Source organism: Harpegnathos saltator, unplaced genomic scaffold, assembly GCF_003227715.2.
Source record: "Harpegnathos saltator strain DR-91 unplaced genomic scaffold, Hsal_v8.6 scaffold243, whole genome shotgun sequence".
NCBI classification, from domain to species: Eukaryota; Metazoa; Arthropoda; class Insecta; order Hymenoptera; family Formicidae; genus Harpegnathos; species Harpegnathos saltator.
In genome coordinates this window covers 5,453-77,262 of record NW_020230032.1, presented here as the reverse complement: position 1 = coordinate 77,262, position 71,810 = coordinate 5,453, and the positions used below count along the sequence as shown (strand labels likewise).

At 37.4% G+C, this 71,810-nt stretch overlaps 5 protein-coding genes across 13 annotated transcripts; 3 read left to right on the top strand and 2 right to left on the bottom strand.

Annotated features, from left to right (window-relative positions):
* The first annotated feature begins 10,402 nt into the window (after positions 1-10,402).
* On the top strand, positions 10,403-11,467 carry LOC105190474 (histone-lysine N-methyltransferase SETMAR). Its single transcript, XM_025298868.1, has 2 exons — positions 10,403-10,711; positions 10,775-11,467. Exons 1-2 carry the CDS (start codon positions 10,403-10,405, stop codon positions 11,465-11,467), a joined length of 1,002 nt encoding a protein of 333 aa, XP_025154653.1.
* Positions 11,468-35,163: 23,696 nt separating this feature from the next.
* On the top strand, positions 35,164-40,079 carry LOC105181463 (uncharacterized). Of its 4 annotated transcripts, none has more exons than XR_003112920.1 (8): positions 35,164-35,241; positions 35,328-35,441; positions 35,886-36,046; positions 36,149-36,454; positions 38,541-38,737; positions 38,826-39,303; positions 39,512-39,729; positions 39,820-40,079. XR_003112920.1 is itself a non-coding variant. In XM_011138231.3 (7 exons), exons 5-7 carry the CDS (start codon positions 39,246-39,248, stop codon positions 40,024-40,026), a joined length of 483 nt encoding a protein of 160 aa, XP_011136533.1. In that variant the 5' UTR covers positions 35,259-35,441; positions 35,886-36,046; positions 36,149-36,454; positions 38,541-38,737; positions 38,826-39,245; the 3' UTR covers positions 40,027-40,079. The 4 variants fall into 4 exon arrangements, 2 of the variants coding, with proteins under 2 accessions (XP_011136533.1, XP_011136536.1); XR_003112919.1 differs by lacking the exon at positions 35,164-35,241 and having other exon boundaries at positions 35,258-35,441; positions 36,149-36,309; positions 36,407-36,454; XM_011138231.3 differs by lacking the exon at positions 35,164-35,241 and having other exon boundaries at positions 35,259-35,441.
* A 178-nt stretch (positions 40,080-40,257) lies between these two features.
* LOC109504100 (uncharacterized) lies at positions 40,258-42,679 on the top strand. Its single transcript, XM_025298863.1, has 3 exons — positions 40,258-40,575; positions 40,708-41,924; positions 42,020-42,679. The coding sequence occupies exons 2-3, from the start codon at positions 41,765-41,767 to the stop codon at positions 42,373-42,375; spliced, it is 516 nt and encodes a 171-aa protein (XP_025154648.1). The 5' UTR covers positions 40,258-40,575; positions 40,708-41,764; the 3' UTR covers positions 42,376-42,679.
* A 3,079-nt stretch (positions 42,680-45,758) lies between these two features.
* On the bottom strand, positions 45,759-50,164 carry LOC112588554 (uncharacterized). Of its 2 annotated transcripts, XM_025298862.1 has the most exons (6): positions 49,151-50,164; positions 48,301-48,483; positions 47,851-47,996; positions 47,051-47,268; positions 46,518-46,686; positions 45,759-45,870 (listed from the first exon to the last, which is right to left on the bottom strand). In XM_025298862.1, the coding sequence occupies exons 3-6, from the start codon at positions 47,894-47,896 to the stop codon at positions 45,779-45,781; spliced, it is 525 nt and encodes a 174-aa protein (XP_025154647.1). In that variant the 5' UTR covers positions 47,897-47,996; positions 48,301-48,483; positions 49,151-50,164; the 3' UTR covers positions 45,759-45,778. The 2 variants fall into 2 exon arrangements, with proteins under 2 accessions (XP_025154647.1, XP_025154646.1); XM_025298861.1 differs by lacking the exon at positions 49,151-50,164 and having other exon boundaries at positions 48,301-48,581.
* A 157-nt stretch (positions 50,165-50,321) lies between these two features.
* On the bottom strand, positions 50,322-53,611 carry LOC112588555 (uncharacterized). 5 transcript variants are annotated; one of them, XR_003112923.1, is made up of 3 exons: positions 53,460-53,611; positions 52,778-52,831; positions 50,322-50,718 (listed from the first exon to the last, which is right to left on the bottom strand). XR_003112923.1 is itself a non-coding variant. In XM_025298870.1 (3 exons), exons 1-3 carry the CDS (start codon positions 52,090-52,092, stop codon positions 50,677-50,679), a joined length of 168 nt encoding a protein of 55 aa, XP_025154655.1. In that variant the 5' UTR covers positions 52,093-52,204; the 3' UTR covers positions 50,322-50,676. The 5 variants fall into 5 exon arrangements, 2 of the variants coding, with proteins under 2 accessions (XP_025154655.1, XP_025154654.1); XR_003112921.1 differs by lacking the exon at positions 53,460-53,611 and adding an exon at positions 52,914-52,977; XR_003112922.1 differs by lacking the exons at positions 52,778-52,831; positions 53,460-53,611 and adding exons at positions 51,898-52,015; positions 52,212-52,771.
* Positions 53,612-71,810: the final 18,199 nt, after the last annotated feature.

Below are 71,810 nucleotides of genomic sequence, written 5' to 3'. Positions count from 1 at the left end.
CTTCCCATTTCCCTTAAAAATTTTTCTATTCCTTCCTTATCCCATCTCCCCCTACCGGGCCTTTCCTTCCTTCTTCCTTCCTTCTTTCTCCTTTCTCATTCTCCCTTTATCCATATCCCATTGATTGATGGTCTGAATTTACATCCTCCCCTATTTCTATCTTCTCTATCTCCTCTATTACCTCTTCATTTCCCAGAGCATAGTCAACTACTGACTCTCCCCTCCCCTCTGCATGTGTGTATTCTCCCCCTTCATCCCCTTTCACTCCTCTGTTCAAGATGACCCATCCCCTTTCCTCTATAATGTGCACCTTCCCTCTCCTTCCCTCCTTATTTACCGTTTTGTCTTTTGAGCATCTCTCTTTTCCTCCTCTTCTCCAATCCTCCCTTTCTCTCCATCTCCCTTCCTCTCCGGTCCTTGCATTAAAGTCTCCCCCTATTACTGTCCTACTTTCCTCTTCCCTTTCTTCCAACCATTTCTTTATCCCCTCCATTTTACTTTCCATATCTCCCCTCACATATAGCCCAATAATTCTCCATTTTTCCTCCCCATTCTTATCACCTTTTTCATCCTTCCTTCCTGTTCCTCCTCTTCCTCCTCTATCATTCCTATTTCTCTCTTTATCCCCATTAGCATCTCTCCACATGCTCTTCCTTTTTGCTCCTTCTTTTCACTGTTTGTATCTTCTGAATTCCTTCGGTAACCGTCCTCTCAGTTTCTCCCATCCTTTCTCGTCCACCCATGTTTCCATCATCATAACCACATCCTATTCCTTTATTCTCTCCCAAAACTCCTTATCCTTATTCCACAGTCCTGCCACATTCCAGAACATCACCTTCCATGTTTTCCACTCCTCCCTCTTCCCTCTTTCCTCCACTACCTTTCCTTTCCCCCTCTTCCCCTTGTCCCCTTCCTCCTTCTCTGTTCTTGTTTCTCCTTCACTGTCCTTTAATTTTTCTTCTTCTTCATCCCATCTCCAGCATTTCCCTTCTATCTGTATCCTTCCATATTTTATTCATACATTTCTTCCTTTCCCCCTCTTTTCCCTTGCTATTTTTTCAATATTCCATCTCATTTTCCTCTCTTTCCATGTTAGGTCGTCCTCCACCCTTATTCCCTTTTCTTTTATCTCTTTCCTTCTTCTCATTATCTCCCTTTTTCCTTCCATCCTTTCTACTCTTATTATATCTCTATTTCTCTCTCCTTCCCCTTTCTCATCTTTTTCAACTCCTTCACCTCCGTCTCTATTCCTAGTTCTCTTATCATTTCCCTCAACCTCTCCCCTTCTCCTCCCTTTATATCCCTTACTATTATATTCCTCCTTCTCTCCTTTCTCTCTCATTTCCATCTTCCGCTCTATTTCTTCATTCTTTCTTCATTCTATTTCATTCTTTCATCTGTTCTTTTCTCCTTTCTCTCCCCTTCTATCTCTTCCATTTCTCTCTCTTTCCTTCTCCTATTTTCCCCCTCTAACCTTTCTATTCTTTCTCTTAATTCCTCTCTATCTCTTTCCCTCCCCTCCATTTTCTTTTTCAGGTCTTCTAATTCCCTTCTTATCTCCTCCCATTGTCCTCTCACCTCTTCTCTCAGCATTTCTTTCATCTCCTTTAACCTCTCTCTCATTTCCCTCTTCCACTCCTCCTTTATTCTCGTCCACCATACCATTTCTCTCCCCCCTTTCTCCCCCTCTCCTTTTTGTAGTGACCTCATCATTCTTCTCCTATTTTGAATGCAAACTGTTGTCCCTCTTGCCCTCCTCCCTCTTCTCTCTCCTCCTTGTCTCTTTCCTCTTTCTCTCTCTTCCTCTTCCAAATCTCCTCCGTCATGTTCCTCGACCAATCCCTTCTCTCTCTTTCCGCCCCTCCTCCCTTACCCTTCTCCTCATCCATCTTCATTCACCGCTCGGCCATTCGCCTTTCTTATTTTATTTTATTCCCCGTCTCTCGCGCCCGACCTTCTAGTTCCTTCCTAGTTACTATCTCCCTAGCTTTTTCTTTCTCATCTACCAATCCCGCCTCTTCTCTTCCGTCTGGTGTATTTTCCTATCCTATTTCCTTCTTAACCCAACTTTCCACTCGTTTATATTCCTAAACTCTTGGTCTCCTCTCCTTGCTTTCCTCTTCCTAACCTCTCTTCCTCTGTCCCTTTTTTCCCTTCATTCCCTCCTCCCCTATCTTCTCTCCCGTCCTACCCACACTCCCTCCTCCACTTCTTCCCCTAGCTCCCTTGCCCCTCTGCTCTCTTTTTCCGATCCCGTTTTCTCTCTCTTTCAACCACTCTTTCACGCACTCTCTTTTCACCACACTTTCACTTTCACTCCGGAAGCGGAAGTCCTGAACCAATGATGATTAGGTAAAATATTAAATTAATACATGGTAATATCGAATTAATAATATATTTTATTTTCAGGAGATGGAGACTATCTTCTACATATTTTAAATGTAACATATATATATTTTATATGTATAATTAAAAATTGAATTAAAAATTTATGGCTTCGTAAATAAGTGTTCCCCGCGTCCTCTCCTGCGGCCTGTACGGCGTTATCTCCAGGCACGCTGCCATCTTTTTGGATCTGTAATTATAAAAACGTTATTATAAATATCATTGTCATATTTCTACTATATAAAAGGTCGATAAATATGTAATAATAAATACTTACTTTGTTTCTCTGCTTGCTCCGATTGTTGGAGTTAGTGGCGGTGGTTCCTTTATTTTCGCTCTTAATATTTTGATTTCTTCTTGCAATTTTAAAAGTTGAGCTGCTGCCTCCATTTGGTCCACTGCTTCGAGTAAATCTTGTTCCTGAAAAATTTAAGAACGATTACTTATAGATAATCAATTGATTCATAAACATGTTCACTGTAAACTGATCTAGCAAAATATGATTATATAAGAAATTTATTGGAATATAAAGTACAATAAGTCGATGTACCAGGTGTATCGGTAATTCCTTTCCAGTTTTTTCGCTAAAGAAAACACGTTATTTACAATGGATAGTTAAAATATATTTATTCAAAGTATTGGCCATTTGATTCTATACATTTTGCCCATCTCTCAGGCAATTTATGGATGCCATTCCAAAAGAACTGTTTCTCCTTTGAGCTAAACCATTCGTCGAGCCATTTTTTAACTTCTTCGAAATCGGCGAAGTACTGCTCTGCAAGCGCGTGCCCCATCGATGCGAAAAGGTGGTAGTTGGATGGAGCCAGGTCTGGAGAGTACGGCGGGTGCGATAAAACTTCCCATCCAAGTGATTTCAACACTTCTTTGACTGGTTTTGCTGTATGAGACGGCGCGTTGTCATGCTGCAAAATCATCTTATCATGTCTTTGAGCGTATTGTGGACGTTTTTCGATCAATGCACAGTTCAAATTGATCATTTGTTGTTGGTAGCGATCAGTATTAACTGTTTCTCCAAGTTTCAACAGTTCATAATATACGACACCAACCTGGTCCCAGACACAGAGCATGGTCTTGTGACCAAAGCGATTTGGCCTTGCAATCGATGGGCCGCCTTCGCCAGGTGATAATCATGATTTTTTCACTTGGGATTTTCGAAATAAATCCATTTTTCATCACCCGTTACTATTCGATGCAGAAATGACTTCCTTTCATACCTTTGAAACAGCATTTCACTGACGATTTTTCGATTTTCCAATTGCCTGTCATTCAATTCATGTGGCACCCATTTTCCCATCTTTTGGATCTTTCCCATCGCTTGTAATCGTTCACAAATTGCTACTCGGCTCACATTCAACTTTTCTGCCAATTGTTTTTGAGTTTGTGTTGGGTCTTCATCCAATAACTCCTGCAATTCCGCATCTTCAAACGTTTTCGGCCTACTAGGACGTTTTTTGTCTTGAACGTTGAAATCACCACATTCGAATTGTCGAAACCACGTTTCACATGTTCTTATGGTTGGAGCATACTCACCGTAAGTCTCTACCAGCAAACGATGACTTTCAGCGGCTTTTTTCTTTTGATTAAACAAGAAAAGAAAATGCGTGCCGCAAATGCACGTTTTCAGGCACAAAACTCGACATTTTCAAAAAATTATTAATCTATAACGCTGTTATTTTGGCGGAACGTAACTTGTGTAGTTTTGAGGTTAATGTCAGTAGAATAAAATGACATATGTATCAAATCATAACATTGCATACTTATGGCTAGTGACATCTGTTACAAAAACCGGAAAGTAATTACCGACATACCTGGTAAATCTTGTAATAATACAAAATGTATTACAAATAATAATATAATTATTCCAATTCCTATTAATGATTTGAAAAAGAAAAGTTATAAGCTTCAAGATTTGATTAATGTTACGTTCTCACATTGGTATCAATCGTTTAATAAATCATGTGAACAATGTGCAGGAAACGATATGTTGTTTAAAAATGAATTAATATTGACACAAAAAATAACTGTTATACGTATAATATTATTTTCGTTACAGGGTGATAAATTGATAAAAATACCTACAATTAATATATACGTTGTTTCAACAACTAAAGTATTAATAGCTGGCCAATTTTATAAAGTTATGGATGCCATATTTCATCATGGATCAAGTACTGATAATAGTCATTATATAAGTATTTGTAGAGAAGGGACTTCTAATGTATGAATCGAAGCTGATGATATGCAAATTAATGAAAGACAATGGCCAAGAGGTGCTAGAAACATTTATATACTTTTCTTAAGGGAAATTGATAAATAATAAATAATACAGGCTGCGTACGGTATTTGAGGACAAATTGACATTAAAACTAATTTGTTCATATTTTTTGCAAAATTTATTATAATTCCATGAAATTTTTACATGACGTTAATTGACTCCTAGACTATACAATTATTCAATAAAATCCCCATTACTGGCAATAACGGACTCAATCCGGAGTCTGAAACGATTGCATGCACGAATCAAATGCTCTTTGTTCATTTTGATCATTGTTATTGTTATAGCATCCTTCAGTGATGAAATATTATTATGAGGATGTTTATTGGTCTCCTGCTCAACTACGCCCCATACGTAATAATCCAGGGGATTAAGGTCTGGGGAGCTAGGTGGCCATAAGTTTGGGGTAATGTGTTCATAGAAATTTTCGGTCATCCAATCTTGCGTTGTCATGGCTTTGTGTGAAGGAGCAGGGTCTTACTGGAATATGTATGGTCTATCCCCACGTACACTATTAATCCAGGGTTTCACAACTTTCTAAAACCTCGATGTAGGCGGCAGCATTCACCCGGAGCCCCTGACAAAGAAGTGGGGTGGCATAACATGTCCTTCGTTGCTCACAACTCCTAAAACCCTAACAGTTGCTGGAACCATAACAGTTGCTAACCATAAAGTTGCTGGAAACTTCGTGTGCATAACACGGGGAACCTCTGTAGGATGTGAGTATAACCACCTGTCATTTCTCCAATTGATTTTTTGGTCTTGGTCGAAATTCTTTTCGTCAGAAAAAAACCACAACATGTTAGGAACTTCAGAGTGCTTAAGCTTGTTCAAAAGACATTTTCCTCGGATAAGTCTATTCCCGAGTTTGTGCCGACATTAACTGTCCTCTGCGCATAACGTAGGACGTATAGCGGAGGTCTTCGTGGACAACTCGACAGATTAGGCTTTCAGAGACATTCAGGTCCCTCGCAAAGGCCCTCATGGACTTTGAAGGGCTTTCATCAACGATCTCTTGCACTTGTTGGACAAATTCTGTATTTCTAGTAGTATCCGAACGTTCCTCATGTTTTTTGCGTTTTGCAACAGTTTCTACATCGCCAGCTGATGTTTCCAATTCACGACGAACCTTATGTACGAATGGTCGGGCGCAATTGAGAAAATTCGAGATTTCTAAATCGGTGTGTTTCGCGCATATAACGACGATAACTGCATATCTCTTCATTTCTTGCGTTATTTTATAGTCCTCCATTGATGATCTGACAAGAAAAAAAACAAACAAAATTGTTCTCCAGAAATTACATTCACATATATAAGTGTCCTCAAATACCGTACGCACCCTATATATACAAATAATAAAATATATAGATAATAATATGTTTTATAACAACATAAGTAAAGAGGACCATCAGATAATATATGCCAAAAAATACGACGGGGGTGGTGATGGGACCTCTTCTCTTTAATAATAATAGTAATAATATTAGGAGTACAAATAAGTTTCCGCCGTTTGACAAAAGATGGCCCCACCAGAAGGTTATGTTGAAATTGTCAGATGTAAAACGTAATATCGTAAGTTTGGACATCTAGTAATAACATAACCTTGAAGTATTAGTGACTCCGTATCAGCATCACATAATTTTTTTCGTGCGAAAATGTCAAGTTTTGTGCCGAATAAACGTCATTTGCAGGAACTTTTGATTTACTTCTTTAATTTGAAGAAATCTGCAGCTGAGGCGCATCGATTGCTTGTAGAAGCATATGATGAGACTGCTTTAAGTGAGAGAAGTTGTTGTGAGTGGTTTCAAAAGTTTAAAAACGGTGAGTTTGATGTGGAAGACAAAGAACGTAGTGGAAGGCCGAAAGTGTACGAAGACACGGAATTGGAAGCATTATTGGAGGAAGATTCGTGTCAAACGCAAGAAGAACTTGCACTTACATTAGAAGTGACTCAACAAGCAATTTCACATCGTTTAAAATCGTTGGGAATGATTGAAAAACAAGGAAATTGGGTTCCATATGAACTGAAGCCGAGAGACGTTGAACGCCGATTTTGCACGTGTGAAATGCTGCTTGCCAGGCATAAAAGAAAGGGTTTTTTGCATCGTATAGTCACTGGTGGTGAAAAATGAATCCACTACGATAACCCAAAGAAGAGAATATCATAGGGACTACCTGGCCATGCTTCAACATCGACAGCCAAACTGAATATTCATGGACAAAAACTCATGCTGTGTATTTGGTGGGATCAGCTTGGTGTCGTGTATTATGAGTTGCTCAAACCGAGCGAAACCATTACAGGAGCTCTCTACCGAACACAATTAATGAGATTGAGCCGAGCACTCAAGGAAAAACGTGCCCATTACTACTCCAGACACGACAAAATTATTCTCCTACATAACAACGCTCGGCCACATGTTGCAAAACCGGTCAAAACCTATTTGGAAACACTTAATTGGGAAGTCCTATCCTACCTGCCGTATTCACCAGACATTGTCCCTTCCGATTATCACTTATTCCGGTCGATGGCACATGGCCTGTCTAAGCAGCGCTTTACATCATATGAGGATACTAAAAATTGGATCGATTCGTGGATAGTCTCAAAAGATGAAGAGTTCTGCCGACGTGGTATCCGAATGCTGCCAGAAAGATGGGAAAAAGTAGTGGCTAGTGATGGACAATATTTTGAATAAAACTCTTATGTATCGGTAATGTACCGTTCTTTCACAATAAATTCCTAATTTTTTATAGAAAACGGCGGAAACTTATTTGTACTCCTAATAATAATAATAATAAATAAATATATCTACATATAAACGTAAATATATGCATACATATACATATATATTTGTAAAAAAACAGATGTGAAATCTAACCAAAATTACTTTAAAAAAAAAAAGTAAAAAAAGGCGCCAAGTACACGCGTCCAAGCGCCCATTTGTTTCGCAAAAAAAAATCCGTTGAAAAAAAATTGATTTTTAAAAAATTGTTTTTAATATTACAAAGAAATAAAGACGAAGATAATAGTTCTCGGATATATAATTAACCGTTCCATATAGAAAATCCCGTAAAGGACTAATTCTAAAAACAAATTCCAAAAGAACGTTATAAAAAATAAAGATAAAGATAATTATATTATCTCGATTCGACAATGTCCATAATTTTATCGATATTTTCGACAATTGGCCTTCCAGTGCGTGGTGCATCTTTGACATCGAAATTACCGGAACGGAATCGACGAAACCAAAATTGCGCGTGATTGGCTGTTACAGTATCAGGACCATAAACACTATTCACATTTTCAGCCGCCTGGCTTGCATTTTCGACTTTATCGAAGAAAAACTGTAAAATATAGCGTATTTTCTCTTTGATAGTGTCCATCTTTGACGCGCGCTCAAACAAAACTCAGCCGACTAATCACAAAACTGTCACAAAAGTTTTTTTAGTACGAAATCTCATCTTTCTAACGCCATCTAGTGGAACCCAATCGGACTTATACAACGCGAGATACAGATAACTAAAGCCATCTATTGGAAAAATAATGGATTTCTTTTTACTACACCTGATATATATATATATATATATACAGGGTGTCTGATAGCTGATCATGCAGACGAAAGTTGTAAATAGATTGGGTGTAGCCGAGAAGAAAAGTCATGTACCATAATGTCAAATTGGCAATAGTTATCGAGTTATTAATTAAAACATGTGAGCCAACGAGCGCGTAGAGAGCAGAGGGCGGCCGCAGTAAGCACGTAGACATTTGATACAGGCGGAGTCAGTGAGTGGCGGTAGGCAAGCGCGCGCGAGGGGCAACGTAAGCGACAAGAAGCGATCGCGCGCGACGAGGAGCGAGCGAGCTTTTTCTTTATAGCTTTTTCATTATAGCTCGCTCGCTCCTCGTCGTTCGCGCTCGCTCGCTCGCCTCTTGTCGCTTGCGCTCGCTCGCTCCTCGTCGTTCGCGCTCGCTCGCTCCTCGTCGCGCGCGATCGCCTCTTGTCGCTTACGTTGCCCCTCGCCGCACGCGCTTGCCTATCGCCACTCGCTGACTCCGCCTGTATCAAATGTCTACATGCTTACTGCGATCGCCCTCCGCTCTCTACGCGCTCGTTAGTTCACATGTTTTAATTAATAACTCGATAACTATTGCCAATTTGACATTATGGTACATAACTTTTCTTCTCGGCTACACCCAATCTATTTCCAACTTTCGTCTGCATGATCAGCTATCAAACACCCTGTATATATAATACAGGGTGCACGATTTATCTGAAGACATTGAAATATCTCGAGAACTATGCATTGGATAAAAAAAAGTGGTTAATGAAAGTTGTTAGTCTCGAAGGGGGACATCCAATGATACCAAACTCGACCTCCCACCCCACCCCCTGGGGGTGAGGGTTGGGGGCAACTTTGAAATCTTAAATGGAAACCCCCATTTTTTATTGCAGATACGGATTTTACGCCACAAAATACGTAAATTTTGTCCGAAACTTTTTTTTTTATTCGTGATAAATGGCGCTGTAATTGCAAAAAATTATATTTTCCGCAATTCTCCAGAAATGATCACGGGAAGTATTAGACCGTGATTACAATGGTCGGTGGAATGGCAGAGGTGGCCCGATTAATTGGCCTGCTAGGTCGCCTGATTTGACATCGCCGGATTTCTTTCTGTGGGGTTACCTAAAAGATAAGGTTTATCAACAAGTGCCAAAAACTCGTGAAAACACAGTAGAACGCATAAGAAACGCTTGCGCTGAAACTCCCGCAGATATGCTTCTATCCTGTGTACAGTCATTTGAAAAAAGGATCAATAAGTGTATTGAAGTTGAAGGTAAAAAATTCGAACACTTACTCTAATTAATTGAACAGTGAGAGGCAAGGGGACTCACATTAAAAAAGCACCCCGATCTGTGAGAGGCAAGGGGACTCAAATTAAAAAAGCACCCAAAGGGAACATAAAACTACTACGTCCTCGTCGTTGTTCCTGTGTAACGCTAAAAGTAGTTTCTCGGAAAGATTCAACGCTATCTATCACGAATGAAAAAAATTGTTTCAATAAAAATTTCACGTACAATCTAATTCTGCAATGAAAAATGTGGGTCCCCATTTGAGATTTGAACGTTATCACCCACCCTACCCCGAGAGGATGGGGGGGAGTAACTTTTATTATGTTCTTTAAAAATATTGAACAGGTATTTTTTATTTCTCAATCCAATGATCATTTCTGGAGAATTGCGGAAAATATAATTTTTTGCGATTACAGCGCCATCTATCACGAATCAAAAAAAAAGTTTCGGACAAAATTTACGTATTTTGTGGCGTAGAATCCGTATCTACAATAAAAAATGGGGATTTCCATTTAAGATTTCAAAGTTGCCCCCAACCCCCACCCCCAGGGGGTGGGGTGGGAGGTCGAGTTTGGTATCATTGGATGTCCCCCTTCGAGATTAACAACTTTCATTAACCACTTTTTTTTATCCAATGCATAGTTCTCGAGATATTTCAATGTCTTCAGATAAATCGTGCACCCTGTATATTAATATTCAAACATATATTAGTAGTCAAGAGCATATACGAGGGTTGTCCCAAAAGTAATGCACAGCACGCTCTAGCGGGCATTGTAGGCAACGTAGACAGCTGATCGAAGCGTCAGTGTGTAGATTGAAGTCTTAAGACCACGTTAGTATCATATGGTAGTGGGATTCGTTTAAAGGGAAAATGCCAAAAATTCGGAAAAACAACGAGAACAGTCCGTCGGGTTGGATTTCAGCAACAGAGCAACGTGCGTATATTCGCAGCGAAACAGTACGCGGTAAAAAAGTGCCCGAAATCCATGCCGCGTTAAAAGAAGCGTATAGAAGGTTTACTGTGAATCGTAGCACAGTACAGAGGTGGCACACGAAGTTTCGTGAAGGTCGAACAAGCATCGAAGACGATCCGCGCGCGGGGCAGCCGTCTACTGTAACAGCTGACAACACAAACGCTTCAATTATTGCAACGTTGCTCGATGAAGACCGGAGAATCACAGTAAGAGAAATCGAGGCGGAGACAGGAATCTCGAAAACGAGCGCGCATCGCATTTTAACATAGGTGCTAGGCAAACGAAAGGCGGCGCGGTGGGTACCGCACTTCTTGTCAGCTAAACAAAAAGCAACACGTTCGGAAATTGCGCACGAATTGCTTGCTTGTTATGAAAATGAAGGTGAAACCTTCCTCGATCGCATCATCGCAATTGATGAAACCTGGATACGTGACTTCGAGCCCGAACTGAAGTCTCAGAGCGACGTTTGGAAGAGTCCAGGTTCGCCGAGAGCACAAAAAGTTCGTCGCCAACAGTCGAAAATGAAAGAAATTATGATCTTTGCCTACGATAAACAGGGCGTAATCACCACAGATCAAGTTCCGAGGGATACTAGTGTCACTGGAGCATACTACAAAAATTTTCTTCAGAATGTCTTGCGCCCAAAAATCCGTAAACTGCGTCCAGGAATGTTGCAAAGTGGTGTGTTGATTTTGCACGATAATGCACGCCCGTACATCGGTGCACCGATCATCGAACTTCTCGAAAAATACGGCTGGGAACGGCTCCGCCACCCAGCTTATAGTCCTGATCTGAGCCCACCTGACTTCGATCTCTTTCCCAAGATGAAAGAACCCCTTCGGGGGGTGCGTTTTCCGACGCTGGAAGTGCTCCGAAGAGAAGTGACCCGACAGATTCGGATGCTCAATAAGAACGGGACGCTGAATTCAAGCACTTCCGCGCCGCTGGCAAGCGTGCATTGATAAAGGAGGAGATTATATTGAAGGCCTGTAATCACTTGTATCTTCTTCAATAAATATTTTTTTAGTTAGAGCCAACTGTGCATTACTTTTGGGACAATTCTCATATTAGTAGTCAAGTACTATTAACTCCGTAAGTTTCGTTCCAAATCGTTTCCCGGTCGATGCGTCCTCCCCTTGTCAGTCTTGAGATGAAAATTGATATATATTTTAGTTGCAATGAAATTTACGACAAGGTACAAGAGACATCATACCTTAGGAAACAACCAAGGGACAAACTAACATATAAATTAGAGCTTTACCGCAATAACATTATGCACACAAAAGCACGAGTACATACAGCCAACGACAATTGAAGAAAAAATTGTTCAAGATTGAGATATTTCTACTTCAATAAAATTTATGACAAGGTATAGGAGACAACACTTCTTGAGAAGCTATTCAGAGGCCAACTAAAATAATAAATTAGAACTAGAAAACGATATTATGCCTAGAAAAGCTCAAATCGTTGAACAGTCTCAGTTCAGGAATAGAAATTCTCAAAGATTTTAAGATTTCAATTGCGATAAAAGTTAACAATAAGGTATAGCTGACAGCATATATTAATAAGAAACATTTGAAAGATAGGCTAAATTAATAAATCAGAACTACATCACGACGATATTATATATAGACAAGTGCAAGTCTGTATAATTAGTGAGAACTTAGAGAAAAGATATTAAATATTATATACAAATCTGCATTTGAAGAATACATGTAGTAATTTATGACTACATAATTATTACAAAAAATGAATAAATCTATCATATGATCCAATTTGAATGTTTGTTTTCCACCCTTTTATATGGTTGCAGACCATTTAACTTGCTACATCAATGTTTCATTATAGGGACAGAGTTAACCCCCAAATTTTATATTCTTTTAAAATACATTGTATATGTATATATATGGGTCATTCCACGTCAGAACGGTCACCCTCTTAACCCAAAATTGTATTGAACTAAATCTAATTTTTGATCCACTAAAATTTAGCTTAAAGCTTCTAGTTTTCGATGCCATGTGGTGATTTTTAAAAATGTCAAATAATGACCTTGATTTCGTCGATCAAATAAAAAATGGTGAGTTTTCCTTATTATTTCCTTACTCAAATCTTTGCTATTTCTTGCACATAATGTACAAAAGTCGTTTTAAATATAATTTTGCCTCTGAATCCGAATATGAAATAAAAAAACCAAAATTATGTTTTTGCAAAGAAATATTGGGTCTGGGAAAAAGTTTGTGGCGTTTTTCTAGTAAAATTCAACTGGTTTTCTTATAGTGTGAAAATGAATTTATTTAAACCAAATATGCTCCATTATTATCGGCAGTATTTCGTCATTTTTCGGGTAGAGCCATGATGCCATCGGTGAAGAACTTCTGTGGTTCTGGTTGAAAAACTGAATCAAGTGGTTTTCACAGGCTTCTTTTGAAACCAGCTTAATTCCATTGAGAGAATTCTGCAGAGATCGGAACAAGTGATAGTCAGAGGGTGCTATGTCTGGACTATACGGTGGATGCATCAAAACTTCCCAACCAAGCTCTCGCAATTTTTGACGGGTCATAAAAGAAGTGTATGGTCGGGCGTTGTCATGATGGAAGACAACACCTTTCCAAATTTTTTCACAAGTCTGCGCAGCGTTCTTCCCTTTGTCGTAATAATATTGCAAAATATAACGCAATTTTTCATTACTTTTCTCCATTTTCAAACGCAAACAACTTTCCAACCACTGCACCAATTTCGATGTATATACACTCAAAATAATGCTCGAAGTGTCACCTTTCTAACAAGCGTTTAGTAGTGTCGCTGCGATCTGTGTTTCCTGAGTTATTTGCAATTGACGCCATCTATCGGGAAAAACGCCACGAACATTTTCCCAGACCCAATATTTAGTTTTTATTGGTATCCACTTCTGAAAGATGAAAATAATGTTATTATTTTTAATAATGCTTTCTTCTCTTGTTAATACATTTCTATAACATTAACAAGTTATCGTATTTCGTATAGCTGCTGTATTATTTGTCACGATCATTTTTCAATGATTTGTTATGAAAAAACTTTCTGCGTTTATAGGTAAAGACTGTCTAAATATTATGTTCCAAAGCCCACATTACTTTTTCCTTTTTCATTTTTATTTTTTGTTTTTTTATATATTGTTTTTTTATTTTTTTTGTATTTTTTGTGTTGGTTTTATTTTTAAATTATTATATACATTTTTATTATTTTTAATGTAAAACAGAAATTTAATGCCCCTTTATTGTTCTATCATCGGAATCATGAATTAAACATGAAACAAAATTGCTTTTTTTTATAACGCGAGAACTAATGTTTATCTCATAAAGAAAAAGTTATACCTTCAGGACTAGAAGAAAATCTCTTAATAAGTAAGTTTTTATCTGCTACTGGTATGAATGCGTGTTGTTTTTATATGTTACGAATAAGTTTTGCGTTTTGAATTCTATTTCGAAGAGCTGTTATTACTATTTTATGTTCTTTGTCACTAAAATATAAAATCTTAATATTTGAAAATTTGTTTTCTGCCCAAGCAAACAAGGTCTCAGGAGTTAAAATAGGAGATGTTGCTGGAGCTTGGAGACTAGCTCGTACTGCTTCTCGTTTAAAAGATGCACCTACTCCATCACAACCTCCTTTTCCATGTGCAGTAGCATGGAAATGCCATTCCGTTGGCACTCCTAAATCCTCGTTGTGATGTAACAAATTACACATTTGGAAGCGATTTTTAAAATGCTACTTGGCACCGTCAGTAAAATAGATAATTTTTTTAACTGCATATTTATTTCTTAATTCATTTATGATCAGCTTTTGGGAGATGTGTACAGCAACTATATCGTGTGATAAACAATTAGACAATATTATTATACCATGCTACCATGTAGCAATTTTTCATTACAGTAATAATAATATACGACTGTAATGACAGTGCACTGATTATTACTAAAATGGAATGCTTGAGCTGCATCTTGCACAACAAATGCATAATTTTCTGCGAAATCAAGTTGTACAAGCACTTCGCCTTCACAGAGTTTCTCTTTTTGGTTCATGAAATATTCTGACTGCTTTTTGCATATAAAATTATGTGGTTTTAATTGTTGTAACTTACAAGAAAGCTGTTTTAAAAATTCTTGATTAGGAAGTTTGTGTAATTAAAGTCGTTCTATCAGTAGTTTGCCAAATACTAAAGACAATTTCAATTACGTTTATTTTTTCCAGAGCGCATTGAATAGTCTCTATAAGCTTGTCATCATCTGGACACTTAGAACATTCGTTTAAATGACATAAGACAGTAGGGTTATCACATATCAAAGCTTTCAAACAATCTTTATAATCATTTAATGGATTATCCATTTCCTTTGATGTTTTAGAAATGTTGATAGCATCAAGTATTAACTTGCAATTGTGATGAATGATACAAACACATGTACAATGTGTACCACTTGTACCTGCAAGTATACAATGATGTGGCCGTAATTCGCAAAATTTTGAAAAACTAATCGGATAGTCAGGATAATTCGTTTTAAAATGATGTAATTCTTTTAGATCTAAAAGGAGTAACCTTTTCTGCATTTTAATTTTTTCTTTATCAATCTAAGTGGTAACAGTATCCTTTATTCCAGTCATTAATCGACTATTTTCATTTGATTCGTAAAAGTCTTGAACTTTTTGTATAGTATTGAGGGACAACTGTTTATCAGTTTTTGCTGGAGAAGATGACCAAATACCTTCATTTGCACGCACATTCTTAGCAACTTCTGCAGTATATCTAGAACAATCAAACTCCTTAGCTATTTTCCGTGTACTCCATGAAAAGGGAACCAACGTTAAGAATTTTATATGATCAGAATCATACTTAGAAAAAGAATTGAATACTTGTTTTATTCCATTCAATAGTTCCTCTAGTTCTGTTTCTCTAGGCTGATATCATGACTCACAACGATCGACGATTCATCATTAGAATCGCTGCTACAATAATTTTCATGAGCGCTAGAATTTGTTTTGCTGTTTCTTCTTCTAAAGAATTTCTTGCGACAATCAGTGCATATTTTAGCGTTTTCAGGAAATTTGTTTCGTAGTTTTGAAGGTACATTTCGCAAATCCTTACCAAGGTGGCCCTTTTCACCAGGACAACGAAAAGGATTGCTGCATCTATCTTGTCGAGAGGACATTTCGGAAGACACAAGTTATTAAAACAAAAATAAATACCACATAAAAGAATATATTGCAGAAATACACTCAAACGCAAAAAACCCGGTACACTAAAAATTTGGGAAAAAATTACAAAACTTCAAATGATCATAACTTGGTAAATAATGAAGATACAAATATGCGCAGAAATGCAAAATGAAGCTTGAAACGTCCTCTTTAAGAATATCTGAATGGCAATTATGCTCGGCCATTTTTTTCAAAATGACGGATGATAAAGTGAGAGGATGCAAAATTGATAATCAAAGGTCCATGTTTGCGATGGTGCATGGTGTGCATCAGGTATCGCAGCGTAATGGGACCGAATGCACATGAAAATATAGAGTGTTATCTTTAAAATCCTACTTTACCGAGCTCGATGTGATCATTTTTCACTGAGTTGTTCCAAATTTTGCTAAAAATGCGGTTTTCTTGTTAAATTTGCATAATTCAGTGAATAAGTATCGCATCAAGCTCTATAACGAAGTATTTTAAAGAAAACATTCTATACTTTTAGGTACTTTTCGTCCCATTGAGCTGCGACACTTACTTTGCTCCATGCGCCGTCGCACGCTCGAACCTTTTTTTAGCAACTTTTCATGTTCTCCTTTTTATCACCCGCCATTTTGAAAAAATATCGTTGCGCACAATTTCGATAGATCATTCGAAAAGTACGGTTTCAAAGCTTTTAAACCGTTTTTGAAATTTGCTGCTAGGATATTTAGGTGTCGAGATATTCAATTTCGAATTTGCAACAAATGTCGATTCAGCGAGGCTTAAGGGGCTAAGAGGCTCTGCGGTTCGTTTGGCTCTTTCATAATTTCAATAGCCGCGTTCATTATTCTCTATTCAATAATTTACACAATTTTGCGAATTGGAAATTTAATTTTTATCAAAAGTTATCATTCTTTACCCTTCAGTTACGCACGATCACTGTGGTATACACTTTAGTTCGCGAAGCTGTCCCTAGCTCTCTACCTTCTCCATACGATTGGCCATTATGGTACACAGCTTGAATATGCTGTTCAGGATCGCGCCTGAGTTCGCGGTGACCCGGCGCGCGGGATGCGCGGGAGTCGCTGGACGCCACCTGAACGTCGAAATTCCCTGGCGCTCCTAGTCCACGGAGCCGCCGCGACGCGGCGATCTGGGTTGTCGCGCGCGCGAGCTCCTCAGCGGTCCACCGCCGATAGTGGCACTATCTCTTGTACGCTGGACTTCGCGAGTTTGTCAGTACGCCGGGCTTACGTTCTGGCTTGACTGAGATTCTGTCGGTGCGCCGGGCTTTAACGCCTGGCTTGACTGGATTTTTTTTAAATGTATGTGCCAAGACAATAAACAAAGACAAACAATTTTCCTTTTCCGAACGTGTTCACTCCGATAAGCGCTGCCTCGTGCGACTTTTCTTTTTCCGTGATCTTTTCCTTTCGAGGCGCGTTGCTTCGTTCAACTTCATCAATTTAAACCATAATTGATTGTTTCGCATCGAAATTATTGCGTCGATTATGGCGACGATAAATCCTGAAAAGGCTGCTCAAGTTATTGCTTTAATTGAAGATGGCAGAAGTCGAAGGTACGTTGCTCAGGCACTTGATTTATCAGTGTCAACTGTGCAACGTGCTTATGCCAGGTACTTACAAACCAATTCTTTCCATAGAAGGCCTGGTTCGGGACGTCCTCGATGTACCAATCACAATGATGACGATTTATTGTTTCAAATTCGTTAAGAGACAGACATCGAACATCTGTTCAAATTAGAAACAATTTAAGGGATGTCCGCAACATTAATATATCCGTTAACACCGTTCGGAGAAGATTAAAGGAACAAAATCTGCTTTCGCGCAGGCCAGCAGGTGTACCTTTGCTTAAATGTCACCATCGCGTAGCTCGACTCAATTTTGCAGTTGAGCATAGAGACTGGACTTACGCAGACTGGAGCAAAGTACTCTTTAGCGATGAATCTCGTTTTTGTGTCTATTCTCCAGATGGACGAGAACGAGTTTATCGTCATGGTGGAGAACGATTTGCAGACTGTACGGTAAGTGAGAGGCATAGCTACAATGGAGGCTCTGTAATGATTTGGGCAGGAATTTCAGCTAATGCTCATACAGATCTGCACTTTTTTGACAAGAATATGAACGCAGATGTATACGTGGAAGACATACTCATTCCGTATGTTGTTCCGTACGCACCCTTCATCAGAGAGAACTTCTTGTTTATGCAAGACAATGCTCGACCACACACTGCGAGAAGAGTGCTTGATTTCTTCGATGAAGTTGGCATAAATCGATTGGCCAGCAAATAGTCCAGATTTAAATCCAATGGAACACTTATGGGACAACCTCGGCAGGAAAGTACGAAATCACGTATCTGCTGCTCAATCACTGCGAGAACTGCGAATAATTCTCGAAAACGAATGGAATACAATTACGCAGGATGAAATTAAAAGACTAATAAGGACTATGCCTGATCGTATGAATAAGGTAATACGCGCACGAGGCAGTCATACCCACTATTAGTACACACACACCACACACACAGCAGAGAGGGTTTGGAGTCATTAATTACTGCAGGAGTGACGAACTGCGGGGTCCTTATCTCTGCTGTAACACCACACACACACACACCACAAGAAGGGTGTGAAATCTTGAAATACTGTGGAGCTGACGAACCACGGGGTCCTTATCCTTGTGGTATACAAACACACACACACACACACACTACATACAATGGGACTTTTCCTACCAGTAAAACTCCGTGCGGTTTATATTGGGAAGACTTACAACCATAATTTGAGCTAATGACAGCGGTATCTTAAAACGCAATTCATCTTTATTACGTAATATCGATTACGCAAAATGAAGAACCTAAATTGAATTTTACTTTCATTTCCCTGGCTTTCAAAATAATAAATGCAAATCATTGAATATATTGTGCTGGTTATGTAAATTATTATATAGAGAAACATGAACACAGCTATTGAAATTATGAAAGAGCCAAACGAACCGCAGAGCCTCTTAGCCCCTTAAGCCTCGCTGAATCGACATTTGTTGCAAATTCGAAATTGAATATCTCGACACCTAAATATCCTAGCAGCAAATTTCAAAAACGGTTTGAAAGCTTTGAAACCGTACTTTTCGAAAGATCTATCGAAATTGTGCGCAACGATATTTTTTCAAAATGGCGGGTGATAAAAAGGAGAACATGAAAAGTTGCTAAAAAAAGGTTCGAGCGTGCGACGGCGCATGGAGCAAAGTAAGTGTCGCAGCTCAATGGGACGAAAAGTACCTAAAAGTATAGAATGTTTTCTTTAAAATACTTCGTTATAGAGCTTGATGCGATACTTATTCACTGAATTATGCAAATTTAACAAGAAAACCGCATTTTTAGCAAAATTTGGAACAACTCAGTGAAAAATGATCACATCGAGCTCGGTAAAGTAGGATTTTAAAGATAACACTCTATATTTTCATGTGCATTTGGTCCCATTACGCTGCGATACCTGATGCACACCATGCACCATCGCAAACACGGACCTTTGATTATCAATTTTGCATCCTCTCACTTTATCATCCGCCATTTTGAAAAAAATGGTCGAGCATAATTGCCATTCAGATATTCTTAAAGAGGACGTTTCAAGCTTCATTTTGCATTTCTGCGCATATTTGTATCTTCATTATTTACCAAGTTATGATCATTTGAAGTTTTGTAATTTTTTCCCAAATTTTTAGTGTACCGGGTTTTTTGCGTTTGAGTGTACATGAAAAGTTTGTAAAACTTTAAATTTTGAAAATAATTATAAAGAATACAGTAAAATTTATCTTCACATTGAGAAATGCAATAAAATAATACTAAGCACTTAAATACGTAGTCAGAGACGTTTGCAAGTGTGGAGAGAAATTAGGGCAGAGGCATAATACCGTAAACATTCGACCAACGGTAATACTTTGTGAGGTCTGCCGAGACGCAAGTCATATACAAATCTCGCGAATGTGGGACGTACGTTTTGGAACACAACCAAGAGAGAAGCTCCGGGCCTCTGGACAACGAACGTTGATGAACGTCTACGTTCTCAGCCGCGAAGTCTACAAAAGCTCACTGGCGTACAAGAGAATGTGTTCTAAAAAGAACAGATAAAAGTGCTAAATTTGACATTAGACCGTGCAAAAATACAAAAAGCATAAAAATATAAAAAAAAGAAATATAAAAATAAAAAAAACAAGGAAGAACAAAAAATATAAAAAAAATAAAAAATAAAAAAGAAAAAGTAATGCGGGCTTTGAAAAATAATGTTTAGACAGTCTTAACCCTGTACAAACGCAGAAAGCTTTTTTATAATAAATCATTGAAAAATGATCCTGACAAATAATACAGCTATACGGAATACAATAACTTGTTAATATTATAGAAATGTATTAACAAAAGAAAGCATTATTAAAAATAATAACACTATTTTCATCTTTCAGAAGTGGATACTAATAAAAACTAAATATTTATTTGCAAAAGCAATTTTGGTTTCTTGACTTCACATTCGGATTCAGCGGGCAAAATTACATTTAAAACGACTTTTGTACATCATGTGCAAGAAATAGCAGAGTTTTGAATAAGGAAATAATAAGGAAAACTCACTATTTTCTATTTGACCGACGAAATCAAGGTCATTATATGACATTTTTCAAAATCGCCACATGGCATCAAAAATTAGAAGCTTTAAGTTAAATTTTGGTGTATCAAAAGTTAGATTTAGTTCAATACAATTTTGGGCAAGCGGGTAGCCGTTCTGACGTGAAATGACCCATATATATAACTGAATGATATATTAATTATGTATTGCTCACATAAAAGGATGGTAGGTTGTATTAAACAAGAGTTTTACTGCCGTTTTTTATGGTTGTTTAGCGCTAGTCATTGTTTACCTCAAATACAGATTCGTATTTAATATTTAATATTTTTCCCTAATTTTCCGGTAATTATACTGCGCTTATGTAATTATATTTGTGCTTTTCAATACATAATATCGTCGTGATGTAGTTCTGATTTATTATTTTAATCTATTTTTTATTGCTTCTTAATGTATGCTGTCACCTATACCTAGTCGTTAACTTTCATTGCAATTGAAATCACAAAATCTCTAAAAATTTCTATTTATAAACTGAGACTACTCAACGATTAGATCTTTCCTAGGCATAATCTCATTGTATTGTTATTATATTACTTTTATATTGTAATTTATTATTTTAATTAGCCTCTCAATAGCTTTTCAACATGTGTCGTCATGGTACTATACCTTGTCATAAATTTCATTGTAGTAGAAATGTCTCTGTTCGGAACGCGACCGAACATAGAATAACTCCAGAGAGCTGGCTGGTGATTTTCAGATCGCAGAGCGATGTCCGCTTGTGACTATGTTGTTCGAGCAATTGGACGACCGACCGATCGTCCTGGTTGACGTGGTCTGAGGTGTGTCGTAAGGCTGTCAAAGGCCTTGCAGAAACACGCAACACCGCGTGCTAACAGTCCTGTGCCCAGGCACGGCGGCGAAAGCGAAAGAGAGGAAGGACGCGCACGTGACGATGTAAAGAGACATGCAATGTACATAAAACGCAACGGACGCAGTAGAAACGCAGTAGAAACGCAAGTGGAATAACGCGGAAGAACAACGCAGAAGGAATGCAATATAAACGCAGCTATTTACAAGGCGAAGACGTTCGCCAGCACAAAGTCCTGGAGGACACTCACGTCAGTGACGTCAACGGGGAGCGGCGACACCCGGAGCTCGCCAAAGTACGCGGAAAACGAAACGACCTCTGTCGTTTCGGAAGGCCTGCCCTTCCGGGCGCAACGGCCTACAACCAGCCACGGTCTCGAGGACGCGTAGAAAAAAGCGCTGAACTCTAGCACGCAGGGCGACCAAGCCGCTCGCGCGAGAAAGCCAAGTTCCCCTACGGACGTTTGGAAGAAAGAGGAGCTCGCAGTTTCTAGGAGGCGGCCGAGTCGCTCTGCTGAATCACGGCAACGCCGTGAGCACAAGATCCCAAAGACAAGATTCGAACCATTAGCCTCAACCCAGCAGGGTATATCGGCGCCGCTTTCAACTCAGCAGAATGTATAGAGCGCTGGTTCGAATCCGAGAAGTAAGAACAGAACGGACCTTGGAAAGCCTAGAAAAGCGCGTCGGTTAACTCCAGCAGCATAGATTGCCACTGAGAACGGCCAAGCGACTGATATGGCAAAAGACAAAGCGCAGCTAGGCTGCGGTGCGCCCGGTTATATAGCCGGGCGGCCGAATCTTGCCTGCGGGTAGTGGAATCGCGGGCTGCGCCGCATAGCGGCCACGATCGGAGCTACCAGTCAGGCGTGGGGCGCCGGCGGAAGTCCCGCGTGCTCGCTCGCAAGAAACCGGCGTTCCTCGCCGCTTGCGAGAACGCTCCGAAAGCTAGGCCGCTCGCCCCGCAGTGCCGATCCGCTAGTCGACTTACCGCACAGCAGCTCGAGCCATACGGAACAGTCTTAATCTTCTACATCTTATATATAAGACACGAGACATTTTGAAAAGCAATTGAGAAGCAAACTTAAATAATAAATTGGAACTAAATCGCAATGACATTATGCTTAAAAAAGCATGAATCGCTGTGTAATTTCAGCCTCGAGATAAAAATTCATATACATTTTGATTGCAATGAAATTAACGACAAAGTACAAGAGACACCATACATTGAGAAACGACGAAAGGGTAAATTAAAATAATAAATTAGAACTCCATCACAACAATATTTCCGACAAAGACAGCACGTAAAATCCACATTGATGATCTACGTGGAATCCATGTGCATAATCGAATGGATATCCCCTTATAAACGGTAGCCAAATCCACATGAATACGATCATCGATGTGACGTGGATTCCACATAAAAATTTCGCTATATCTGCGTAATATCTACGTAGTATTTACATGTAATCGTTTCATAATATTGCAAAGTTGTATATAAAAAATGTAAACAATATAAGAAAGTACATGGTATTTATTTGGTATCCTTTTTTTCATTAAATATTGTTATATATTGTTATAACATAAGTATAAATTTCTTCAAAAGAAAAAAGCACAAGTTATGAAAATACATACATATTAAATAAAACATAGACTATTAATGTACAAACATATATATGTATAATATATAATATATATAATATATGTAAGTATATATAAAACTTAAAAATATTGAAACAACCAAAAGCTTTAAAGAAAATTTTATAAATTATCAATATACTCATACAGAATAAATGTCCAAAATATATCTCAGAAATACCCCATAGATATTGCAATATGTATAGAGTATCCCAGAAATGTATTTTGGATATTTGTTCTGTATAGATATACAAACATATGAAATTAAATATATTGAAACAATCAAAAGTCTTAAAGAAAATGTTATAAACTACCAATACCTATATAGAAAAAATGTCTAAAAATACATCTCAGGGATATCCTACAAATATTACGATATTTACAGTATATCGCTGAAATGTATTTTGGATATTTGTTCTGTATAGGTGTACATATGGAACTTAAAAGCATGAAATAACCAAAAGCCTTAAAGAAAATGTTACAAGCAAACTATTGAAGTTTTTTACGCAGTTTCATTCTCTTCTTGTTCGTCTTGTTGCCCGTTTTTCCACAATCGAAGTACAGTCTGTAAAGTAAGAGCGTGTATGGGTTAATGTGTAGAAAAATTTATTTTTAATGATTTTTAAGTACATGGATTTATTATACTCCATGAGAAGAAAAACGCTATACTATTAATAATGAGTCCAGTCACCACCGGCATTGATAATTGCCTAGCATCTCCAAGGCTACTTTCCACTACAGTCTGTAAAGTAAGAGCGTGTACGGGTTAATGTGTAGAAAAATTTATTTTTAATGATTTTTAAGTTAACTGTGACTTTGTTTGTCATAAGTTTGCGCATTATACAATATATAGAGCCTTTTAAATTTTTTCTATTCTGTTCTATTAACTGTCGAATCTATAACATATAAAATAATAAAATAGAAAAAGGTCGCAGTAACATATCAGGTGTAGTAAAAAGAAATCCATTATTTTTGCATGAAATTGAAGGCTTTAATTACCATAGTTAGAATGATCCAATTTAGATCAAATATGCGCCGTTTTGTTCGATAACTTGTTGCCATTTTGAAGGTAATTTCATTATGCCTCTCTCATAGAAGCCCTCGTCCCTATTGGCAAAAAATTGAGACAGTCGATTTTCACAAGCCTCTCTTGAAGCGAATTTTTCACCAGCAAAATTGTTCGCCATGGACAGGAACAGACGGTAATCACTTGGTACCAGGTCCGGACTATAAGGTGGATGCATAAGAACCTCCCAACCAAGCTCCCGGAGCTTCTGGCGAGTCACTATCGATGTGTGTGACCTGGCGTTGTCCTGATGGAACACAATTCCTCTCCTATTGGCCAAAGCTGGCCGCTTCTGGGCGATTGCTTCCTTCAGACGGTCCAATTGTTGACAGTACAGTTCCGAGTTAAGAGTTTTGCCGTAGGGGAGCAGCTTATAGTAGATAATTCCCTGCCAATCCCACCAAACACACAGCAAAACCTTCCTGACCGTCAATCCTGGCTTGGCCACCGTTTCCGCCGGCTCACCGCGATTCGACCACGACCGTTTTCGCTTGACGTTGTCGTAAGTGATCCACTTTTCATCACCAGTGACCAACCGCTTCAGAAATGGGTCGATTTTGTTGCGATTCAGCAGCGATTCGCAGATGGAAATTCGGTCCATGAGGTTTTTTTGCGTTAACTCGTGTGGCACCCATACATCGAGCTTCTTTTTGTATCTAGCCTTATTCAAATGGTTCCAAACGGTTTTTTGCGCAATCTTTAGCTCTTGGGCAATCGAAACAGTGCTTACATGACGGTCGGACTCGACAATGTCCATGATTTTATCGATATTTTCGACAATTGGCCTTCCAGTGCGTGGTGCATCTTTGACATCGAAATTACCGGAACGGAATCGACGAAACCAAAATTGCGCGTGATTGGCTGTTACAGTATCAGGACCATAAACACTATTCACATTTTCAGCCGCCTAGCTTGCGTTTTCGCCTTTATCGAAGAAAATCTGTAAACTAAAGCGTATTTTCTCTTTGCTAGCGTCCATCTTTGACGCGCGCTCAAACAAAACTGAGTCAACTAATCACAAAACTGTCAGAAAAGTTTTTTTAGTACGAAATCTCATCTTTCTAACGCCATCTAGTGGAACCCGATTGGACTTATACAACGCGAGATACAGATAACTAAAGCCATCTATTGGAAAAATAATGGATTTCTTTTTACTACACCTGATATAAGTTTTTTAAGCACAAGGAAAAAGAAAAATATTTTCTTACCATAATCAATTTTTTCTCCTTCTCCAATATGAAATATTCCCATACGCAGAAATCTTCCATAGAAATCACCGGTAGAGTTGGAATCCCGATAGAATTGTCTAATGTTTCTGCAGGATGGCATGTAGTAATATAAATTTGTGTCACCATTCCTTGTAATTTATCAATACGGTTTCGTAAATCACTTATTGCTGCCATTATAGACTTTTTGCTTAAACCGGCTATTTTGTACAAAACAATGATATTGTTATATAAAAAGATATAAATAGTTTCTTGGTAACAAACAATGCAATATTATTAGTGTTATAATGTAAAGGACTGTTTTTATATTGAAAGAAAAACTTACAATTTATTGTGACATGTGATTTGTTATGAGAGTTTACAGGAAACGTACGTTTGCTTGTAAAAACAGTACAATCATGATAAATGTAACATATTTTTCAACAACGGTTACAATACGAGCTTTCCGCAAAATATATTTTTAATAATTGTTTCTATGTATATTACAGTAATTAAAAATAATCGTACCTTGTGTTATTTTATAGAAACCTTGATCGTCACTATTGTCATATTCTCTATGTTATCTTGCCTGTTTGTTTGTAAATCCTTCAGAACGTTATACTTATTTTTCTTTGAAAGATTAGGGTTTATATTTTCATTAATACTTTCATCAATAGATGAATTATGTAAGACATATATCATTTGAAATTTGAGATTCCTGTAACTTGAAGAGACACATCTAAATGAAAATTGAAAAGCATATGTAAAGTTAAAAATAATTTAGGACAACATGAAAAAATATTAACATAAATGAAATAGTTAAAAAAGAAAATTATATAACCTAAATAAATAACAAAATTTGTAAAAAATGCAAACTATTACAAATAACAATACAATTACAAGTAATAATGAAAAAAAGAAAATTAACATGTAAAGTCAGAATGACTACTGTTTTATTGGATGTACAAATTAGTTCGGTCCGTTTTCAAAAGATGGCTCCGGCTGTTATGAATGGTTCATAGTGACTGCCGATTTTGGCGGTTTCAGAGAGGTTAGACATCTGCCAATAATATTCAGTTTATATCGCTTTGAGTTTCATACAAAAACCTTGCTTTTTACAGTGTTGAAAATGTTTTAGCATTTGCGGGAGGTTTTAATTTTCTGCTTTAATTGGAAGAAAAGTGCAGCTGAAGCCCATCGAATGCTTGTTGAAGTTTATGGTGACGCTGCTCTAACTGATAAATCATGTAGGGAATGGTTTCGACGTTTCAAGGATGGAGATTTCAGCGTCGAAGACAAGCCTCGCTCTGAGCAGCCAAAAAACTCGAGGACAAAGAATTAGAGGCATTATTCGAAGAAGATCAGAGTCAAACGTAAGAGGAGCTTGCAGAATCATTGGGAGTGACTCAACAAGCCGTTTCTGTACGATTGAGAGACATGAGAATTATTCGAAAACAAGGAAATTGGGTGCCTTATGAACTGAAACCGAGAGACGTTGAAAGGCGTTCTTCATAACAACGCTCGGCCTCATGTCGCAAAAGTCGTAAAAAAATATTTGGAAACGCTCAAATGGGATGTTTTACCGCACCCGCCGTATTCTCCGGACATTGCTCCTTCTGATTACTGGTTGTTCCGAAGGATGCAGCACGATTTGGCAGGTCATCGGTTCACTTCTTTCGCAGAAATCAAAAATTGGCTCCAAACTTGGATCGCCTCAAAAGACGAGTCATTTTTTCGAGATGGAATTCAAAAATTGCCTGAGAAATGAGAGAAAGTAGTAGCCAGCGATGGAAAATACTTTAATTGATATGTTCATTCATTTTGTTTTGAAATAAATACATCTTTTAACACAAAAAAACGGACCGAACTAATTTGTACTCTCAATAATATGTTTAACAAATACATACCCCTACAGCATGAAATATCGCAGAAACATTGCAGCAATATTGCAATATTGCAGATATTATAAATATTGCAGGAATATTGTAGCAATATTACAAACATATTATTCCAGAGCTAATATTACAAGAATATTGTAACAATATTAGAAATATAATATTCCATATTGCAGAACATTTAAGCAATATTACGAATGTAATATTCCTTTGTTAGTTTCAAAATAATTGTTACAATATTATAATGTATCGTATTTTATAATAATCCAGAAATATTAAGCAGAAATACTTTTTTTTATGTCATTAGCTAAATTAATGAATTAAATATAATAGTAATATAGATATTATAATGGAATTATATTTGAGAGTCAGTGTAATATTTATGATCAACAAATATTTTTATTATAATTGTATTACGCACGCACGCACGCACGCACACATATATACATATATATACATATATATAACAAAAAACTCACATTATACATAAAAAATATATGTATATCTTTTATCATTACATAATTTTAATTTTTATTATGTCGTAATGGTATTACAATAAATGTTATCTTTGTGCTTAGAATTATCCACATTTTACATATTACTTTTTAACATGCCAATATGATAATTTTTAATCTTCTACAACTACAAAAATTGACAATAGGTCTGAGGAACATGGAATTTCATACAAATTATGGATAATATTAAATTTTCGTCCTATAATATAAATGTCATTAGGACTTCCGTTTCTGGTAGCGTAGGAGTGTGACGCGTGAGTGAGTAGCGAGAAATTGTAACGCGAATTTGGTGAGAAAGAGAGAGAATATGGGTGTGAGAGTGAGTGAGAAGGTGAAAGGGCGGGAGAGGAGGGGAGGAGAGAGAGGGAGGGGAAGGGAAAGGGATAGGAAGGTGGAACAGGGCAGAGAGGAATTCAGCAAGAAGGTTGGATGACAAGGCAGGAAGAAGGGCATAGAGTATAGAGGAATAGAGTGGAGATAGAGTGGTAACAGTGGGTGACGGGAGAGGTAACAGCGCCAGAGGGAAGTGAGTAAAGGAGGAAGCAGGTAGGTAGGGAGCAGAGGGAGTGGTAAAGAAGAAAAGGGAGAGAAAGGTTAGAAAGGGAGATGGAGGATGGAAAAAAAGGAGACTTAAGGGGGTTAGTGGGAGAAAGAGGGGAAAGGGAAAGATTGAGGAGCACAGGAAGCAGGGGAAGTGTGAAAAGTGTAGGAAGTGTAGGGAGTGTAGAGAGTGCAGGGAGTGGAAGGAGTGTAGAATGGAGTAAGAGAAAGAGAGAGGCGACAAGGGAGGAGATGAAGGGGAGAGGGGAGAGGGGGGAGACGGGAGGAGAAAGGAAAAAGGTGCAGCTGAAGTTGGGAAAAGGGGGAGGGGAAGAGCAGGAGAGGTTTAAGGTAATGTGCGAGAAAATGGGCAAGGAAATGGCAATAGGGATTAGGGAAGATATAGGAGAAATAAAGAAACAGATGAAGGAGGGATTGGAGGGGTTAGAAAAGAGGATGGAAGAGATGAGGGAGGAGATGAGGAGGAAGGAAGAGAGATGGGAAAAAGAGAGGAGAGAAATGGTAGAGAGAATAAGGAGCTTAGAGGAAGAGGCGAAGAAAGGAAGGGGGAGGGGAGATGAGAGAGGAGAGGGGATAAGGAAATTGCAGGAAAGGGTGAATAAGTTGGAGGAGAGGAGAAGGGGGGAGAAGGGAGAGGAAAAGGAAAAGGAAAATAAAAAGGAGATGGAAGAGAGAATAAGGAGAATGGAGAGGGAAATGGAAAGGAAGGAAAGGGAGAGTAGGAAAAGGAATATTATAATAAGAGAGTTAAAAATAGGGAATGGGAGAGATAAGGAAGAAGTGGAGAAATTATTAAAGGAAATAGGAGGCAAGGATAGAAAACATAAGGAAAATAAAGGTAGATAGAGAAGAACTAGGAGAAATGATAGGGGGAAATGAAAAGTGGGGAGGAGAGAAAGAGAGTGTTGGAAAAGAAAAAGAACTTGAAAGGGAGGGAGATATGGATAGAAGAAGATTTAACGGTGAAAGAAAGAAGGGGGAGATGGAATGTAAGAAAGGTGGCAAGGGAGGAAAAAGCAAAAGGAAAAAGGACGTTTATTGACAGGAATAGGGTGAGAATAAATGAGGAATGGTGGAGGTGGGATATGGAGGAAAAAGTATTGAGGAATGATAAGGGGCAGAAGTGGAGGGAGGAAGAAAGGAAGGGGGAAGGACAAGGGAAGGCAAAGTGAGGGGAGGGGAGGAGGAGATGGAGGAGGTAGGGTGTGGGGGGAGAGAGAGGTGAGGGGAAGGGGGCGGGAGGGAAAGGAATGGGGGAGGAGGGGGGTGGATAGGACGGAAATGAAGAGGGGGGGCGGAAAAGAAAAAGAGAAGGAACAAGAAAAGAGAGCAGGGGCGGAGGATAGGACAGGGGAGGGGCAACAAAAGAGGGAGGGGGAGAGGAGGGAGGAAGGGAGGAGGAAAAAGGGATGGAAGGGAGAGGGGGAAGAGGGGAGAAGGGGAGAGAGGAGGAAGAAAGAAAAAAGGAGAGAGAAAAAAGGAGAAGGGAGGATGGAGAATAGCGTTCTGGAATGTAGCAGGAATAGCGAATAAGGACAAGGAGTTTTGGCAGAAGTTAAAGAAATGGGAAGTAGTAGTGATGATGGAAACGTGGTTGGATGGGAAAGGGTGGGAGAGGATAAGGGGGAGGTTGCCAGGGGAGTATATGTGGAAAGTACAATTGGCGAGACGAAAGAATAAAAAAGGGAGGGCATGTGGGGGAATGTTGATGGGGATAAGAAAGGAAATGAGGGTGGTAGAGGAGGAGGGGGAAGAGGAGGAGGAGGAGAGCAGAATGAAGGGGGTAGTGAGAACAGGAGGGAAAAGATGGAGAATTATGGGAGTGTATGTGAATGGAGATCTGGAACGAAAAATGGAGGGAATGAAAGAATGGATGGAGGAAGGAGAAGGAGGAAGAACGTTAATAGGGGGAGATTTTAACGCGAGAACGGGGGAAGAGGTAGGGTGAGGAGAGGGAGGGGAGGTGGAGGGCGAAAGAGGAAGGAAGTCAAAAGACAAGAAAATAAATAAGGAGGGGAGGAAGATGGTGAGGATGATAGAGGAGAGGGGATGGGAAACATTGAACGGAAATATAAAGGGAGACGAGGAAGGAGAAATTCACCTACACGGGAGGAAGAGGGAATACGGTCATAGACTACGTGATAGCAGATAGAGAAGGGAGGAGGAAGATAGAAAGGTTAGAAATAGGAGATGAAATAGATTCGGATCACCATCCGATGGTGGTATCGATAAGGGAGGAGGGGAGGTAGGGGGGAAGGGAAGGAAGGGGAGAGGGGATAAAAAGGGGTAGATGGGATGTGGAAGGAAGAGAGAGGTTTAGGAAAGGAGGAGGGAGGAAAAAGAAAATAGGATGGTTATGGAAGGGAAAGAGGCTGGAGGAGGTGAAAAAATTCAAGTACCTAGGATACTGGATACAAGGGAATGGGGGGCAAGAAGAGCAATTGAGAGACAGGAGGAAAAAGGTGGTGTTAATGAGAGAAGTATGGGGGATAGGGAAAAGGATATGGGGAAAAGATTGGAAAAGGAGAATGTGGCTATTTGATACATTGGTGTGGACAGTAGCGGGGTATGGAGCGGAAATATGGGGATAGAAAGAGAGAGAAGAGATAGAAAAAATGCATGAAAGGTATATGAGATGGACAATGGGAGTGGACCGAAGGACGTCGGGATACATGATAAGGGAAGAGCTGGGAAGGGAGATGATGAGGACAAGAGCAGGCAGAAGAGCATGGAATTTTGAGAAAAGGCTGGAAGAGGGGAGGGGGGGAGATGGCGAGGAAATGCTGGGAAGAAATGAAGGGGAGGTGGGGAAGAGGAAAGATAATAGGGAGATGGGAAAGGGAAAGACAGGAGTTCAGGAGGGAGAGGGGGATAGAAGAGGGAGGAGAGGGAGGGATGGAGTATAAGGAGGTAGAGGAGAGGGAGAGAGAGAGACAAAGAGAGGAGAGATGGAGGAAGATAAGAGAGTCGGGATATAATGTATGGTATAAGGAGATAAGAGGGGAAGGAGTGCCGAAATATCTGGAGAGGGGGTTGATGGAGGAAAGATGGAAGAGAATAATTCGGTTCAGATTAGGTAGTGAGGTGAGAGGGGGGAGGTATTGGGAGGAGGAAGAGAAAAGGAGATGTAGGGTTTGTGAGGGGGAGGAGGAGACATAGGAGCATATATGGGAGACGTGTGGAAGGGGATGGAGTTGGGAGGGGGTAAGTTGGCAAGAAGCGGTAAGAAGGGTGTTGGGAGAGGAAGGAGAGGGAGAGGAGTGGATGAGAGGGATAGAGGAGATGAGGGGAGGGAGGGGGAGGATGGGAGGGGAAATATTCATATTTTTCTGCATTATTACTCGATTTTTCGAATAATTGTGGGAATGTAAATGTATGAGAGGATGAAAAAACTGTTTCGGTAGACAAGCGGTATTACAGAACGATCAGCATAACCGACATCACGAGAAACGAGCCGACGCGAGAGATGTTGCTAGAGCATCAAGAGAAGACGCGAGCGAGAGCGGCACTCTTGATATCGAGGGCTGGTATAGCGCGACGACATCCAAGCGCGAAGCAATTTGTCGCGAGGCCGATAGCTCGAGCCGTCACCTTTGAACCGGCATTTGTTTTCCGCTGCTTGGACGGAGATGTATGTGTGTGCGTGTGTGTGGTGACCTATAAGAGCGATCCCACAGGAGCGAGGCAGTGAGTAATGTCGTGGTCGGCTTGTTAAGAGGACACCCGACGTAGAGTTAGCTGTCTGTTTTAATATATCTAGTTTTTATCCGAAATAAAGGATTTCTTTTGACATCACCTTCAAAAAATCCCACATAATGGCATATTTCTTTCACAATCATTTTCCATTAATTGTACATGAATAGATGAACTTCTAGCAGAATCATGTTTTATATTTGATGTCTGTAAAATATTATTTGCAATACAAACTGATTCTGTTTCATCAACAAACGGAAGATTATCGCTATTAAACACATTTTTATCGAAGATGTTGCATGGATCTACTTTCATCCTATTATCATATGGCTGTACATATTATAGATTTTGTCGATAAGCTACTTTAATATGCTCCTGGATAATACGTCTTTGGTGCCTACGTGAACACTGCTCGTAAGGCTTTCTTCTATACTCTTTATCTACCATTTTTTGGATTTACATCAGAATAGTATAAGTTTAACTCTTACGTATTATATACTTGATGCGTCGTAAATATTTAAATGCTTTGAGAAAATATTCGTTAAAATGTATTAGGTGCGCAACTAAGTTCCCGCTGTTTTTCAAGAGATGGCTCCAGTAGTAAGTGCTGGTCGATTGTGACATAACCAAAACGTCATGAACCAAGCTTAGACATATGGTAAACAAACCGCTTTGACACATTAGTGATTTTGTTTTCATATACTTTTGGTTGTGTGAAAATGTCTTATTTTGTGCCAAATAATCGTCATTTGCGGGAAGTGTTGCTTTTCTTCTTTCATTCGAAGAAAACGGCGGCTGAAGCGCATCGAGAACTCCAAAAAGTTTACGGAGATGCTGCTCTAAGTGAAACAACGTGTCGTGATTGGTTCCGTCGCTTCAAAGACGGTGATTTCGATGTTGACGACCGTTCGCGTGAAGGAAGGCCAAAAACCTTCGAAGACGCTGAATTGGAGGCATTGCTCGATGAGGATCCGTGCCAAACGCAAAAAGAGCCTGCTTCAGCATTAGGAGTTACCCGCCAAGCCATTTCCAAGCGATTGCATGCGTTGGGAATGATTCAAAAACAAGGAACTTGGGTTCCTTATGATTTGAAGCCAAGAGACGTTGAGCGTCGTTTTTTCGCATGTGAACAACTGCTCCAGCGGCAAAAAAGGAAGGGTTTTCTTCATCGCATCGTTACGGGTGATGAAAAATGGATTCATTACAGCAACCCAAAGAGAACAAAATCATGGGGACTGCCCGGTCATGCTTCTACGTCGTCGGCTCGGCCGAATATTCACGCTGCGAAGGTTTTGCTGTGTATTTGGTGGGACCAGGGCGGTGTTATTTATTATGAGCTGTTGAAACCGAACGAAACCATCACTGGGGAACGGTATCGAACTCAATTGATGCGATTGAGCCGAGCACTGCGCGAAAAGCGGCCACAATACGAGCAGAGGCACGAAAAAGTGATTCTACAGCATGACAACGCTCGGCCTCACGTTGCCAAACCCGTTAAAACCTACTTAGAAATGCTCAAATGGGAAGTCCTACCCCACCCGCCATATTCCCCAGATATTGCGCCGTCCGATTATTACTTGTTCCGTTCGATGGCACATGGTCTGGCTAATCAGCAGTTCCGCTCATATGGAGACATCGCAAAATGGCTTGATTCGTGGATAGCCTCAAAAGACGAACACTTCTACCGTGACGGTATTCGAGCTCTGCCAGAAAGATGGGAAAAAGTTGTCGCTAGCGATGGGCAATATTTTGAATGATTCATTTGTAACCATTTTTTCACAATAAAGTTGCATTTTCATCAAAAAAACAGCGAGAACTTAATTGCGCATCTAATACAACAATTTTTAGTATAATTTTTCTTGTTTGTGATGTTATAGGTTAAGACGGCCGCAGCAAGTACCCGGGAGCTTCAATGTTTATAGTTTCTTTTCACGGTTATTACTTTTCTAGTTATCACTATTACAAAGTGTTATAAAAATTAATATTTTTTAAACACATCTGATTTTATTTCAAATAATAGTAATAATGTATTCAAATTTCAGCTCTCTTAGCTTTTCGTAAAATTAAAAATACAAATAAAAATTAATATTTTTTAAGACTCATCTGATTTTATTTCAAATTAACAGTAATAAAGTATTAAAATCTCAGTTCTTTTAGCTTTTCGTAAAATTAAAAATATACCAATTCAAAAATAAGAAAATGTATGTCCAAAATTATGTATGTGTGTATGTCGAAATGCGTTTTAATAAAAATATTTTTATGATGTCTTCTGCAATAGATTCAGCAGGTTTATACAACATTTTGACTTCTTTTTTGTTTTGATAATGAATAATTAGCCATAATATTAACGTGACAAAATGATATTGTAAAAAGTAAATATAAAGGCTACTTATTCATCAAAGCAAAAGGTTGAACAATTTTATAAACCTGCTGAATTAATAGTAAATGATATCATTAACATATCTTTATTTTAATTTATATATAATTGTGACTATATATTATCTCGCTCTTGACGCTACAAAGATGACTGTGGTGAGGAAACAGGAGTTTATAACATAAATTTGTAATACTATCCCAGATAGCCAAACCTGCGCGAGCAGATTTCGAATAAAGTCTGCTATCATAGTTTGATGGCAAATAGGCAACAAATTTAACGCAGAATCTGTTATATCAAATTATGCCGCCAATCTGCGGTCAAATATGCGCCAGATCCTGTTATCAGATATTTGACGGCAGATTTGTAGCAAAAACCGCGCAAGACTTGTACTAATTTGACGGCAGATTGGCGGCAGAAACTGAGCAAACTCTACGCGCAGACTCTACGTGTAGTTTGGCAGCAGGACCTGCGCGGTTTCTGCCGACAATCTGCTCGCACGGCCTGTCACACAGGTCCTGTCGACAAAACACGAGCCTAATGAGGACACAGATGGCTATGGTTTTGATGTGGAGATCTGATCGAAATTGGCGTCAATCTCCGCGCATTCTGTTAGCATTTTGCTTACTGGGATATTACCCTCACAGCACCGAACATTGTAGTAACATTATGGGAAGGTTACTAACTTACACATTGTAGTGAGAATGTTGCTGGTATATACCAGTAACCTTACAATATAACCTTACATTATAATATTATTGAAAGCTTAATGGAAACTTATTTAAATATTTCAGCAACTTTACAATATAACCTTATATTATAATAAAATTGGAATGTAAATGGAATCTTATTGCAATCTTTTAACAAACAGCTCGAGCTGATTGCTAAAAGATTGCAATAAGATTCCATTAAACTTCCAATAATATTATAACGTAAGATTATATTGTAAGATAGAGATATATATATCAGCAACATTCTTATTACAATTTCGGAACGCAATTTCTTGGCCGCCTTATGGCTCTCGTACCTAGTATGATGCACGATGCGAAATGCGATATATGACGCGCGATATATCCAATGAGCGTACAGCTTTTCTGGAATACCGGTTTGTTCATTGAGTATATCGCTTTTCACGTTGTGCATCGCGCTAGCTACGGAAGCCATTATATACACACAGATTTTTATTGTCAGGCTGCTCTCTGCAAACAACAAAAGAAGGAAGTTATCCCGTACAATTTTGGATTTTGAGGTGTAGGCGTAGGCGAGGGATATAATCTTCAAGTCATCTGGACTGAATAAATCCTGGTAATAGGCAAACAATTATTTGATATTTAATTGTGTATACAGATACTTAGAGGTTAGGCTATCATTCGTGGTATTACCGTCAATAAGAAAGATAAAACCCGTAATTATGAGTGGAACATTAACACATAAATATAAAATATATTCGAAAGGTCATGTCAGGCGTTTAGCTAAATTAGAGGCTGATGCTTTTAGTAGAACTTTTGCACAAGAATGACAAAGACACAGTAGTGACAGTTCAACTAATGTAGAATATAATAAAGAACGAACTGCACAGACAGAAAACATAAGTGATAATATTGATTATATACCAAATCAATACATAGAACATGATATAGTTGATAAGATATTGCCCGTGTTTGTCGAAGCAGCAAATGCAAATAATAATGAATATGACACTGAAATGACGAATACATCTTTAAATAAAAACATAGATACAAATTTCAGAATAGCTATAGCTGCATGGTCATTGAAATACGGAATCACATACTCTGCATTAACAGCGCTCATGGAAATTTTAAATATTTTTACAAATTATACATTTCCAAAGGATTCTAGAACGATTTTGCAAACTCCAAAGCATACAGATATTGTCACCATGGGCGATGGTCAGTATTGTCATTTTAATATTGAAAATATACACAAAATGATAGCTGAGAGGAGAAAAAATGCTATAAATGTTTCTAAGCTTCATTTATTAATTAATATAGATGGCATATCAATATCAAGATCCTCAAAAGGTTGTTTTTGGCCTATCCTTGTATCTAAAAACCTATGTCGAAAAGTATATGTCGCAGGAATATATTATGGATATACAAAACCAAACGATGCCAATGAATTTTTAAGACGATTTGTATCTGATATGAAACCTGTAATAACAACAGGATATATTTATGATGATATAAGAGTCAGAGTAAACTTAAGTGCATTGATTTGTGATACACCTGCGAAATCATTTATTCTTTCAGTGAAAAGCCATACAGGATTTTTTAGCTGCACAAAATGTACTATAAAAGGTGAATGGCATGGACACATATGTTTTCCTGGTGTATATGAAAATATTTCTTTACGAACAGATGCAGAACTGGCGAGTAATAAATATATAGGAGAATACCAGCAAGGGGAATATATATTAAAAGAAATAGATAACTTTGGATTAGTTTCTTGCGTGCCACTTGATTATATGCATTTAGTGTGTTTAGGGGTAATGCGAAGACTAATTAGTTTATGGTTGAAACATGTATTTCCAAAACGAGTAGCCAACACCTTCTGCAAACGAGTTTCTCAACTGCTAAAAGATATAAGATCAACAGTTCCATCAGAATTTAATAGAAGACCTAGATCTCTTGAAGATTATAAACAGTGGAAAGCTACAGAATTGAGAACTTTTCTTTTATACTTAGGATCTATTGTTTTAAAAGATACATTAGATGGAGACATGTATAATAATTTTTTAACGCTTCATGTTGCTGTTTCAATATTATTAAACCAAGCTCTTTGTAAAGAACAATTTTATTTAAATTACGCTGAAAATTTGTTAAAACATTTTGTTAATTGTTTTGCAAAACTATATGGTAAAACATATGCTTCACACAATAATTTATTACATCTTGTCGCAGATGTAAGAAAATTTGGAGTATTAGATAACTTTAGCTGCTTCAGATTTGAAAATTATATGTCAACAATTAAAAAACTATTGAGGAAAGGAGACAAACCTCTGCAACAAATTGCAAGAAGATTTGGTGAAATAGAAACTGTAAATAAGAAAACAAAGACAAAAAAATCTGAATTAGTTTTGGAAAAGCAACACTTTGATGGCCCTTTGCATCAAAAAGAGAATATCATAAGTCAATATAAAACCTTGCGCAACTCATAATATATTATTCACTGTAATGATAAAAGAAATAATTGCTTCATGTTAGAAAATAAAGAATATATAGAAGTAGAAAACATTATTGAATATGAAGATAAAACAATATTTGTAATTGGAAAAACATTATTGGATGTACAAGATTTATACGACATACCTATCAAGTCCTCATTTTTACAAATAAAGATTATTAAAAATGATGGAAAGCAAACTTTAAATGCATGGAGCCTCAATAATATAGCAGCAAAAGTTTGGAAAATATCGTATGGCGGACAATTTGTCGTATGCCCTTTAATACATATATATAAAAACTAATATATATATATAACAGTTCAACATAATAAGCTGTAAATCTACTTTTAGTTTCGTGGGTTCCAATTGTAGTAAATATATAAGTAGTAAAATAAGCATAGTATAAGGGTGTATGCGTGTGCACATATATTTAAACATAGGTATGGGTGAGAAAGGATTTGTATATTTTTATATTCTGTTTGTCTCTTTCTATAAACTGATATCATTTTTTGGTGCATTCTACAATTAAGTAAGTTGTACTATAAGTATATACAGGGTGTTTGATAGCTGATCATGCAGACGAAAGTTGGAGATAGATTGGGTGTAGCCGAGAAGAAAAGTCATATACCATAATGTCAAATTGGCAATAGTTACCGAGTTATTAATTAAAACATGTGAGCCAACGAGCGCGTAGAGAGCGGAGGGCGGCCGCAGTAAGCACGTAGACATTTGATATAGGCGGAGTCAGTGAATGGCGGTAGACAAGCGCGCGCGGCGAGGGGCAACGTAAGCGACAAGAGGCGATCGCGCGCGACGAAGACCGAGCGAGCTTTTCCTTTATAGCTTTTTCCTTATAGCTCGCTCGCTCCTCGTTGTTCGCACTCGCTCGCTCTTCGTCGTGCTCGCTCGCCTCTTGTCGCTTGCGCTCGCTCGCTCCTCGTCGTTCGCGCTCGCTCGCTCCTCGTCGCGCGCGTTCGCCTCTCGCCGCGCGCGCTCGCCTACCGCCATTCGCTGGCTCCGCCTGTATCAAATGTCTATGTGCTTACTGCAGTCGCCCTCCGCTCTCTACACGCTCGTTGGCTCACATGTTTTAATTAATAACTCGATAACTATTGGCAATTTGACATTGTGGTACATGACTTTTCTTCTCGGCTACACCCAATCTATCTCCAACTTTCGTCTGCATGATCAGCTATCAAACACCCTGTATATGACCACAGCGAAAACAGTATCATAGAATTTGAGGATGGCCTGGCAATAGTGTCTTCATTTTGGTTGAACGACGATGGAACCCAATGTGCTTATCCCACGTTTCGGGATCCAATAAAAATAAAAAAAGCTGTTGTGTCTCATATGTCTCCCGAAGATAACCCGAACTGGAAAACATATAATGTATCAAGGATCTTCTGCAAAATAAGTGAGATTAATTTTTTTAATTATGCGACTATATTTATTATGTGTAAATGTATCGATGTATCTTCTAAGATTTCCGTCTATATTTTCAGATTTATACGAAAGAGCAAAAGAAAAACTATTCCTGGTTGAACAGTTTTCAGATGTAACGGCTGAAGAAGGCATAGAAGATGACATCAAAAGATACGAAAGACAAAAACAATCGAGGCATATGCGAACTAAAAAAAAATATTCTTCATCAGAGGAGTGCGAATTCGACTTTGATAGAAGTCAGAAAGTAACAAAATTACCACCTTTTCCGAAAATTCCAGAACAATTATACGCCTCAAAAGAAAAAGAAATGTACAAGTCAAAAGATATCTTCATTGTCACAACCGAAACGATCTAAATCTGAATGTCAAACAAATCCTATTTTACATACAACTCCATCCAAAGAAGCAACATTATGTACATTCACAGAATGGAATTATCATGATAATGCATCCGATTATAATGACAATGTGCAAGATACAATGAATAAAACGCATCAGAATACATCTATGAAAAGCAAGAACATAATGGCAGAAAATGGTTTGTGATATTAAAATAATATTTGTGTATAATGTAAATTATTTGTTATTATACTAGTGTTTATCATAATGAAATATGAATATACATCAATATTCTAAGCCAGAGCAAAATTGCAAAAAATAACAGAAAGCACCTCATAGTATTTAATATATATTTTGTGGTTATATTATATATCGCGCCACTGTTTAAAATTTATTCATTATTACAGAATTTCAAAAAGAGATTCTAAGGAAATTGCAATTAATACTATATAAAATAACTGCTGTAGAAAATAGAATAGTCATGTTGGAAACATCAAACATGCGGCTGATTAATAAGGAGGCAGCCGATGTTATACAGTATGAAGAATATAATATGCCACTGCAAAATTTGGCGGCGTTGCAACAATTGGAACAACTACAAGAAAACTTATTTGCAAATAAAATGGTAAAAATATAGCGGTGTATATTACAAGTGTAACAGATTATTTAATAATATAATATCTGCCAATGATGTATAAAAATTCTTGTCCCACAGGTACAAACGCTGAAACAAACAGGTGGAGTAAACTTGTCGAATATAATCCCGAATATTCTAAAAAAGATACTAACAAGGGAACTGTCAGGGGTGTCCCTCACCGATTTGATTCTCCTTGAAATATGTTATAAAACAAACAAATCAAAGAGACACGTATTTTTTTATATCGGCCCAATCTCATGTTTAAGGGATGAAACAACCATTTGAAAAAAAACGGTCTTTTTCTTTGAGATCGAATATTGTCGAAACTATAAGACACAAAAAAATTGTTTCAACAAAATTTTAATGGTTTGAAGAGTACTTTGAGGTTATGCAAAGAAAAATTTTTTTTATTAAATATTTATTTAACCACCACATCCACCCCCCTTTTTGCAAAATTAAAAATTTTTTTCACCAAAGTAAAGGTTATTTTTTTCCAAATTCAACTATGTATAATAAAGTAACGTTACGAGAAATCATTTTCGAGAATTAATTGTTATCGCCTCCGTATATACGCCTATCTATATACGTGACGATATGCCTATCGTATATACGTGACGATACGCCTATCAGTTCGTCACGTTCGTGGAAACAAAATGTGCACCGCCTAGTATATAAGGCGACCGTGTATCTAACGTGAGCGTATAATATTCACAGTCAGTATAGTCTTTATACTCTGTTCTTTTATTATACACCATCTTTATACTCTATCTTCTGTTATACTCACATCAGTGGAACTTGCTAAACCACGAGAATATGAGAACTTTCATGTGAGAGGTACGTAAATATTCTACGAGCTACTGTCTTTTACATATTTTTCTCGACATAAATATGTTTCCTTAATGTCTGGTGTATCGATGAAAAAAAGAAGAATTAAAATCGGTTAATATTTTGTATTGTATATTTTAGGTAAATGTTGAATATAAAATAGCTTTTACCCAATTATCGGAAGCACGTAAAAATTTTGAAGTGGTTGAAGTTAAGAGTAAATAGTTTTTATTATAACAGACAGCAAAGTTTAACATCCTTGGAAATGATTATTAATCCGCGTAACGTCGTTAGACTTTGATTGATGTCAATAAATTCAATATATCTAATATAAACGCCAGTAACTGAAGCAGAAATAGAATTAAAGGAAACATACAAAAAGTATTACTGGATAGCATTTTTCATTATAATGGGTTGGAAGTAACGGAAGAAATATATCTCGATTATGAAGAACCTTATAAATTACACAGTCCAGAAATAATTGAAGATGACGAAGAAGCATGGGGTGAAGATAATTTGAATTCTCAACCTCAATGTTCAAATGTTGACGAAGCTTTTGACAATTCTTATAAAAGACAGGCTGTTGAGTATTGGCGGAATAGAGATAATAAAGAAAATAATAACGATAGAACAAGGAGTCGTTCTCTAAAATCAGTGCAACATACATTTAAAAGAGTTTCATCTCTACGTCAGTTAAGACGATGGGAAAAACAATTGCAATCAGGTGGAAATCGTGTAGAAAAATTATCTTACATCTCCAAATTTACATATGGTAAATTTACTGCTGCTGTTGAATCAGGATTCATGGTTCATGATATTGATATAAAAAGATGGGCTTTGCAAGCTCAGGAAGAAATAGGAAATTTACATCCTATATTTAAAGCATCTCCCAGTTAGGTAGCAAGATTCAAAAAGTCCCGAATTGTTTCAAGAAAAGTTACGAAGTTTGTCACTAGAAGAACATTGGAAGATTCTGTTGATTTGCAAAAAACAACTGATGATTTTTTGAAAGCAGTGAAGCCTCTTATTGAACAGTTTGGATCTGAAAATATATATAATTCAGATCAAAGTGGTTTCCAATTGGAAATTCATTCTGGAAAACTATTGTCTAACGAAGGAGAAAAGAAAACAGAACGTGTCGTGCAGTCTATATCATCAACGACATATTCATACACGATACAACCAATAATATCGTGTGATGGCAAATCACACAATTGCTGTCACCTTTATTTATCATCTTTATTTATTATATGTGTTAAAAGAAGTTCATGGTAGATTTGGACCAAGAGTAGAAGAAAACTTGTTTAAACCAATAAATGTTATTGTAAAAGCATCGAAATCTGGCAAAATGACATCAGGTATAGATATCTTTTTATAACTATTTAATATTTTATTTAACAATCTAAAAGGCGTCATGAAAAAGCTATTAAATTAACATTTACATTTCTTACAGATCATTTTAAAATGTGGTTAGAAGAAGCTTATTTTCCAAACATTGGTTCTAATAGCGTTCTTCTTATCGATTCATGGACTGGACATTGCCTTAATATAATTTCGGATTTAACACCTTCGGGAAAACGTATTATTACTATGATAATACCAAAAGGCGCTACAGGAAAAATACAACCATTAGATGTGTATGGATTTAGAATTTGGAAAAATTTTGCTAAAAGATTTTCAGATATTGTTTTACTATTGGAAAGCGATATAAATTTGCATGAACGAAATAATATAATAAAGTTGCAATCACTGATACATAATCAGTTGTCATCCCCACGATATCACAACTTGTTTAAATATTCGGGGTAAAAGCGATTATACAGACGAAAGACCAGAAGAGTTTAAACACCCTGTACAGTTTAATTTTGACGAAACTTTAACTACATGTGACATCGAAGGTTGTAACAATATAGCGGTAATAAGAAGTTCGTGCTGTAAAAAGTCATTATGTTTGAAACACTTTTTCCACGAATATCATTATTGTAATGAGTATAATGAGAGCGAATAACTCTAAATATAAATTTATTATGTTTTTTTAATTATTAAGTACGTTTATGAATTATTGTGTAAACTACAAAATATAAAAGCATAAATATGTAAAAATATGTACGAAAATATTCGAAAATATATACAAAAACATCAGTCCTTAATCCCTATGAGCCATAAACCCTTCATTGGATGTACGTGTGATTTTTTAGAAATATTTTATTATTATAATTCACAAACGTTTCGGTCATATATTTGGCCATTAATGTGCTCTTTTAAAGCAAATAATTCTTCTCTAGTACTCTAAAGTTGTCTTCTTCATATTACGTGCGCTTAATATGTAATGTCTTTCCCAGGGAATCGCCAAAAGCCATTATATATTTTCGAATCTTATTAGTAGGTTCAGGAGCCCCACCGCGTTAGGACGAGAGGGTGCGTAAATGAAAAGAAAAGAATGAAAGAAAGAAAGAAAAGTTGTAAGTTATATAGAAAACTTTAAAAATTTTATTTGAAGCATTTTTTTATGTTTTACTGGTTGAACCATAATTACCTGCGCACATAGCACAGATAAGCGTATATACGGAGGCGATAACAATTAATTCTCGAAAATGATTTCTCGTAACGTTACTTTATTATACATGGTTGAATTTGGAAAAAAATAACCTTTACTTTGGTGAAAAAAAATTTTTAATTTTGCAAAAAGGGGGGATGGAGGTGGTGGTTAAATAAAAAAATATTTAATAAAAAAAATTTTTCTTTGCATAACCTCAAAGTACTCTTCAAACCATTAAAATTTTGTTGAAACAATTTTTTTGTATGTCTTATAATTTCGACAATATTCGATCTCAAAGAAAAAGACCGTTTTTTTTTCAAAGGGTTGTTTCATCCCTTAAACATGAGATTGGGCCGATATAAAAAAATACGTGTCTCTTTGATTTGTTTGTTTTATAACATATTTCAAGGAGAATCAAATCGATGAGGGGTACCCCTGACAGTTCCCTTGTAAGTGACCATCTTGCAGAGAAGTTTAGTTATTTGGGGCAACGAAAAAAATTTAACTTCAGTGCTTTACAACTGTGCTCAATATTAAAAAGTGAGTATTATTATTCACGAAATAATTCTATCCCCAGATAGTCTAACCTGCGCGAGTACATTTTGCGCAAAGTCTGTTATCTACATTTGATGACAAATAGGCCACAAATGTGATGCAAGATCTGTTACATCAGATCCTGCTGCTAAATTAGTGTCAAATATGTGACAGATCCTGCTGTCGAAAAGTTGCTACAAATTTGCAGCAAACACCGAGCAGAATTTGTAGCGACTTGACGGCAAATTGACATCAGTTTTATATTATTAGACATCATTTTGGCTTTCATATATTTCCCAAGGAGAACAGAGAAGTCAAAATGACGTCAAAATGATGTCAAGATATGGTCAAAATTTAGTTCATCAAAATGGCGTCAAAGTGCATAAAATTTTGATGTTTTCTTGACGTTATATTTATGTCACTATGACATAATTTTGACGCTTTTTTTACTATTCTAATTATTATTGGCATGATTGGTGCATTAAGATAGTAATTAATTATCATTATATTTGACTATTTAATACATTTATTATCAATGCCTATTAATTCAAGGAGAATAGTTAGTTTAAAATAATGTCAGTTTTATGTCATTTTTTGATAAAAATGATATCAAATTGACTTTATTTTTATTTTTCTGTTCTCCTTGAGAATATAATATACATATACATACACATACGTTATTGCACAGTAATGTAAACTAAATGTAATATATTGGGTGAGTGCAAAAGTTCGTGCGGAGTTTGTGAGTAAAAGTCACACAGTGATTAGGCAAACAAAAATCTTTATTCAATCAATGATATATTCTCCATCGTTTTCTATAATCTTTTCCCAACGTTCTGGCAGCATACGGATGCCTCGATCATAAAAACTGCGCGGTTTAGATTCGAAGAACGAAGAGACGCCGTTTTTTAAGGCCTCCAAAGAGTCAAAGTTTTTTCCATTTAAATAATTTTGCAATGACCGGAACAAGTGATAGTCAGATGGTGCGATATCAGGAGAATACGGTGGATGCGTTAAGGCATTCCATTTCAGGCTCTTCAGTTTGCGCAGCGTCTTTTTCGAAACGTGTAGTCTGGCGTTGTCGTGATGAAAGACGACTCCCTTGCGATTTGACAAAATCGGACGTTTCTCTTTTATTTCTCGATTCAGATTGGTTAATTGGCGACAGTACTTGTCCGAATCAATCGTTTCGCCAGCGGGGAGAAGCTCGAAATAGATTATGCCCTTGCAATCCCACCAAACAGAGAGCATCACCTTCATCGGGTGCAAACTGGTCTTTGGCATTGCGTCACCATGCTCACCTGATTGTTTCCATGTCCGTTTGCGCTGAACATTGTTGTAGAGGACCCATTTCTCATCGCCCGTCACTAGTCGATCCAAAAACGACTCGTTATTGAGCCGCCCGAGTAAACGGCTGCAGAAATTCGCTTGATTTTGTTCTTCTCGGTCAGCAAATGGGGCACCCATATATTGAGCTTCAAATCGAATCCCATCTTTTTTAAACGCGGAAAAGCGGTTGATCGGTCAACGTTTAGTGCTGTAGCAACTTCTTCTGTTGAAATTCGCGGATTATTGAGCACTAAAGTACGCAAAACATCGTCATCAATGTCAGAAGGTCGACCAGAGCGTGGCTCGTCTTCAAGGTTAAATTCTCCGCGCCGAAATTTAGCAAACCATTTTTCCACAGTTCGTTTAGCTGGTGCTTCATCCTGATAAACATCCTGAATGTTTTTTACGGCTGCGGCAACGTTTATTCCCTTCCGAAACTCGTAAAGCATAACATGCCGTAAATGCACCTTATCGATACTCATTTTTAAAGTGATATTTCTCGAAGCAGTTTGTATGAAAACAAATGATTTTTTTTTAATAACAGCTGAAGACGTCACCTTTCCAACGTTATATAATATGTAGATGGAAGTATTAATGACAACACTTTGCGACGCTTATAACTCCATGTATTGAAACTCCGCACGAACTTTTGCACTCACCCAATATAAAGCTAAATAAATCTTCTTTTAATATAAGGAACATATTTAACTTTAAAGAACCAAACACAAATTCAAAATAAAATATAAGAATATATTGTAGATAATAACACTTAATTTCAAAGAAAATATATGAAAAATTATGTTGATTTCTTTATTTACGTTGACCAGAAGTATTCAACCAGCGCTTTATGGAATCTTCAGCATGCTTCAACGATTGATTTTGAAAACGGCTCATTATGACACCTAAAAAAAGACGAAATTAAGTTATTTTTTCACTCCTAGTTAGTCACCTTGCACGGTAACCTTAATGTGACTTAAAATAAGCAGACCGAGTTTTACATAATGCTTTCCGTTATAACTTAATAACCAGACATCAAATGAAATGAATGAAACATTAACTGTATTAACCAAAGTGGAAATTAAAAATAAAAAACTGTACTTTTTAATAAACATACTAATAGTAAAAATTATTTTTTGCAAAGTTGCGTTCACCTAAATACTATAAAAATTTTTCTTTATAGAAAAAAGAAACGCAAGATAATTAATCACCATAATCATATTGAATTGTGACATTAAAAGTAAGAAATTCCATGAGTTTTCGTAGCAATTAACAATTTCTTAGATTTACTGAAATAATTAGATTTGTGCTACTCATATGCCATAGATTAATGTTAATAAAATATGGCAAAGATGGTTTTTTTATGCTTTTCTTAATTTTGTTTTTCTATATGTAATTATAATGCAATACATGGTTTAATTCTTCATAAGAGAGAGAGAGAGAGAGAGAGAGAGAGAGAGAGAGAGAGAGAGAGAGAGAAAGAGAGAAAGAGAGAAAGAAAGGGGCGAATCTTGAGAATAAAAAAACATAAGCACACTATAAAGACACTTACAAAACAAAGCCTCCTTAATCTGTGTTGCATAGAAAGAGATTTTCACTCCTCCAGTTCTTTTCCAGCTAATTAGTCTTGCAAGATCATTGTGCAATATGATGGACATAAGAGAAGTAGCAGCACTCCATTCATCAGAACCATCAACAATATGTGCATGTAGATAGCTGACCTTCAAAACGCAAAAATGTTCATTATAACTATTTCAAATGAAGCAGATTTGGATTGTTCTATGAATAATTCTTAAATTCTGTAACCTGTTATTGTAGTTAATGACAGTTTCCTTATTGTTGCGCAACTTTTCCCTACCATAAAAAAGTTGCGCAATAACGAAACTATCGTTAACTGCAATTACGAGATCGATATTCATATAGTCGGGTCTTACATATATTTAAGATCGCCTTAAGATTAGTTTTAAAATTCCATTCAACCAATAAAATGGCAAGAGAAACATTTTAAGACTGATCTTGAGACGATCTTATTTCAACGCAGCGGGTGACGTTTTCCAACAATCCAAAGAGATTAGCTACACTTACAAACTGAGAGTACGCAATTTTATTCTTCAAAAATTCGTTGAATTCTTCAAATGACTTCTTATCTCGTAATGGAAGAGGAGGACAATTTTCGGGTCTTTCTACAGTAGCTTCACCAGGAAATATTTCATTTAAGATGCAACGTTGGTTCATCAGCAATATATCCAGTTTACTTGATATATCTCGAAGCAAATCTCTATCAAGATTAGATACGACCGGTCCTACGGACATATTAATTAATGATTAGAAAGTTAGTATGCGTGAAACATACAAGGATTGTTCAAAAAGTAATGTCCCACATTTTTTTTCTCAGAATGTATTTATTCAAAATGGTTGAAAATATTAATAAATGTTTCTTTCACATACTATTTCTTGACATAGTCTTCATCAAATTGTATAGTCTTACGCCAATGTTACGAAGAAAAACCGGTACCGGAAAGGAATTGAATATTTCTTCAACGCTGGCATAAGGCCATACAAGTTGATAGAGATTATTTCGAAAAATGGTATGTGTAAAAGAAATATTTATTTATATATTTTCATCAAATTTCAATCATTTTGAATAAATATGTTCTGAAAAAAATGTTAGGTATTACTTTTTAAACAACCCTTATATATATTGCAGTTATATAAATTAGAATAAAGGAAATTATTACCATGAAGCTTCTTAAAATGGTTTAATGTTGTTGTCAGTAAATCGCGTTCTGCATTTGATAAACTTAATAAACGTATAACATATTAGGAAAAATAATATTTATGAAAACTATTTCTGAAGCGTGAGATTGTTGAGAAAATTAAATTACCTTGTGAATTTGGAGATGCTTGATTTTTCTCATTATCAACTGACATTAAAGTCTTTTTTTTTGTAAAACATCATCTTCATTTTCATCTTGTAGTTTCGCAGTTCATTGTATCAGATAAATTTTTTTATGTTCATTGTTCCTATCATCTGAATTAACATTAGAATTGTTATTTTATTTCCAATATTGATTGCATAAAATATAGTAGAAATATGAACATATTCACATTTATATAATTATAATTTTATATAAAGAGAGGAACTATGCAGCTGAGAGAGAGAGAGAGAGAGACAGACAGCCAGACAGATAGACAAAGAGAGACAGAGAGTGAGTGTCTTTGCCCGCGTGCGCGTGTCAAAGAGAGAAAGGCATAACATCTGCCATATATATTTTTTTTCAATGCAAGATAATGTACTGAAGAAAGTATAATAGAAAAAATATGAAATTATTTACATTGATCAAAGAGAGATAACTTTGCTTTGTTATTTTGGGAAGCATTTAGTTTCCTCCTAAAGAGATTCTGCTCCATATGTACAGACAGTGTGCTCATGAACATTGTAGAACTATTTGATCTTGATGTAGTAGGTTGTTCATCATCATCTGTACTCAATTGAGAAGATAAGTACTTTGGAGAAGCTATAACCGTCCACAAAATAAATTATACAAAAGCTTGCAGGAATAAAATCATCTATAATTAATATAAAAATATCGTTATTACTTGAAAATGTTACGTCCTGGAGGAGGAACGCAACTTGACGCTTGCTTTCGCAAGCTCCGACGTACTCGCAAATCTGCGGAACAGATCAAGGATCGGAATGACCCCTTTATCTGGCGCAGACGTACGTCGATGGTCCTTTATTTAGGTCAAGGAACTGAATCCTTTTACCTGGGATAGGACCGTGAACGACAGTTGAGGGAAGGGAGAATTTTTGATTGAGAATAATTATTTGGAAAACGTGATTGGTTTACAATTACAAACAACTTGTTTTATTAGTGATTAGACGGAAGTTCACAATGAAATAAAATTTGTAAGATTTTATAGTATGTCTGTATACATATGTGGTTAACAATCGCGCTCAGAACAATGATTCTCGATTACTCAGAACAATATTCCGTGTTCGTTATGTCCGACTGTGATCGAAAGGATTGGGCCACTGACGTCTGATTTAACAATTAAGGAGGAATGCCAAGGAGGATAGAAAACGGAAGTAAAACGAAAGGAAAAGAAAAGAGAGAGAAGAAAAGATAAAAAAAAATGAAACGAAAAAGGTCACTTAGGTAAAAGAAAATATAAATAACTTACTGCTGGACTTCTCTGATCTTAGTAAACAATGAAAGGTGTGATTGCTGCGTCTCTGTGAGGATGGACCCAAGTTGCGCCAAGAACTAGAAACTGGTCTCAGCAGGATCTCTCACAATGTCTCAAGGGTGCACGAGATCGTTGCACAGAAGAATAGATGACTGAAGAACACTGATCTGACTCACTAGTAGGGTTGGTTATCAAGAAACCCTGAAGGGGTGTTGGAGAGAAGACTCTGTCCTGGCTGCGGGTCGGTCGGGAGAAAAATAGAAGTGGCATAGCTTTTTTACTTTACCAAAAACGTCACCTCGGTCGAGAGGTGGGGTTTGGGAAGTTGCGTCAGGCTCCAAAGTTTATGTCCAAATATGGGTATAGGATTTTGTTGCAAACTTTTCGGAAGTGGGGTTTTAGTAGGGTTCTTAGATAAATATGATAAAGGATCGGGTATCTATGGCAGTAAAAGATTTCAAGGTTTCGCTAGGGTTAGTCAGAGGTTGTGCGCGATAGGAATTTATGAATAACGTGGGAAACGCGTGAGTTTCCGAAGATCAAAGGCTGGCAACATCATATAACAGCATGAAAGATTGTCTGGTCGGTCCGTCTTCAAAGAAAATTATTGCTCCGAACGGGAAGTTATTCAAGGTTATTTGGAAAGGAGGTATATGGCCAAAATGACTCAATGGATCCTTTCCGACGGAAATAGAGGAAACTCTGGTGATTAACGCAGAGAGAAAAGAAAGAGAAATCTGTGTGTGTGACGTCACAGTTCTCGGAGGGTCGCGGAATGTGAACATTTGGTAGTATAATATAAAATGCAATCCGCCCCACCCGACAACAAATTCAAGGTACGCGGAGTCCGCAGGACGTAACAAAAATGACAACTTACTATCAGAAAAATTAAGATAGTTCTCTTTATCTAAATGTTGAGAGATGCTATGCAATTTTCTAAAAGGTTTTGTCTTGTTTGACTGCAGTGGTTCTACGATTACTTTGTCCGATATTTCTGTATTACAATCTTTAGGAGAACAATATTTTTGTTGTACAGCTAAAATTATAAAAAGACTATAAAACTGTACAATTACGAAACAGATGAAACAGATTTTTATTAAATTTAATTCTAAAAGCACATAAATAATTATTATTTATGAATATACATGTACATATTCTCATTTAGTAAAGAATGCTGCTTTATCCTTTTTCCTCTAATGTAATGTTATAGTGAGTTAACTTTAAATGGCCTGATGACTTAACACTTGATTCATTACAAGATAATGATTTTCCTATAGATGTGTCTTTTTCTATTGACTGTTTAGTAGATATTTTCACTGATTTATTTTTAATAAGTTCTTTGAATTTATTTGGAAGGAGAGAATTTGGAGCAGGTATTTCAGTGCTTGTACCACGAGGGATATGTAATGCAGGATTGTCTAATTCTTCATCTTCTGAAGAGGATATATATCTTTTATTCTTTTTTTTCTTTCTTGGTTGGTCATAATCTGTTTTCACATCTGTTCGAGCAACTTCTCCCTCTAGAACAGTTTTAGCCGCTTTGAGAGCAGCATTGTAAGTATCTACAAGTAAGAAAGTACATAAAAATATAACATAGATACATATGATACTGAAACTTATTTGTTAATATAATAAAGTGCAATTATATTTTAGGTATATCGGCATTGAAATAACTCTGTATTTAAAAGTAAAATATATGGTAATATATCTGAAAAAGCTATGAAATTATTATAATAATGATGCAATCGAAGATTATAAATATCCCAATCTTGTCCTGGGTCGATTCTTGACAGAATCAAACGAGTAGTTTTAAGTTTATCTTTTTTAGGTGGATATTTGCACATAGTACCCATACAGCACAGAAAGATTGCAGCAACATTGCAGCAATCTTGTTTTGCAAGATTGTATCATTGCAACATCATTGCAAAATGTTACTGCAATGGTGCAGCAATATTGCAGCAACATTAAAATGTCCGCTTGCAGTAATATTGCGTTGCAATGGTGCAGCAATATTGCATTATAATAGCGCAGCAGTATTGTACTGCAATACTGCAGCAATATTATTATATACTGCAATACTGCAGCAATATTATTATATACTGCAATAATACAGCAACATTCTGTTGTAATATTGCAATAACAATGTTATATAATATATAATATGCAATAAAGTTACAACTATTATGCCTATATATATACGTGTGTGTGCGCGTGCGCGCGCGTGTGTGTGTGTGTGCGCGCGCGCGCGTGTGTGTGTGTGTGTGTGTGTGTGTGTAGAGTGGCGTAATAGCTGTAATATACAAAATTAAACAATATAATATTATATAGCTCTAACTATAGCTCTAATATATGCAACTAAACCATTCTAAAACACATGTATTCAACATTTTGTAATTATACAATTCTATATAACATAATTATGTCTTAATCTTTTTTCCACAGATACCAGCAGATGGCAAAATTGTCAGTATAACATTATTGTGATATTAAAAGTCCGCTTTTTATTACATCTAAAACGAAATATAACAATTACGTCAATGTTATATTTTGTTATAAAAATGTAATAAAATGCGGATATTTGAATATTATCATAATAAAAAGCGAATCGAAATAGCATATAGTCTAATCAATTTTCAAAGTGAAATCCGGGAAACCAAATAAATACCCAAGAGATATATAGTCTTATCTGTATGCATTGCTTACAACACCTGTTGCAGGGTGTAGTCTATGTATATACTTACCATATATAGGTCGACAAAATACAATTTCTGAGTACGGTGGTTCCAATGAGATCTTTCAGAAAGGTTATAAGGCTCCGTCAGTTTCTCAACACACACATTTGTGTCATCTGCAACTTGACTAAATAAAATATAAAGGGACGAATTGTAATATTTTACGGAGTGAATTGCGTTGCAAAACGATATTTACATTGCCATTATATGTCGATAAGCGTTCTTTCTCGTTTGAGATGAAAATATGACTGCGATTTAGATCAGTTTGATCGAAAGACGTTACAATAACGTCTTTGTTACAATAACCAAATGTATTTACATACCTCTTTTCTCCAGTTACGTAACAGACACTGTAAGGAGATTCCAACTTCCAACTAAAGAGCCTCAAAGGGAGAGAGTGGCAAACTGATCACGTGACCAGGTCTCTGCTAATTCGATGGAGACACAAACCCTTCTTCACCAATTAGAATATTGATATAGCATGACGACAAGCTGGTTTTACAATAAGTCATAGAGTTAAGACCGACTTTAACCCTAACTAGTCTAACATTCGGTGATTTAAGCCGTAAGCTTTAAAAATCGGACAATCGTAGTCAAATTTTTTTTTAACATCTATCAACGAATAGAGGTTAAAAGAGGAGATAAAAGAGGAGGTTAAAGCGTTTAGCGTCGCATAGGACATTCGTCCACGGATATTTAATTGTTATTGCAAATTAATATCTTTGCAATATAGCTGTAATATTGCAGAAATAATATTGCACAATATTGTTTTTGCAATTTTGCTGTAATATTGCACTGCAATATGCAATTTTGCAATGTTACAACAATGTTGCTGCAGCTTCTGTGCTGTATGGGTATTGTTATCAAAGAGCCATTTAAAAGGAATTACTTCTATTAGTGTCTCAGATTCGTCACATGAATCATTAAATTCCACAAGTGCAAACTGAAAAGAAAAATAAAACATTGGCCTACAAGATAATATAATTTGTATAATAAAATAAAAAAAATATAGAATTTGTTCTTACTAGCATTTTAATGATTATTGCAGTGTACAAAAGGAATGCATAAAAATGTTTCGTTATTGTCCGGAAAAAGAATGCATTTACAAAAAAAATGTTTAATTTTATAAGCAGTTCTTTCGCTTTCTAGACGAGAAACTTTAACAATTCCAAGTTCTGAAGATGCAATAGGAAAATTATAATAATCTTCTTGTTCTAAAAACCTACATCCCAGTAGAAAAATATCATTTTGAGGTGTTCGGATGATCATATTCAAGATTAAAATTTTTCCACATTTAGTTTTAAAGCAGCTATTTGTGTTTACATTTCTCTAATATAGAAAATACTATATTTAGTATTGTATTAAATATTTGAGATCAAGTATAACCTAAAATATAACCTAAAAATATGACCAAATATTTTATTAAATAAAATAGATTGTAATGATGAAAAGAGATGTGTCACAAGGAACAAGTACGTAAAGAAAGAGATAATAGTATTAAGTTAAATTTTATTGTGCAACTCAATGATTACCAGAAAAACTAATATAAATGTAAAACGAGATTCACTTACCTCTCTCTTCTTTAACTCTTTCGTCATTTTCATATTATTTTTATATTATTCTCTTTTATTATATTTTTCCTAATAGAATCGCATTTTTTTGACAACACCAGTCATTTTCACACTTTACTGCCTTCAGTGAATGTAAGTGTAGTTAGCTTGCGAACAAGTGAAAATAACAGACTACATATACATGTCATATGTATTCGAATACCATTGGACCGTGGCGTACGAACTTAGCCAATAAGATGTGAACAATAAGCGAATCAACAAATCATCATCAATTATTCTTATGGTCGAAAAATTTGACTCTGATCGACCAATTTTCTTAGTACCCAGCAAGAAATGAATATCGTATCGAAATCCAATTCAATGTTCACTGGAATATTTAGAGCCGATATTCATAGTCTGATCTTATATTTTAGTTTGAATTTCATCTTCCAATTCTGTACGATTCATTTTATTGATTACACAATAACTGAAGATGAATTTAAGACGATCTTAAATAATATCCAATAAAGAAAACAATTAAGCTAGCGGCACACGATGCTTATTGTTTTCGTGCTGGATTGCTTGCTGGATGAAAATACTGCGTTCTGATTGGTGCATTTCCATCCATCTTCGAAAATATACCAATCACAACGCAGTATTTTCATCCAGCAAGCAATCCGGCACGAAAACAAGCACCGTGTGTCGTGGCTTAAGAAAAAAGATTCAAAATTTTATATTATTTTAAACAGCAACTCAGAGCAACACTCTTTTGAACACAAATGTTTAAGAATACAATTGTATCTGAATGGTCAAACTTTAACCTTTTTCTGACTATTGTTATATCATACATTTTCATAATAATACGCATACATATATAACTAAAAAAATATGCCGCAATATCTGAAACTAAAAAAACTCAATAAAATGAGAAATCAATATAAAGTCAATTTTAAGTCATATGAAATTGAGATTTTATTCATGACCAAATATTGACGTAAATGTGATTAAAATGACGTCAAATTGACTTCATTTTGACTTTTCTGTTCTCCTTGGGTTTGTTCTATTTGAGTGCAGTTTCTGTTACAAATTTATTTACATTACTCATCAGCAGACTCTGCTGCTTTTCTGGTGACAAAATTTCATATAACAGATCCTGCATGCCATTTATCACTTATCTGCTACTAAATATTTATAGCAGGCTCTACTCGCAATTTCTTGATTAGGTTGAACTATCTAGGAACACGTATTCAATGCAGAGGGATCAAGAATCTTATAAATTAATACTTTTAAATTAATTGTACATTTAAACGTTAATTTTATACAGGGTGTTTGATAGTTGATCATGCAGACGAAAGTTGGAGATAGATTGGGTGTAGCCGAGAAGAAAAGTCATGTACCATAATGTCAAATTGGCAATAGTTACCGAGTTATTAATTAAAACGTGTGAGCCAACGAGCGCGTAGAGAACGGAGGGCGGCCGCAGTAAGCACGTAGACATTTGATACAGGCGGAGTCAGCGAGTGGCGATAGGCAAGCGCGCACGGCGAGGGGCAACGTAAACGACAAGAGGCGATCGCGCGCGACGAGGAGCGAGCGAGCTTTTTCTTTATAGCTTTTTCCTTATAGCTCGCTCGCTCCTCGTCGTTCGCGCTCGCTCGCTCTTCGTCGCGCTCGCTCCTCGTCGTTCGCGCTTGCTCGCCCCTCGCCGCGCGCGCTCGCCTACCGTCACTCGCTGACTCCGCCTGTATCAAATATCTATGTGCTTACTGCGGTCACCCTCCGCTCTCTACGCGCTCGTTGGCTCACATGTTTTAATTAATAACTCGATAACTATTGCCAATTTGACATTATGGTACATAACTTTTCTTCTCGGCTACACCCAATCTATCTCCAACTTTCGTCTGCATGATCAGCTATCAAACACCCTGTATAAAATAATATTAATATCGATTTTATTTATATTTGTAATTGACAGAAGTGGTACGAATTCATAAACCGGAAGCGAATGATACACAGATTGCCGAAATCACATCGACCTGGCTAGTACATGCTAAATGGCGACTGCAAAGAGCAGAATATGTATATTTATTAATAATAAGCATTATGTGACAGTTATATTAAATAATTATTACGTGTATTTTTCATATACATATGCCCATCGGCAATGACAGTCGTGATTATACAAGTTGAAACAGTTTTTAGAAAATTGTAGAACGCACTACGATGTTACACCCATCATCATCGATTCGTCCCCTTCTAGGTGGGAAGAAGTAAGTCCGAAAAATGCTCACCCTGTTTTATCAACTATGAATGCCGTTACATGCAGCGCAACTGACGTAAGTGTAACTAGCGCCGACTAATCATTTTTTTATGAGTTAATATTGAAATGAGACAATATGATTGGTCATGGACATGGGATATGGACAATATGATGCAAATTATACTTTATGTGAAAGCACCCTGAGAGACATATACGTATATGTCTCTCTCACATCAAAGCTACTGGATAAAATAGGGTGAGCATCTTTGAACTTACTTCTCCAAACCTAATTGGGGACGAATCGATGACGGGTGTAGAAGAAAAAGGGAATCGCTCGCGAATCTACGCAGTAATACAATATTATAACAGATGTAGCATTATATAAGCTCTTTATATAATGTTTCTACCGCTCTAATATCGCATCACTACGTAAGTTCGCCAAGGAACATACATATACAGGATGTTAGCTGATCATGCAGACGAAAGTTAGAGATAGATTGGGTGTAGTCGAGAAGAAAAGTCATGTACCATAATGTCAAATTGGCAATAGTTACCGAGTTATTAATTAAAACATGTGAGCCAACGAGCACGTAGAGAGCGGAAGGCGGCCGCAGTAAGTACGTAGACATTTGATACAGGCGGAGTCAGTGAGTGGCGATTGGCAAACGCGCGCGGCGAGGGGCAACGTAAGCTTTTTCTTTATAGCTTTTTCCTTATACGAGGGTGGTCCGATAAGTACTTAGCCTACAAAAGAAAAACGAAAATTTTGGAAAAGTGGCGATTTATTTCTCAACATAGTCTCCTTTTAGCTCGATATACTTGACCCAGCGATGCTCCAACTTCTTTAACCCGTCTGAAAAATACGTTTTCTCGAGGTCTGCAAAGTAGGCCTCCGTGGCGGCGATGACCTCCTCATTCGACTCAAATTTCTGCCCGGCAAGTGACTTTTTCAAGATTGGAAACAAAAAGAAGTCGCACGGGGCCAAATCTGGAGAATACGGTGGATGGGGCAGCAGTTCGTAGCCCAATTTGACCAATTTGACCGTGGCGAGGGCGGAGGTGTGAGCCGGTGCGTTGTCATGGTGGAAGAGCACTTTTTTCTTCGCCAAATGGGGCCGTTTTTTCTGCAATTCGGCGTCGAATCGGCCCAATAATTCGGCATAGTACAGCCCTGTAACCGTTTTGCCCTTCTCCAGGTAGTCGATGTAGATCACACCTTCTGAATCCCAGAAAACGGTGGCCATCACCATCCGGCCGATAGGACAATCTTCGCCTTCTTCGGAGCACGTTCGCCGGGTGAAGTCCACTGTTTCGACTGTTCCTTGGTCTCTGGTGTGTACCAGTGGATCCATGTTTCGTCGACGGTCACGAAACGACGCAGAAACTCCCTCGGATTGCGCTTAAACAGCGTCAAACACTGCTCTGAAGTGGTCTCACGGTTGCGCTTGTTGTCCGGAGTGAGCAAACGCGGCACCCATCGCGCCGACAGCTTTCTCATGCAGGATATGACCCACGCGGTCTTTTGAGATGCCTACTGTCTCAGCTATCTCGCGCACCTTCAATCGGCGGTCTGCCAATACGAGATCGTAGATTTTTGTCATGTTATCCTCCGTGGTAGTCGTTTTCGGGGCACCTGGGCGTGGCTCATCAAAAACCGACGTGCGACCACGTTGAAACTCGTTAAACCAATTTTTGATGGTCGCCATCGAAGGAGAAGAGTCACCGTACACAGCATCCAAGCGTTCTTTGATTTCGCTGCGCTCGCTCCTCGTTGTTCGTGCTCGCTCGCTCTTCGTCGCGCTCGCTCGCCTCTTGTCGCTTGCGCTCGCTCACTCCTCGTCGTTCGTGCTCGCTCGCTCCTCGTCGCGCGCATAATTTAAATCCTTTATAAACCACAAAAACGTATAAAATTAATTTAAGAGTTCCATCAACGAAACTCATTAAGCATAGAATAATAATATTATGACATAAATTTTATCGTTTTCTACCGCGCAATATATTATAACAATTATGTATTATATACAACATATCCCAGTCAGAACCACAACGTTGATTCGATGTCGATGAAGGTTGAATTACCGTTGAATCAATGGTTCATCGATTCTTTCAACGTCAAATCAAAATTATGGTTTTGACTGGTATGTTGAAACGCAGTTACATTATTGAGCGGGGAAATAAAATATTGATATGATGTTAGTATTACTCGCGCGATACTTAATTGATGCACAGCCTGATAAGAAATTTGTATGTATTGTGACTAACAATCTAGGTTAATCAAAGTAGATTTATATCTATGCTATGATATCGTCGGTGCCATTATGGTATCTCTGGATTGATAGTGTTTAGGCTTTTTCAAAACTTCCCAACAAACGAAATATTGCACATAACATACCTGTTAATAATTGTAATTTCCTATTCGACAATATAACCGTTATATAAGACATGCGCTATATAACAGTTATATTGTTATTACAATTAACAGGTACGTTATTTGTTACATTGTATTTGCTGGGTTATATCAGCACTCGAATTGTGTGTATTATGTACTTGTATATCATAAGGCCAAAACATCCCATTGAGTTTATGGTATTATTTGGAAAGAATATGTGATCCCTTTTCGGTAATACATCGGTTAAATACGTAATGGACGTCAAATATGAATTGACATCTGGTATTGTTCTCATTGCATCTTGTAGCATCTCCTTTTGCGACATGTGCCAAATAAAGTCAGTCTCAGATATTTTACTCATTGTAAGTCTGACGTTGTCTTCAAGCAGAGCAATAAATACGTTGGAAGGAGACATCATTAAAGCGTATCATTAAAATATGTCTAGCATGAACTCGAATCACAGTTTCCTGTGGATATTGTGGGCATATTCGAAAAGGTTCTAAATTTCTTGAGATATTTTACAGATATGTTGAAAATTGCCCTTAATTCGAGCTCGTCCCAACATGGAAACACTCTCCGAGCCATATTACTTTGAGTGATAATTAACCTATAGGATAATAAGAAATATTATTGTAAACATAAAATTTTTAACCATTCTATAAACATAAAATTTTTAACCATTCTATAATATACCGCAGGAATGCCGTGAGAAGAATTTTATACATATGTGGGCATTTATACAAATATGATGCATGGAAAAAATCGAATAAATTAGTGTATGTCGCGATGGTACTGAGTGGAAGTGAATGAAGTTGGCACCACATTTTGCGAAAATTACATTTTTGAAAGTTGTTCTAAATTATTCTAATCTTGTTCCACATTGCTCCAAAACTATATTATTTTATTTCAACTGATTTGGCAGTAAAACAAAAAAAACATATAAGCTTATACCGTTTTGCGATATACGCAATAATTATTGAGATTTAATTATAGAAATCTGACGAGTGAGCGCGCAATAGGCTCGCACAAAATTGTACGAAAATTTATTTATACATATGTCAATACGGAAAAAGAGATTGGTATATGCAAATGTAAACTATGTAAATGCTTGTTTTTGCAATTATGATTATTTTTAATTGGCTTACATACCGACGTAGAGATTATCGATAAATATTCTGTCGATAAATATTTATCAAAAAAGTGTCAAATTAATCGTTTTAACCTTTGATTTCTTCTTATGATAACTGCATAAATCAGCATAACCAGCATAACATTTGAATCAATAGAAAGGAATGTTTACGTACAATGGTTAACAGTATATTTAATGATTCCCGCAAATTCTTACCTTGTCTCAAGATTTGTTCCACCTTTCTTGTGCTCGTATTTAACTATGCCTCTCCGAGAAGAATAAGCAGTGTTGAAGTAGATTGTTAAGTTATAAACTTAGGCAGCTATAATTTTATCAAACCGCAAATCCATAATCTGCAATTGTTTGCAATAACGGTATCTAGTGAATACGTAGTTTTTAACTGAGCTATTCGCAGCCATTAGACTTATCTGACTTTCGATACTCAATCCAGAAGCGTACAAACTTATGTCTTTAATTGGATTTTCAATAATGATCGTAATGCTATTGGAGACTTGAATATGTTCTCGCTGTTTCCCGACAAATGGTGTTATCTTAGCCTTTCTGCATCGGGCAATACTGCAGCCAACTTCATTGTGAAGCTCCACCATTAGGCTCAAAGTGACAGTATATGTTATTTCGCCGGAGCGTAAACAACATATTTTTTCATAGCGTTAAACATGTCGAATTTCATGCCAAAAAAGAGTATTTGCGAGGAATTTTACTGCATTACTTTTTAAAAAAAAATCTGCAGCTGAAGCACATAGAATTCTTATAGAGACTTACGGCGACCATGCTCTGTCGGAAACAACATGCAGAGATTGGTTTAGACGCTTTAAAAATAATGATTTTGATGTTGAAGATAAAGAACACTCTGGCGCACCAAAAAAGTTTGAAGACGAAGAATTGGAAGCATTACTCGATGAAGACCCATGTCATACGCAAAATGAACTTGTAGAATCATTAGAAGTTGATCACACAACAGTTGCCAAACGTTTAAAAGTATTAGGAATGATGCAAAAGCAAGGAAATTGGCTGCCGTACGAATTGAAACCGACCGACGTCGAACAGCGTTTTTTCACGTGTGAACAGCTGCTCCAACGGCAGAAAAGAAAAGGTTTTTTGCATCGTATTGTGACTGGCGATGAAAAGTGAATACACTATGATAATCCGAAGCGTAGAAAATCGTGGGATAAGCCTGGCCATGTATCAACATCGACAGCAAAACCGAATATCCATGATTCCAAGCTCATGCTCTGTATTTTGTGGGATCAGCTGGGTGTAGTATATTATGAGCTCCTCAAACCCAACGAAACCATCACGGGAGATCGCTATCGACTACAATTGATGCGTTTGAGCCGAGCATTGAAGGAAAAACGGCCGCAATATGAGGAGAGACACGACAAAGTAATTTTGCAGCATGATAACGCTCGGCCACATGTTGCAAAACCGGTCAAAACCTACTTGGAAACGCTCAAATGAGAAGTCCTATCCCACCCGCCATATTCACCGGACATTGCTCTTTCCGATTACCACTTGTTCCGATTGATGACTCATGGCCTGGCTGCGCAGCACTTCCATTCTTATGAAGATACCAAAAATGGGTCGATTCGCGGATAACCTCAAAAGATGAGTCGTTCTTTCGACGTGGTATTCGTATGCTGTCAGGAAAATGAGAGAAAGTAGTGGTTAGCGATGGACAATACTTTCAATGACATGTTCTTTACTAATTTTTTTAAATAAAGCATTCATTTCTACGAAAAAACAGCAAAATCTTATTCAAGTCTCCAATAGTTTTACTGTAAACTCTATTAAAATTCGGATATATTTTGAACTGTATGGTATATCTAATTGGACGTGAATTATAAACTAATAAATCATTATAAGAGGAAACATCCGAGCAATCTTGCATGTCCATGTTTAAAGATTGATCATTATCGGTATCATCAAATGTTCTGGGCAGCAGAACAACGGCGCAGAACGAAATATAGATTAATAATAATATTAGAGATTCCATGTAAATATTTCTCAAAGATATATTTGTACCTATATGAGGAATTTATTTGTAAGCAGAACCAAATATTAGTTAATGACAAGTTTTAATATGAGATCATAGTTACATACTATTGTTATTTAATGTTGATATTAATGTAAAAAGAATAATACAACAGATATAAGAAATTCAATGTCTCTTACCTAAGTGGATATATATTCTGTATCTGATATTTCCACTCTGTGCTCGTTGTCTATTACCGTACGCAGCATAAATACAGCTTCTGATATAAGAGTTCATTTGCAAACAGAAGAAATATAAACAGAAGAAATATAAACACAAATCAAGCAATAATAAATTGCGTGTTGAACTCTTTGGCGCTAGATTGATTACATACGAAGAAAATATTATTTTGCAAGGTAATAACATATAAGTTGTTGATGGTGTATCGAATAATTGATATGGAAAGTATCATGTTTCATATATTATTCCGCAAATTTTATTGAATGTAACAAATTTATAAATTATGATGAAATATATTGTGAAGATTGACAAGAAGAATTATTTTTAAACCTTACAAAGTAGAACAAACGTTTTACTTATTTATTATAAATATGTCAGTTAAGGGGATGCTGAAATCGTCAACGACCTTGCAAAGCGTCGATAACGTAGAGGCGATCACCAAAAAATAAGGAAAGTTATTATCTGTTATCGACGTTAATGAATTTTGGTACACATATGTGTATTAGATGTACAAATGAATAATCCAATTTCTTCAGCTACATTCAAGGTTTATTTTAAATGAAAGTAAATTAAATTGTTCAATCAAAGTATTCGCCGTTTTTCTTTCTATAACTTTAAGCCATCTTTCAGGCAGCTGATGAATTCCATCTCGGAAAAATGTTACGTCTTTGGACACGATAAAGTCGTCAAGCCATTATTGGATCTCATCCACTGATTGGAAGTGCATATCGGACAAGGCGTGTTGCATCGACCGGAACAAGTGATAATCGGATGGAGCAATGTCTGGTGAATACGCCGGGTGCTGCAAGACGTCCCAGCCAAGACTCATTATGGTGTCTTTTGTATTGGAAGCAATGTGTGGCCTGGCGTTGTCATGCAATAATTTCACTGGACGTTCTCCTTTGCCAGTATACGGGCGTTTTCATTCCAATTCTTGACTCAAGCAGATTGATTGACGTTGGTAGCAGTCCGCAGTAACTGTTTCATCCGGTTCCAACAACTCATAATAAAGCACGCCCTTGATATCCCACAAAATGCAGATGTTACGTCCTGGAGGAAGAACGCAACTTGACGCTTGCTTTCGCAAGCTCCGACGTACTCGCAAGTCTGCGGTGCAGATCAAAGATCGAAATGACCCCTTTATCTGGCGCGGACATACATCGGTGGTCCTTTATTTAGGTCAAGGAACTGAATCCTTTTACCTGGGATAGGACCGTGAGCGACGGTTGAGGAAAGGGAGAATTTTTTGGTTGAGAATAATTATTTGGAAACCGTGATTGGCTTACAATTACAAACAACTTGTTTTATTAGTAATTAGACGGATATTCACAATGAAATAAAATTTATAAGCTTTTATAATGTGTACGTATACGTATATATATAAACAATCGCGGTCTGAGCAAAATTCCGTGTTCGTTATGTCCGATTGTGATCGAAAAGATTGGCCACTAGCGTCTGATTTAACAATTAAGGAGGAATGCCAAGGGGGATAGAAAACGGAAGTAAAACGAAAGGAAAAGAAAAGAGAGAGAAGAAAAGATAAAAAAAATGAAACGAAAGAGGTCACTCAGATAAAAGAAAATATAAATAACTTACTGCTGGACTTCTCTGATCTTAGTAGATAATGAAAGGTGTGGTTGCTGCGTCTCCGTGAGGATAGATGCCTCAAGTTCTGCGCCAAGGACAGGCAGCTGGTTTCGGCAGGATCGCTCTCAATGGCCCAAGAAGGCACAAGATCGTTGCACCGAATAATTAACAAGTGAAGAATACTGGTCGGTCTAAGCCACAAGTTGGCTTGATTGTTAAGAAACCTTGAAGGGGTGCTGGAGAGAAGCGTCTGTCCTGGGTGCTTGATCGGCGAGAAGTGAGTGAGGCTTTTGACTTTTCTCAAAAAGTCAGCTCGGTTGAGAGAGTGGGGTTTTGGGGGAAATATTCCAGAAGATTATTGTATAGGAGATAAGATGCATGTAGCAATAAGAGGATTTCGAAAGTCTTTTGTAAATAAAAAAACGTGGCAGCTATCTTAAGAAGTAAATATCGATATTTCTAAGAACGATGTCATGGTACTGTTATCAATGATTAAGCGCGTGGGAAACAGGATAGGAGTTGATTCAAGATTGTTAGTATTTTCGGGGTATCGAAAATTCCAGAGATATCGTCGTGTGGTATCATGCCTGAGCGCATTCGGCCATATGATAAGTAATAAATTCGATTTCCCTTATTTATAAAAGAAGCCTAGGGTCCGCTAGGGTTAGTCAGAGGTTGTGCGCGATAAGAATTTATAAATAACATGGGAAAGCATGAGTTTCCGAAGATCAAAGGCTAGTAATATCATATAACAGCATGAAAGATTGTCTGGTAGGTCCGTCTTCAAAGAAAATTATTGCTCCGAACGGGAAGTTATTTAAGGTTATTTGGAGAGGAGATATATGGCCAAAATGACTCGGCGGATCTTTTCCGACGGAAATAGAGGAAACTCCGGTGATTAAAACAGAGAGAAAAAGAAAGAGAAATCTATGTGTGTGACGTCACTGTTCTCGGAGGGTCGCGGAATATGAACATTTGGTTGTATAATATAAAATGCAATCCGTCCTACTTGACAACAAATTCAAAGTACGCGGAGTCCGCAGGACGTAACACAGAGAAGAACCTTCTTTCCGAAGCGATTGGGTTTTGCGGCTGATTTTAATGATTCGCTGGGATTTACCCATAACTTTCTGCGTTTCGGATTGTCATAGAGTATCCATTTCTCATCGCCTGTAACGATTTTCCACAAGAAAGACTTTCGACGCTGCTTATTGAGAAGAGAAAGACACGCTGCCACTCGTTGATTTTTGTTAGTTTCAGTGAGTTCATGCGGAATCCATTTTCCTTCTTTCTGGATCTTTCCCATCTCATGTAGGCGTTTGGAAATCGTTTGCTGCGTTACTCCCAACTGTTCTGCAAGCTCTTTTTGTGTTTGTGCCGAATTCTCAGCGAACAGTTGTTCCAAATCATCATTATCGCACTTCGGAGGGCCTCCAGGGCGTTGTTTATCGATTAGACTGAAATTACCGCTTTTAAACCGCTTAAACCAAAATGCGCACGCATCGTACGATACAACACTTTCGCCGAGAAAGGAACAAATCAATTCGCACGCTCTTGTAGCATTTCTTCCTTGTTGGAATTCGTAAAGAATGCAATGTCGGATATGCACCTTATCTGTTGCCATTTTCGACTGTACTGAACTAAATACTTTTGAAGGTTATGTTGGGCCTTTCGCCAAACTATATGTTCTTTTTAATAGCTATATGTCAACATTGCGTAATCAGAAAAGAGCGGGAAAATCTATTCAATTTAAAATTGATTTCATAACTGCTTAAAATAATTTGGATTATTCATTTGTACACCTAATAATTGTCAATCTTAAATTTTATAATTTATTATTAAATTATATTATGCGTTAAACAGGTGAAATCATATTTGATAACATTTAAACGATAATATAAAATTCATTCACACATATACATAATAATGTCTTACAATAAACATGTTAGTATACCTAGTTTATATTTTTTTAATTTTGTGTTATACACTCAAACGCAAAAAACCCGGTACACTAAAAATTTGGGAAAAAATTACAAAATTTCAAATGATCATAACTTGGTAAATAATGAAGATACAAATATGCGCAGAAATGCAAAATGAAGCTTGAAACGTCCTCTTTAAGAATATCTGAATGGCAATTATGCTCGGCCATTTTTTTCAAAATGGCGGATGATAAAGTGAGAGGATGCAAAATTGATAATCAAAGGTCCGTGTTTGCGATGGTGCATGGTGTGCATCAGGTATCGCAGCGTAATGGGACCAAATGCACATGAAAGTATAGAGTGTTATCTTTAAAATCCTACTTTACCGAGCTCGATGTGATCATTTTTCACTGAGTTGTTCCAAATTTTGCTAAAAATGCGGTTTTCTTGTTAAATTTGCATAATTCAGTGAATAAGTATCGCATCAAGCTCTATAACGAAGTATTTTAAAGAAAACATTCTATACTTTTAGGTACTTTTCGTCCCATTGAGCTGCGACACTTACTTTGCTCCATGCGCCGTCGCACGCTCGAACCTTTTTTTAGCAACATTTCATGTTCTCCTTTTTATCACCCGCCATTTTGAAAAAATATCGTTGCGCACAATTTCGATAGATCTTTCGAAAAGTACGGTTTCAAAGCTTTCAAACCGTTTTTGAAATTTGCTGCTAGGATATTTAGGTGTCGAGATATTCAATTTCGAATTTGCAATAAATGTCGATTCAGCGAGGCTTAAGGGGCTAAGAGGCTCTGCGGTTCGTTTGGCTCTTTCATAATTTCAATAGCTGTGTTCATGTTTCTCTATATAATAATTTACATAACCAGCACAATATATTCAATGATTTGCATTTATTATTTTGAAAGCCAGGGAAATGAAAGTAAAATTCAATTTAGGTTCTTCATTTTGCGTAATCGATATTACGTAATAAAGATGAATTGCGTTTTAAGATACCGCTGTCATTAGCTCAAATTATGGTTGTAAGTCTTCCCAATATAAACCGCACGGAGTTTTACTGGTAGGAAAAGTCCCATTGTATGTAGTGTGTGTGTGTGTGTTTGTATACCACAAGGATAAGGACCCCGTGGTTCGTCAGCTCCACAGTATTTCAAGATTTCACACCCTTCTTGTGGTGTGTGTGTGTGTGGTGTTACAGCAGAGATAAGGACCCCGCAGTTCGTCACTCCTGCAGTAATTAATGACTCCAAACCCTCTCTGCTGTGTGTGTGGTGTGTGTGTACTAATAGTGGGTATGACTGCCTCGTGCGCGTATTACCTTATTCATACGATCAGGCATACTCCTTATTAGTCTTTTAATTTCATCCTGCGTAATTGTATTCCATTCGTTTTCGAGAATTATTCGCAGTTCTCGCAGTGACTGAGCAGCAGATACGTGATTTCGTACTTTCCTGCCGAGGTTGTCCCATAAGTGTTCCATTGGATTTAAATCTGGACTATTTGCTGGCCAATCGATTTATGCCAACTTCATCGAAGAAATCAAGCACTCTTCTCGCAGTGTGTGGTCGAGCATTGTCTTGCATAAACAAGAAGTTCTCTCTGATGAAGGGTGCGTACGGAACAACATACGGAATGAGTATGTCTTCCACGTATACATCTGCGTTCATATTCTTGTCAAAAAAGTGCAGATCTGTATGAGCATTAGCTGAAATTCCTGCCCAAATCATTACAGAGCCTCCATTGTAGCTATGCCTCTCACTTACCGTACAGTCTGCAAATCGTTCTCCACCATGACGATAAACTCGTTCTCGTCCATCTGGAGAATAGACACAAAAACGAGATTCATCGCTAAAGAGTACTTTGCTCCAGTCTGCGTAAGTCCAGTCTCTATGCTCAACTGCAAAATTGAGTCGAGCTACGCGATGGTGACATTTAAGCAAAGGTACACCTGCTGGCCTGCGCGAAAGCAGATTTTGTTCCTTTAATTTTCTCCGAACGGTGTTAACGGATATATTAATGTTGCGGACATCCCTTAAATTGTTTCTAATTTGAACAGATGTTCGATGTCTGTCTCTTAACGAATTTGAAACAATAAATCGTCATCATTGTGATTGGTACATCGAGGACGTCCCGAACCAGGCCTTCTATGGAAAGAATTGGTTTGTAAGTACCTGGCATAAGCACGTTGCACAGTTGACACTGATAAATCAAGTGCCTGAGCAACGTACCTTCGACTTCTGCCATCTTCAATTAAAGCAATAACTTGAGCAGCCTTTTCAGGATTTATCGTCGCCATAATCGACGCAATAATTTCGATGCGAAACAATCAATTATGGTTTAAATTGATGAAGTTGAACGAAGCAACGCGCCTCGAAAGGAAAAGATCACGGAAAAAGAAAAGTCGCACGAGGCAGCGCTTATCGGAGTGAACACGTTCGGAAAAGGAAAATTGTTTGTCTTTGTTTATTGTCTTGGCATATACATTTAAAAAAAATCCAGTCAAGCCAGGCGTTAAAGCCCGGCGCACCGACAGAATCTCAGTCAAGCCAGAACGTAAGCCCGGCGTACTGACAAACTCGCGAAGTCCAGCGTACAAGAGATAGTGCCACTATCGGCGGTGGACCGTACGAAGGTCAAAAGCTGTACGAAGGCAATCTCTGATCGTCTCCGCGGGCACTCTTATATGCCCTGGGCAGCTCGAACTCGCGTGCGAGCCGAGGGGCTCGCGCGCGCGACAACCCAGATCGCCGCGTCCGCGGCGGCTCCGTGGACTAGGAAGCACCAGGGAATTTCGACGTTCAGGTGGCGTCCAGCGACTCGGCATCCCGCGCGCCGGGTCACCGCGAACTCAGGTGCGATCCTGAACAGCATATTCAAGCTGTGTACCATAATGGCCAATCGTACGGAGAAGGTAGAGAGCTAGGGACAGCTTCGCGAACTAAAGTGTATACCACAGTGATCATGCGTAACTGAAGGGTAAAGAATGATAACTTTTGATAAAAATTAAATTTCCAATTCGCAAAATTGTGTAAATTATTATATAGAGAATAATGAACGCGGCTATTGAAATTATGAAAGAGCCAAACGAACCGCAGAGCCTCTTAGCCCCTTAAGCCTCGCTGAATCGACATTTGTTGCAAATTCGAAATTGAATATCTCGACACCTAAATATCCTAGCAGCAAATTTCAAAAACGGTTTGAAAGCTTTGAAACCGTACTTTTCGAAAGATCTATCGAAATTGTGCGCAACGATATTTTTTCAAAATGGCGGGTGATAAAAAGGAGAACATGAAAAGTTGCTAAAAAAAGGTTCGAGCGTGCGACGGCGCATGGAGCAAAGTAAGTGTCGCAGCTCAATGGGACGAAAAGTACCTAAAAGTATAGAATGTTTTCTTTAAAATACTTCGTTATAGAGCTTGATGCGATACTTATTCACTGAATTATGCAAATTTAACAAGAAAACCGCATTTTTAGCAAAATTTGGAACAACTCAGTGAAAAATGATCACATCGAGCTCGGTAAAGTAGCATTTTAAAGATAACACTCTATACTTTCATGTGCATTTGGTCCCATTACGCTGCGATACCTGATGCACACCATGCACCATCGCAAACACGGACCTTTGATTATCAATTTTGCATCCTCTCACTTTATCATCCGCCATTTTGAAAAAAATGGCCGAGCATAATTGCCATTCAGATATTCTTAAAGAGGACGTTTCAAGCTTCATTTTGCATTTCTGCGCATATTTGTATCTTCATTATTTACCAAGTTATGATCATTTGAAATTTTGTAATTTTTTCCCAAATTTTTAGTGTACCGGGTTTTTTGCGGTTGAGTGTATTTTGCCAGAAAATAATTTACTACACTTCAATGCATTACATTGTTCAATGCGGATATTATGTCATCCAGTGGCAAGGACAGGCAGCTGGTTTCGGCAGGAATCGCTCTCAATGGCCCAAGAGGCACAAGAATCGTTGCACGATAATTAACAAGTGAGAATACTGGGGGGTCGTCTACAGCCAACAAGTTTGGTTTGATTGTTAAGCAAACCTTGAAAGGGGTGCTGGAGAGAAGCGTCTGTCTCTGGGTGCTTGATCGGCGAGAAGTGAGTGAGGCTTTTGACTTTTCTCAAAAAAGTCGCTCAGCTTCGTTCGGTTGAGAGAGTGGGGTTTTGGGGGAATATTCCAGAGATTATTGTATAGGAGATAAGATGCAGCTGTAGCAATAAGAGGCATTTCGAAAGTCTTTTGTAGAATAAAAAAACGTGGCCAAGCTTCTCTTAAGAAGTAAATATCGATATTTCTAAGAAAGATGTCATGGTACTATGTTTTCATGATTAAGCGGCGTGGGAAACAGGATAGGAGTTTGATTCAAGATTGTTAGCTATTTTCGGGGTATGCGAAAAATGCCCAGGATGATACGGTCCGTGTGGTACATGCCTGAGTCGCATTCGGTCATATGATCAGTAAATAAATTCGATTTTCCCTTATTATTAAAAGAAGCCCTAGGGGTCCGCTAGGGTTAGTCAGAGGTTTGTGCCGCGATAAGCAATTTATAAATATACATGGGAAAGCATGAGTTTCCGAAGATCAAAGGCAGTAATATCTATATAACAGCATGAAGATTGTCTGGTGGTCCGTCTTCAAAAGAAAATATATCTGCTCCGCAACGGGAAGTCTGATTTAAGGTTATTTGGAGAGGAATATACTGGGCCAACCAAATGGGACTCGCCGATCTTTTCCGGACGGAAAATAGAGGAAACTCCGGTGATTAAAACATGAGAGCAATAAGAAAGAGAAATTATGTGTGTGACTCACTGGTTCTCGGAGGGTCGCGGAATATGAACATTGTTGGGTTGTATAAATAAAATGGCAATCGTCCTACTGACAAAAAATTCAAAGTCACGCGTCCCGCAGGACGTAACAACAGAGAAGAACTTTCTTTCCCGAAGCGATTGGGTTTGCGGCTGATTTTAATGATTCGCTGGATTACCCCCATTAAACCTTTCTGCGTTTCGGATTGTCATCAGAGTATCCATTTTCCATCGCCTGTAACGAATTTTCCACAAGAAAGACTTTCGCACGCTGCTTTATTGAGAGAGAAAGACACGCTGCCACTCGTTGATGTTTTGTTAGTTTTCTGAGTTCATGCGGAATCCATGTTTCCTCTTTCTGGATCTTTCCCATCTCATTGTAGGCGTTTGGAAATGCGTTTGCTGCGTTACTCCCAACTGTTCTGCAAAGCTCTTTTTGTGTTTGTGCGATTCCAGCGAACAGTTTGTTCCAAATCATCATTATCCGCACTTCGGAGGGCCTCCAGGGCGTTGTTGTAATGCATTAGACTGAAATTACCGTTTTAAACCGCTTTAAACCAAAATGCGCTACGCATCGTACGATACAAACACTTTCGCCATGGAGAAAGGAACAAATCAAGGTCGGCACGCTCTTGTAGCAATTCTTCCTTGTTGGAATTCGTAAAAATGCAATGTCGGATAAGTGCACCTTATCTGTTGCCATTTCGACTGTATGAACTAAATACTTTTGAAGGTTAATGTTGGGTGCCTTTCGCCAAACTATATGTTCTTTTTAATAGCTATATGTCACATTCGCGGTACTCAGCAAAAGAGCGGGAAAATACTATTCAATTTAAAATTGATTTCATACACTGCTTAAAATCAATTGGATTATTCATTTGTACACCTAATACTTGTCAATCTTAAATTTTTATAATTTATTATTAAATTATATTATGCGTTATAACAGGTGAATCATATTTGATAACATTTAAACGATAATATACATCTCAGTTCACAATATACAACTAATAATGTTCTTACAATAAACATGTTGTATAATCCAGTTTAATCATTTTTTTAATTTTGTGCTTATACACCAAAGACGCAAAAACCCGTAACACTGAAAAATCTTGGGACAAAATTCAAAATTTCAAATGATCATACTTGGTAAAATAATGAACGATCCAAAATATGCGCAGAAATGCAAAAGTGAAGCTTTGACCGTCCTCTTAAGATAGTCTGATGGCAATTATGCTCGGCATTTTTTCAAAATGGCGGATGATTAAAGTTGACGAGGACTTGCAAAATTGAATATCAGAAGGTCCGTGGTTTGCGAATGGTGCATGGTGTGCATCAGTATCGCATGCGTAAGGACGCCAAATGCACAGAAGTATAGAGTGTTAATCTTTAAAATCCTACTTTACCAGAGCTCGATGTGAATCATTTTCACTGAGTTGTTCCAAATTTTGCTAGAAAAAAAAAAATCGGTTTTTTGTTAAATTTGCATAATCAGTGAATACAGTATCGGCATCAAGCTCTATACGAAGTATTTTAAGAAAATTCTCCTACTTTTAGGACTTTCGTCCATTGAGCTGCGACAACCTTACTTGCTCCATGCGCCGGTCGCACTCGATCCCCATTTTTAGCAACATTTCTGTTCTCCTTTTTATCAACCCGCCAGTTTGAAAACATATCGCTTTGCGTACACAATTTCGTAGATTTTTTCGAAATAGTACGGTTTCCAAAGCTTTCAAACCGTTTTTTGAAATTTGCTGCTAGGATATTATTTGGTTCGAGAATTATTCAATTTCGAATTGGCAATAACATGTCGATTCACAGCGAGGCTTAAGGGCTAAGAAGGCTCTGGCGTTCGTTTTGGCTCTTTCATAATTTCAATAGCTGTGTTCCTGTTTCCTCTTATATCAATAATTTACAATAACCAGCACAATATATTTCAATGATTTGCATTTATTATTTGAAAGCCAGGGAATGAAGTAAATTCAATTTAAGGTTCTTCATTTTGCGTAACGATATTACGT

Coding starts and splice junctions, on each gene's coding strand:
- LOC109504100 (XM_025298863.1), top strand. CDS start 41,765: ATGGCAAATCACACAATTGCTGTCACCTTTATTTATCATCTTTATTTA. Junction 41,925..42,019: donor ATCTGGCAAAATGACATCAG/GTATAGATATCT, acceptor CATTTCTTACAG/ATCATTTTAAAATGTGGTTA.
- LOC105190474 (XM_025298868.1), top strand. CDS start 10,403: ATGCCAAAAATTCGGAAAAACAACGAGAACAGTCCGTCGGGTTGGATT. Junction 10,712..10,774: donor ATGAAGACCGGAGAATCACA/GTAAGAGAAATC, acceptor ATTTTAACATAG/GTGCTAGGCAAACGAAAGGC.
- LOC112588555 (XM_025298869.1), bottom strand. CDS start 51,009: ATGGGTACTATGTGCAAATATCCACCTAAAAAAGATAAACTTAAAACT. Junction 50,719..50,885: donor TCGATTGCATCATTATTATA/ATAATTTCATAG, acceptor TCTTACTTGTAG/ATACTTACAATGCTGCTCTC.
- LOC105181463 (XM_011138234.3), top strand. CDS start 39,246: ATGAATAAAACGCATCAGAATACATCTATGAAAAGCAAGAACATAATG. Junction 39,304..39,511: donor GAACATAATGGCAGAAAATG/GTTTGTGATATT, acceptor TCATTATTACAG/AATTTCAAAAAGAGATTCTA. Junction 39,730..39,819: donor ACTTATTTGCAAATAAAATG/GTAAAAATATAG, acceptor CTTGTCCCACAG/GTACAAACGCTGAAACAAAC.
- LOC112588554 (XM_025298862.1), bottom strand. CDS start 47,896: ATGTCAGTTGATAATGAGAAAAATCAAGCATCTCCAAATTCACAAG. Junction 47,269..47,850: donor AGCATCTCCAAATTCACAAG/GTAATTTAATTT, acceptor ATATGTCCGTAG/GACCGGTCGTATCTAATCTT. Junction 45,871..46,517: donor GATTAAGGAGGCTTTGTTTT/GTAAGTGTCTTT, acceptor GTCTTTTTTTAG/GTGTCATAATGAGCCGTTTT.